Below are 66,829 nucleotides of genomic sequence, written 5' to 3'. Positions count from 1 at the left end.
CTCGTTGATATGGATCAGATTGTACAGTTAGGGTCTATGATTTTTAGGGAATCAGGCATTGTCAGTAGGAAAAAAGCATTTCTCTTTTCAAGCAAAATGAATTCTGCTGGCATGTTCCGAATAAAACCCATCGAACCACCTTGTTAACATCTCTTAATTACTTTCCTGCTTCTTTTGACTCCCATCATGAATACTTTTCTTCCTAAAGAAAAAATGGATAATATTATTTTATGGCAGATACCTGCTTTACATTGGGAAAAAAAAGATTAATTACAGAATAGAACCCCAGTATTTGAAAACCTGTGACTCAAACCCCTCCCTCTAACAAGCTACTACTTCCACTATTATCTTCCACTTTTGTATTGATTTGCAATTAGCTGCAAATCCTTGGTGTCACCTAACTGATTCAGACAACCAGGATTTCATTGCAAAGCAATGATGCCCTAGTAGTCTATAATATGTTAGAGTATTCTTTCTAGAGCTGCATTAACAAAAGAAACATGAACTGGCTTCTCTAGTGTTATGGTACTGTTATACTGTGCATACTCTCATGTTATATTGCATTAATCGTCTTAGGAAAGTTAAAAAAACCCCTAAGAACAGATTTGTGAAATAAATATATAGAGTTATTCAGAAGACAAGATGAACTCCCAAAACATAATTATATTTTCATAGCTTGTTCAGCTTAAGCAGCAATTTGGGTTCAGTGGGACTTTAATTTATTCCTGAATTGTTTGCTCATAATTTGATATTAGATTGCCTAATAACACATTATTCTCTGCTGTTTTCAAAGTATGAGGTTACAGCTCAATATATACTGAATGAAAAGGCTCTATCAAGTGTATGTTCTCTTGTCACCAGGACCAACAGAAAAATTAAGAAACCCACAACACAACTAATCATGCCAGGCAGTAAGACAGTAAACCACCTTCCCTTTGTTCTTGGGAGCAGTGCCTTCTTCTAGCATTGTACCTACATTTTAAATCATGATAATTCTTTTATTCATTATTTTCCTTCCAAGTTCCAGTCACTGACCGCTTCCTCATCACTGTTTTGTGTTCCTGACTTCTCTTTTTACAGGATTCCCGAAGACAAGGCAGGAATAGAAACACAACACTTGAGTTCACCAATGACTGAAGCAAACTACTAGACACTCATTAATTAGAATAATTAAGGAAATCCTTAAGGAAATATTTCACAGAATCAGAGAATTTGTAAGACTTGCTTTTGTAAATGATGTACTATAGATCCATTGACAAATATAGGCAGATTATTTTGCTAGGAGAGGACTCTGTTGTCTGTTTTCCATGTGCATATGTTTCAGCTGTAAACTTGGGCCAGGCTCTGTCAACCTTTTCACGTTTTCACTTAAACTGTTCTTTATCTATTTTACAAAGAACTAACTAAAAAATTACAAGTGTTGTATTGCCCTGTGCTCGGGAGTCTCAGTCCTCTAGCCACACCCTCGATGCTGTACATCCCTCCCAGCAGCTTTGTTGATATTTAACAAGTATTACAGAATGATAGAGGGTGTTCACCCACTCATTTTCAAAATGCTTTTGAGAATAATGTGCTCCACTTGACAGGGCATTCCTGCTGAATGAAGCTTGAAGGAAATAATGTCAGCTCATGCTCTTTTGTCTTTGTTAACAGTCCCGTGTTTTCCCTTAACATTAGCTATGTACAAAGCTCAATACTGAAAGATGACTCTATGCTGATTTTCCAGACTGGCAAGCAGAAAATGGGCCAAATATATATTACTAAGCACATGTTAGACAGTGTTAAGTACTAGCAGTTTAAAAAATGGTAAAGACAAAGAGGCACATCCATCTTCAACCAATGGACTTTCAAAAGATGATCTATTGCTGAGGAGTCTCACTAGCACTCAGTGTCACCGTTGAAGAAACTGCTTTACACCAGCATCATCATGAGTAGCTTCCAGCCCCGGCAGTCAGAGTGTGGATGGGGAAAGAGTGAACTGAGCCTCTCACTCATACTTATGTCAACATTATAGGTTTAATGAACTGCCTTGTCACAAATCCCATGAGCACAGCTGTCCTGTGGGGATAGCTGTTTGCAGGGCTTAGGTACAAAGCTTGGGATATACGCAGGAGCCTTGTCAACAACAGGGCTGTCCCACAACCATGGGGAAAGTCAAAGCTCTTTGTCAACCCCTGCCTCCCACTCCCCTCCAGTAGCATCGGAGCTATCTCTGTTTCCATCACACTTGGAATGAGAGGAAAGGATGGCCATTCCGGAGTGGGAAACAGGTTGAAACAGAGAGTGACAGGCTTAAACCCCTCTGTTCTTCCCTTTCCAGATGCTAGAGATACTTCTTCAGTCTGGACAGGAGAAAGCTAAGGGGGATTTAAAAAAATCATGTAGGTGGTAGATACACAACTGTTAATCACCAAAACCTGCAATACTGGAACTAGGGAAATTCACTGAAACAAGTGATAGAGCATTTAAAAGCGCATGTAAGAAAGTACATCTTTACACAGTGGATAGTGAACTTCTGTAATTTGTTGCCACAGGAAGCTCTGGGGGCAGATGGTATCAGTAGCTTCAAAAGAGGCTGGACAAATTCATGTCCAGTGGGTTGATAGGCAGATACTGAAGAAAATGAGAAGGGATATACTCTGTGATACAATGAGTGTGGCTTATCGTGATGTGTGAGGGAATGAACTCAGAAGGTGGCAAGGCTCCTATGAACTCTCTAAACAGCTTCTCCTACTGCTGTGCTCAGTGACAGAGTAGAGGGCTGGGTGGACCACTGGTGTGATCCATTTCTTATGTTCATACCTAGAAGGACAGTAGCAACAGAGGAACTTGAAAGTCATGTTCCACGCTTGCAAAGTACTGATATGAGATACAGTTTTCAGAATACATCTCACACCATATTGTTGAGATTCAACAAGTCTCGGTGCCAGGTCCTGCACTTGGGTCACAACAACCCCATGCAATGCTACAGGCTTGGGGAAGAGTGGCTGGAAAACTGCCTGGTGGAAATGGACCTGGGGGTGTTGGTCAACAGCTGCCTGAATATGAGCCAGCAGTGTGCCCAGGTGACCAAGAAGGCCAACAGCATCCTGACTTGTATCAGAAGTAGGGTGGCCAGCAGGACTAGGGAAGTGATTGTCCCCCTGTGTTGTCCCTCAAACAGGGTTCATCACCTGGTGTGCAAAAGTCAATCTCACACACAGAGTCAAGATACCAGTTTTATTTCATAGTTGTGCAAGTATGGGTGCTAGGTGGTAGTTCCACAATGCTAGCACCCTTCACAAAAGAACTTCAAAATATTTATACACTCCAAACTACATGATTATATAATTACTACAATGATTATTGGTTAGTTACTTACCACTTCTATCCCTCATTGGTTAGTAACATGCTTTCTTTGATTTAAAGTTACAGTGAGTTTTTCTGCGCATGCTCGAAGTGGGACGGTCTTTATTTGGGCAGGGATCTTTGAAGCAGTGGGTGTGATTTTTACTATTATAATGAGGATAGTTCTTCCAAAGGAGATTCTAATCTCCAATTAAACTAATATATGTTCAACTATTTAACGAGCTTCCATGTACCAGGATGTTTCTCTTCTTCAAGGACAGTAGCTCCTGATTAGAAGTTCCTTACTAATTATCATCGATGGTATGAAGAACATACTGACCTAGCTGATGCATCTAATCTGTCCTTGTATTTGATGAGAAACACTTGGACAGACAGTAATATGTACTATGTGTCCTTGGGTGTGATGAGAAACATTTGTGCAGCCTACCCCTGTACTCGGCACTGGTGAGGCCACACCTCGATTACTGTGTTCAGTTTTGGGCCCCTCACTCCAAAAAGGACATTGAATTACTCGAGCGTGTCCAGAGAAGGGCAACGAAGCTGGTGAAGGGTCTGGAGCACATGTTGTACAAGGAGCGGCTGAGGGAACTGGGGTTGTTTAATCTGGAGAAAAGGAAGCTCAGGGGAGACCTCATCACTCTCTAACAACTACCTGAAAGGAGGTTCTATTGAGGTGGGTGTTGGTCTCTTTTCCCAAGTAAGAAGTGATAGGATGAGAGGAAATGGCCTCAAGTAGCGCTAGGGAAGGTTTTGATTCGATATTAGGAAAAATTTCTTCACCGAAAGGGTTGTCAACCATCAGTACAGTCTGTCCAGCAAAGTGGTGGAGTCACCATCCCTGGAGGTATTTAAAAAACGAGCAGACAGTGACACTTAGGGTTTAGTGGTTAGTGGTGGATTTGGCAGAGTTAAGTTAATGCTTGGACTTGATGATCTTAAGGGTCTTTTCCAACCTAAATGATTCTGTGATTCTATGATACTGTAAGCATTGTCTGTTCAAGACCAGGAGTCTCAGATATAACTTCTGATTTCTGCTCGGCAGCCAAGCACAGTTGTGACTGCAGCTGGATTGCAATTTGGAAATGCGCCTGTGGGGACTGGCCCTATGCTCATTAGACTGAGGAGACAAGTCTCTGTGCTTGATGAGGTTGCCTTAACAGCCACACAAACAGCCACAAATGATTATGTTTACAAAGTCTGTGAAGGGAAGCTATATCCAAGTCCTTGTCAGTCTAAACATGGAGAACATCCTGAATGCTTCCCTTGGCCGCAAGAAAACTGTGAGTTAAAGTGACACTTTAATACTATACAGCTCTGCTTTGTAAGATTGCTTTGAAGCAATTCTGATTTACAGCAAATAATCACATAGCTAATGATTTTTTTTTAATTGAAGAGAATGAGCATAATCTAGTTATAACAACTTTAGAAGAGTGTCACCAGTTTTTACACTAAAGCCAAACAGAATGACCCAGCTAATTATACTTCTGGCAGCCTGATATCAATCCTGAGCAAATTAATGAAATGACTGATACAGGACTTGATTCATCAAGAGTTAGAAGGGGGGAATATCATTAATACCAGCTAATAGGGGTTTACTGAAAATAGATTGAATCCTACTATGTTGATTTTCTTTTTTAAAAATGAGATTTCATGTTTAATCTATAAAGGTAATAGAATAAATAAAAAATACATGACCTGGTATGTCACAACACTTTGAGAAATTGTCGTACACATCTAAAGTGTACTGATATGTACATGATATGCAATAAAAGAAGGATAAATGGTTCAACTGACAGTGTCTAAGTGTAGTCATAAATTTGGAATCACCAGTGACCTGGTGCTTCTTACAGGTGCCACAGGGTTCATCTGGGGGGCCTGGACTTGCAACAAAATCCTGATGCTAATGATGTTTGAAGATCACACAAGAAGGTGTGGAAGCAATAAGTAACAAAGAGACTAAGGCAAACGGCAGCCTTGATTTCTTGATTTTTCTTCTGCAGAAACAGCTTTTCTATAATGTGCTTTCATCTGCTCACTCTCTGTGGTGTATATCTCTTTTACCCCTAGCAGCCTCATCAGCTCTGGACTCTTTCTGGAGGAACACAGCACAAGTTTCTAGGACAGACAGGATGAAACACTGTGCTGGTTTTGGCTGGGATAGAGTTAATTTTCTTCACAGTAGCTAGTATGGGGCTATGTTTTGGATTTATGCTGAAAACAGTCTTGATAATACAGAGATGTTTTCGTTGTTGCTGAACAGTGCTTACACAGAGTCAAGGCCCTTTCTGCTTCTCACACCACCCCACCAGTGAGTGGGCTGGGGGTGCACAAGAAGTTGGGAGGGGACACAGCTGGGACAGCTGGCCCCAACTGACCAAAGGGGTATTCCATACCAGATGATGTCATGCTCAGCAGTGTAAAAGTTGGGGAAAAAGAAGGAAGGTGGGGATGTTTGGAGTGATGCCATTTGTCTTCCCAAGTAACTGTTACATGTGCTGGAGCCCTGCTTTCCTGGAACACCTGCCTGCTGATGGGAAGTGGTGAATGAATTCCTTGTTTTGCTTTGTTTGCATGCACGGCTTTTGCTTTACCTAAACTTTTATCTCTGTCTTTATCTCAACCCATGAGTTTTCTCAATTTCACCCTTCTGATTCTCTCCCCCATCCCACTGGGGAGGAGTGAGCAAGCGGCTGGGTGGTGCTTAGTTGCCGGCTGGCGTTAAACCATAACAAACATGTTCTGGAGGAGCCCGTCTGTCTTCACTGAGAGAAGGTGAAATCTAGAAACTGTCTTAGACTAAGCCCCTTACTTTTAGAGAGCTAAAATTGAATAAAATGAATCCTGCCTGCTAACTGGAATTTTAGACACACTTAGAGATCACAAATCCTTTTGAGTGTGAATGGTGATCAGACTATCTGGCACTGAAGTTGATTAAGCTTTCTTTCTAGTCAAGATAAAATGACAATACTTGTTAAAATGGTTTGAAATGGTTGTCTGTGTTCCCTGGAGCTGTCTATGATCCTTCAGACCAAAAGATCTTACAATATTGAAATTAATATGCTTTGAACCACAAGCACCCACCATATGACATGAAGGGCAAAGATAATGTGTTGAAGAAGTTAATACGCTGCAAATTATTATCAAGGGCTTGAGTGAGTTCAGCAGCAGAAACAGGTAAATTAGGACATTTTTAGAAATGCATTAAATGAGTTTTGAATTGAGAAGCCGAGAAAACGTGTAGACAGAATTTGGCAAAACAAATGTTGTTTATAATCAAAGCTATGTATAATAAAAGATGAATTGCTGATACAATGTGAAAATCTGTGTGATCCTGTTTATTGTTCTAATTGGCTACATCTTGGTTAAATACCAGGAAACGATTGATCTCTCATCACAGATGCTTTGTGAGTTTGGTTTTTGTGCATCATAAGCAATTTGAACAGTTGGGTATAGTTATTACAATCCACTAACTGAACAGCAATTTTCTTTAAATATTTCTGATTACATAAATTAGCTCTATGGTTAGAGTATTGCTTTTCCTCAGGTATATTGCAGATGCATAGACCATATAATAAACATCTATCTTGCACTTTGAGTGAAATCCTGTCTCAAATCCTGGAAGTGGATTTTCATCCACTCCATTATTTCTGATTTTTATAAACATTGAATAATTACACTGCACACAGTAGTAATACTTGCCTGTGCTTGCAGAGTGGGATCTATGTGTAAAGAAACTGGAGATCTCTCATGAGGGAATATTTATAGAGCTTGCTCAGGGTTTTTGAGAAAACTGTTAGTGTTAGAACACTTTTAAAACTCTTTTCACAGGAATAGTCTGATTTCAGACAGTTCCTAATGTACTGAGAGGATATTTGAAATATTTAATTCCATTTCTTTCTCCTGAATATTCATTAACTTCAGAAGAAAAATTCATAACATCAGATTAATGCCATAATTTTAGGACATCCATAGATTGGAATGACTGACTGGTAAAATGGCAAACCTTAACATACACACAATGATAAATACTGTGAAATTCTACTCATTTTGGTCTCAAACTTGACTGAGTTAATTCAGGCTCCACGTGGAGACTATGCTACAATGATATTGATAAATGTCAAATAACTACAGTGACATACATTTCAGTGATGTCTTTAGATCCAGCCTCCTGCTATTCAAGGATCAGAAAAGTAATAGCTAACTTTTATTTACTATTTACAATCAGAGTTATTCAGCATATTGAACTATTTGTGCCACAAAGTGAAGCAGTGAGTAAATTAATGGGAGGGCCTAGTGATAAAAGTAATTATTGGTAATAGGAAATAACTATGGCAATCTGAATTCAAAACAAACACATACACTGAAAAACCCCTCAAATCTCAGCAAGCAGAATGATGTGTTCTTCAGAAGGCCTTCAGAATCTGTTTGGAAAATTTTGTAGGCACAAGTAAAACTAGCCTTTACCATCTTCCTTGAACATAAGACATGGAACTGAAGAGGACAGAGAATACTGAAGTAAAGCTTTTTTTTTTTGGTTGGCTTTTTTTTCTTTTTTTTTTTTTTTTCTAAAGGAGATGATAGCTAGATGTAGAGATAACAGGCCATGCAGCAACATTTAGATTTTTAAATATTTCATAAATAGTTGTAAGTTTGTTGTCATGTGATCAGCTTAAAAGATGTTGGACCATTGAGGAACATGTATCCTAGATGTATGGAGGCAATGCTATTGAAAGACTGTGAGTCTAAGAGGTTATAGCTATAAATACGAAGAATGTCAATGCTGATATGTGTATTGAAAGCATATTACAGGCAATCGTTCAGGAGTATGTATCATTTCATATCTCATGAGAAGGAAGCAGGTGAGGATTTTTTCTTTGAAATAAAGCAACACTGCATGCATTTAAAATAAAGACTCCAAGTCTTTTCCATATTTATTCCACCTGGAGAAGAAAATAGTATGGGAAGTTCAGTTACACTGGGTACCTTCATGAAAAAAGCTGATTGAAACTTTTTGGTAGCATGGAAGTAAACTTCTACAACTGTTCCTCCATGCTCCCATTCCTTAATGTAATTCACCACATTTAATGTAATTAATTTGGAAAGAAGGAAGAGCAGTCTTCCCAAAGGATTTTCCTGACTGACAGTTGTTTTACATAATCAGTGCAGAAACAGTGGTGGTGGAGCATACTCCAGCTATTACCTCCTAATGGACATTTATTTTGCTTAACCACTGTCTTCCCCAGCAAGATAGCTGGGGAGATTAAATTTGAATTCCTTCCCCTATACAATTAATTCTTTAGCTAAGCACGTATGTTACAGAACCTTTTGCTTTGGTGCAATAATGAGCACCCAGTGCCTGGTCAGTCTTGGTATTCCCCTGGGTATTACCCAGAAATATCAGCATCACAAACCAAGTATCAGCTCAAAAATCCTCCTTCCCAATGAGGAAATGGTAACATCTTAGATACTATTAGCTTTCTGTAACTGTGAAGTAAAGAAAATGCAAGGACCCCAATAATGTTTGTAAAATGATTTGCGAGTGCTTATTGAGGGAAACTATATTAATTTTAATAACTATTTAAGCCTATTTGACTGAATTTGTGAGGTGACATGGAAAAGAACTACAAAGAAAAAGCAAATAATCATTTGACACTTTTCTGCAGCAAAATGTAGTGAAGAAGGGGTGGAGAGTAGTAAATATGTAATAAATCCAATGTTTGATTCCTCCTGAATAATGTTTACTTAATTTGTGGGAGGAAAAGAATCACATCTTTCCCTCATGGCTCATATAATATACAGGTGGCTTCTGGAATTTGTCTCTAATTTTACATGTTTGCTTTAAATGAAAAGCTGTGTATTTTTCTATCTAGATTTGGAAAGAACCATCAACTTGGTAGTTTCTCCAGCACACTGTATATGTAGATGTTCAACAGTAGGAGGTGCTCACAGGGTAGAAATGTACATAGTATAAAATGCAAATTAAAGAGGGTTTACTGAGGAAGCAGAGCTCTTTGGGGATTTTAATATGGTAACTGAAGAGTATTTAAAGTACAAAATCTCTAAAAAGATATTAAATATTATAACTGATTTGAAAATCCTGTGCAACTACATGAGCATTCAAACAAACATGAAAGATGTGCATTTTTCAGTCTGTTCTTTTTCTTCCAAATATTCATGCAACAAATTGTTCACTCAACTTATACTCTGACTATGGAATTTCTGTCCATGTGCTTTATTGCCCAGATGTCATTCACATTTGCTGAGAATGTAAGTATGAAATCCAAATTACCTATATGGTTTTCTCAGTTGTTAAATGTTTAATTTGTTTTATCAGCAATTGGGCACTTTAGATATTCTTTATGAATTACATCCTAGATTTATAGCACATACTATAGGATTCTTAAAAAGCCTAGAATCTTTTCAAAGTTATAAATAGCAATAGAAGATAACATTTTCTGTTGGGTTTCTTTGCTGTAGGCATTCTTCATTCAATATACGTTTGCTTTTCAGTTTTGTTGCTTGAATTTTGTGATACAAATATGGCCTCACACATTCTTTATATGACCAGACAGCATCACATGGGGGCCATAACTTAGTACACTCAAATTCCAGCTTGAATAGCATTGGCAGAGCACCCTACAAATTTTTAATGAAATATATAACTAAAGTTAAAATTGCAGTTGAAAATAAACCACAAAGATCAAGTGTCCCAAAGAGCTTTCAAAGAGGAGGGTGTTGGTTTGGGCTTTTTTTTTTTTTAGTTAATATTGGACTTTCTTTGCCTGTTTAAATTTTTGTAGAAATTCAGCAACATTTGCATAATATACTATTTGTTTATACACAGTCTGACAAATCTGGTAATTTGCAAACAGTGTATTTTGTTAATTATAGTAGGTGCTTTGGCTATTTATGTATTTGAGCAGCTTGAGCTAAATTGAGAGAATAAAACCAATGAGGCAGGAAAGTCCAATTAAAAGCACATTAATCAAATGCCCCCCAAATGCCTTTCCTCTCTAATACGTATTGTTGTGCTTTCTGTAGAGTGCCTGTTTGATGTCAATCGTCATTCTCTATCTAATGCAGTATCTTGTTCAGTCAGTGTGCAGTAATAAATGTGATTGTCAAGTGCCTGGTTTTGGATACTTCATTTTATATTTTTATAGACTTATAGTTCATTTAAATTTTCTACCTTTTTTCTTTTTAAGACTAATTATAACTCACAAACAAAGAGAAATGAGAAAGTGACTACCATGTTAAGAAATGACTCTTTAAAACACAGGCTACTTTTGATCTACCATAGTTGCAGTGGACTATCTTCTGATCTGCACTGGAATAAGTAGAAGTAGACTCTGTTGGTTTTCAGATAAATTTCAAAATAGAAAAGCACTTCAACAGAGCCCTTAAAATTTGTTCCCTTGATACCTGATGAAGAATATTAGCTTGACTCAGCTTCTAGTATAGCATCATAAATCAAGAATAGGTCTGTGGAAGCCCACATGAACAGTTTATTTTGCTGTACTGATGCATCTCTCAATAAAAAAATGAAGACTTGAAGTTGTTCTGAAACACAAATTAAGTTGTCAAGTAGTCTGAGAGCTGAACACAGAATTCCAGTTCTTTGGTCCACTGCAGCATCTTTATGTGATGCCAGGCAAGACTTTTAGGACGAGATCTCAAAAAGAAAAAAGGAAATTACAATATTCATACAGAATTTGGGACCTAAATCTGTTCTGTCTAATCCTGGGAGTGCTTCAATCCTCTTACGCTTTTCAGTTCCTTATATGCCTAGACACACTCCTGTTTATTTTGAGAGCGGCCCTACTTCAAACAAGGCTGAGCAGTTTGGTGTCTGACCAACTATAAGACTGTCCAGGGAAGAGGCAGTGTTTGTCCCTGAGGGGGGATTTGTCTGGCAGGCGTTGTCAGCACATACTGAAGGCATGCTGGCAAGACTGGGCTCCCTACTGTGCTCACTATCGAAACATAAACCCCTCAGGAGGGTACTCAGGTGCTGCTATAGAGAAAGAAACAGAAGATTTCCAGAAAATGGTACATCAAGTACAAATATTTCTTTATTCATCCAGGGCTGGAAGCGCCTGAGAGAAGTGATTGGAGTTTAAATTCTCTCAAACTGGAGACAGATCTGGAACCAGTGCTTGGTTTAGGTTTCTCACTGTTAGACGATTGTAAAAGGTGAGTTCCACGGCCTTCTCCTCTTTGGGTGAGAAACAGGGAGAGAGAGAGATGTTCTCTGAGTGAAAGGGGTGTAGGAGTCTGCCTGCAGAGGGGGAGCTGTGGGTGCGTGCATCTCTGCGTGAGGCATGGTAGGATTACAGCCACACGTGCTGTACCCATCATCTCTTGTGTGTTAGTGCTACCTAGTGCTGCACTGAATGTGACAACTTTAGAGAAGTGCCTGAAAGCAAGTTCCACTAAGTTCATCCTTTGGATCCCTTTCTGAGCTACTCACCGTGGACACATGTGTCTCCAGTTCCAGCTGAGCCAACTGGAGAGGTTTCACTCTCTAGCTCACTTCTCCTACCCTCGCTCCACTTTGCATGTCCCCTTAATACAGACACACCTCCCTTTCTCTCCCTTTCACTATCTGTTTGCACCAGAGGTTTCCATCCTCCTCAGCCTCCCAGCTAAGCCATTCCTGGCAACAAGAGTCAAGTTGGCAAAGACCTAAATTAATTCTGCTCAAGCCATCCCAAATAATTGGGCTTAAGACAAACTGAGGAGAGTGTGTATGAGCAGGTCAGATCATAGATAGAGGATTTAAGGCATGAGCACCCTGTAGGCAGCCCTGCCAGTGGTGAAAGAGTCCTTGTGGACAGAGGAAAGAACTTCTAAATAACTTTTGGTAGGAGACTTAAAGGTATTGCTTCACATGGACATTAAACCTGGGCTTGTCTTTAACATGCTTCTAGCAATGGCCATTTTGCTGCACAGAATAAAAAGCCCCAGTCTGTTCATTATTTCTGTTCAAATGACTTACAAAATTGTTTGCAATAGCCAAGTATTCAATAACATGCAATAGTATTAACTACTGAATTTCCCTTCAGTGAGAGGATTTTCAGGAGGAGACTTCTGACTTCTGAATTAAGTTGAAGGGGCTTCATCATAAAATCTTATATAACTAGTGATGCAATCACCTGTGGTGGTTACATTGCCATAGAATTTTTATAACTGGAGAAATAGCATCCCATGTTAAGCTAAGCCTTACATGGGAGGAAGAGGGTTTTCTGGAGTACATGTTCAATATACATAATAGATACCATTTCACAGGATTAAAAATGTAAATTTAAGCCTTCTGACTTGCTTTTCCTAATTAACTTTAGCAGTTATCTTAGAAGTAGTTCAGGGACCATGGTGTCCATGTTCTCTGCTTACAGAGCATGGAAACTGGACAAGTTTAAGGAGAATAGCCCTGAATAACAAAGCTTGAATGCCACCTTCAACTGAAAAAGCCCTTAAAACAATGATTACCAAAATCTGTGAAGAAATAACAAGATAAGAGCATTACCAATGAATTTTCTTTCACTATATGAAATTCTAAATAAAAAGACAGGTATATTGTGTCCTTAATGAGGAGTAAATAAAATACGCTCAGGTATATGATTGCCCTTTTCATTAGTAATGCTTCTCTACAATCTGGCATGTTACTAAAAAACAGAAAAAAATGGTTGATACTACTTTATGCCTTGGGCTAATTTGTTTAAATTTGAAATATTGTACTGAACTAAAATTAAAACATATGCTCTGTGCATATGTTATGCAGGTGCAAAAAAATTTATACGTGAAGTATTGCAGATAGGTATTCTTCTCATAAGTAAATGAAGATGTTTTAAAAATGTATATCTGATTTCTTTCTAGGGATATGCAGTGCCTTGCCTCAGTGCTGCTTTAAAAGCAGACTCATAGAGAACCTTGAATCAAATATTTGATACAAACCTCTGACACTCAATGACATATGTCATGGTAGCTCTTAAGTTTATTCTGTTATTGCCATGTCTTGAAGAAATACCAAGAATACTGGCAAATGTTAAATATATATATATTAGTCCATTCTGCCTCCTTGCAAAAAATAGAGCTCGTTATGTATTTATAAGGCACTACACCCATTCCTCCAGCATTCCAGCAAGGCAGTTTGATTTGTTGTTTTGCAGAAAGGGAATACTGAGGGACCAAGAAGTTAGGAGGACTTGCTTGAAGTCACAGAGTGGGTAAAATAATAGAAGCAGAAAAAACCAGAAAAAAACCTGACTGCTTATCTCCCACAGCAAATGAATAATTCTCTCCAGTGCTATCATTGAATTATAACAGAGTCTTATATTCTCAATTTTCTTACCTCCAGTAGGATTCCCTCATTGTCCAGTAATGTTTTGCTGCTTAATTAGCTGAATAGTAATCAGAGGCAGGAATCCATTCTTCAGCCTATAAAATCCTTCTGTGTTTAAATTGAAATAAGAAAGAATAATTTAAAAGAGAGAGAACCCAAAATCAAGATTTCTCTCACCAGGAAAATAAACACCATAGGAGGCAATTACTGAGCAACCTATGTGCCATATATGGCTGTAGGCTTCAGCTGCAGGGTTGATTTTCCTTGTCCAGACATAAAAAATGATACTTAAACCCATTATGAATAAAAGAAGTCAAAATAAAATTATCTCACAGAATAATTCATTTTCCACAGGATTTTCTGAAACTGGCACTGTAGGTCAATGTTCTCAGTGTGCCTGGAAACTTTATTCTCTGAATAGCTCCTTGGCCACCATGCTACTTTATTGAACTCTCCTATCCTGCTAAATAATATATCTTCCCACAACATATCCACTGTTTTATTTGGCCTGTAGACCTGTGGGACTCATTCCTTTTCCAAAATCATAAGTTATGGGGTCATGTACTGATTACGGAGCATAGCCAAGGGTCTAAATACAGAGCAACTAAAATTACAGTTTCTGAGAACATATCAATAGGATCTAATCCCATTGCTTGATTCTTGATTGCCAGGTGACTCCAGTCTATATTTAAATACAAAAAATAAAAGTTTCAAAGTGGCTAAATACAGTTTTCACGGTCAGCCATTCTTTAAACCTTGGCCTGTGGAGGGCTGTATGTCCATGCTGGGATCCTGGCTGTCTCTGCCACTGGCTGCATCCACCTTGTACCTGGCAGAACTTCCCTGGCAGCATTTTGAGTGCCAGACTATGACCCATGTTCTAGGCATCTGTTCCTCTAGGCAGACTTAATTCAGCTAAAGCCTTAGATGACTACTGCTGTGTCTGTCCCTGAGGCAAGCAGTATCAGGGCTTTTTAAAGGAGGTCCCACTCTGTCTTCTCTTCCCATCTCAGGCCATCTTGTCTCTCCCTCTTCTGGACCATGGCAACTGGGACAGCTGGAAAAACTATGGAGAAAACTCTGCCTGATCACATGGCAGCCAACTGCACACTGGAGAACATAAAATGTAAACACAACTGAGATTTCTTCTGGAAGTAACAAGCACACTGGGTATTTCTGCAAATAACTGATTTATTTTAGCTTTGAGCTCATCCTAGGAATTTCTGTGCAGCAGTGTAAAGGCAACCACTGACAACCAGAGGTCCATATGTTCTATCCACATAGAAATGAGGATTTAATTTTTAAAAAAATCTTAATCAGGTCTTTAAAGCCAAATATCTACTCTGTAAATTGATGGGAAGTATGTTATTTTTGGCCTAGGCTTGCATTAATTCAAAAGTTGGGCAGAAAATTGTTCTGTTATTTTTTTTTGTTTCACTATTCAAATTAACAGATGCACTTCCTATCATTTGGTACTTTTTCTGTCAATAACACACAAATCCCATGGAAACATGCCAAAGATTTTCTTAGCAACCAAGCCTCTTGCCTGATATATACGATTAACTATAACAGTCTGTTAAAAGCTTAAAATAAACCTGTCTATTTTATTTAGAATTTCATATATTGAAAGAAGATTAATTGATAATGAATTTAGCACAGTTTTGAAAGAATTTATTTATTTTTATGGAGGGATGTCATGGTAAAAGCAAGTGTTGCCGTAAAGGCAAATCTGCTGGGATCAGTCCAGTGACTGTGAGTTCAGGTAAAGTAAAAGCACTCTCACCGATTGATAGTACTGGCTCCCCTATGATTACAATGTAAATTGGTTCATGCCTTGTTAGAGCATAATACTGCTGCAGAAAGCATCCTTCTCCACCAAGTAGTTAATTGCATTATGAAAGACGGGATTTTGACAAAGTGTTTCTAGTTCCAAGAGGGTAAACATTTTGGAGAAGAGTATGCAGACTCTGGGCACTGCTTTCTAAGTCTCTGGAAGGTGAAGACTAATCCTATGTTCAGAAGACAGAAGTATTTTTTGTGTCTTTGCATTTAGATAAAGTAAAATAGAACAAAATATCACAAGTTCTATCCTATTTCTGGAGAATCTTTCTTATTTTTGCTTAGAATAATCTCCATTGACTTCACGATCTTTGAATTAGACCTGGAGTGCAGGCTGATGGTGCATGAAAAAGAATTATTTTTAGAAGCAGTGTACATAACTGGTATGACAAGAAATAAAACAACAGTATCTGAGGTAAAGACTGACACTCATTTGAACTCAGCTTCTTAGAGGATCGTGTGGCATGGTTTTGTCACAAGCTAACCATCCATTTATGTTGCAGCCTTCAAAAAACTGAGAGACCTTTAGGTCTCTCTGTAGGTATTAGACAGAGCTAGTATTTAAATACCCTGTTTCTCCAACAATCCTGAAAGCAGGTGTCCATGAGCAGAAATTTTTCTGGCACTGAGAAAAAAATAACTATTAAGTAGGAGAATAAGAAACAAAGGAACAAGAAAACACAGTATTAAACCTTATCAGCTGAAGACCTTAAGTAGTCTTTTAAATAGTTTATGGACAATGGCAGCTTTAGTGATCTCATAGGAAGAATGACTTCTCCAGTAAACCTGTTTGTTGAAATTTAATGATACGCCTCCAAGTACAATTCTCCTGATTTGTGCCTGCTGTCAGCAAGTACAATACATCATAACAACTCTCCTCTTCACAAGTGACCCACAAGATGTAATGCAAACAGCTGCAGTATAGTAATGTGGAATGATCTAAATGGCTGTGCTAAAGCTTACAGCAAGTTAGGCAATCTTAAAGCTCTGCAAAGCTGTGCAAACTAGTAAAGAAAAAACAAAAAAAAAAGATGAATTCTTGGTTTAGCAGGTTTTATAGCAAAAAGGTGTTAGAAAAGTAAATATTACATGTGACTTTGAAGACAAGGAATACTTCAGTTACCTGGAGCTGAGTGGCTTGAGCTGTGCCCCACTGCAATCGTTAGGGGTCGGTGAAATCATAATGATGCCAAATGTTAGCATGGAGAATCATATTTGCCTGTGTTATAGCATGGCAATAAAATGCAATGACCAGGACCAACCATCTCTGTTATTCACTTCTGCTGCCAGGGGATGGGAAAAAGGCTTCCACAGCCATTTTGACAAACACACTGGCATGCCTCAGTGCACTGTGCTTTTGCCTGATGACGTTTGTAACCTTCAGACCTCTGTTACAGAGGTATAAAATGACATTGCAATAACAGAGTCTTTTTTTGTTAAGATTTGGTGTATGCATAAATTTCTGAAGTAGTATTGTAGAAAAGGGTCTTGTAGGTAAGGAATGTATTTTCAGCTCTGAGTCCCCCAAAACAGAGATGTCCATCATTTCTTACAGATCTGATACATATATATGGAAAATACTTCTGCAGGAATCGAGAAAAAAGTCTAGCTTTTTACTCCATGAGATATTTTCTGGCTGTCTGAAATAAGACTAGTTTTTTTTCAATAAAAACAGTGTTTGAGGTAGAAAAAGAAGATAATTCAAACTGAGCCATGCCACCCCTGGAGCCAACTGCTTTTAAGGCTGGGGAAGAAGCCTCTTTTATGCACAATGCAGTAGTTCAGTTCTCATTAATTTCAATTAGAAGTTGATGAAGTTCTTTGGTTTATTACACTGTCATTTGCACTACATTTTCAAATTGCAGCAAGACATTAAATATTCTCACAGGCAGTAACTGCTCACAGGGGATTTTATGCAGTGCAAGATACATAATGAAACCCAAGTCATTATTATTATTAATTATTTGTGTTACTTTCTTGCTTAGGAGTTGTAGCCATGGATCAAGACCTCATTGCATGATGCACAAAGCCAGAACAAAAAGGCCATTACTCCCTTAATTGTTATAGATCTGAGGTCATTAGTGGCATTGCTTGGCTTAGGAGCCTGAATTTGAATTTTCGCCTTTCCAAAATCTGGGCAATGTTATCTGACAAGTCAGTTAGGTTGCCTGATAAGTGTTCAGACTGCCCTCGCAACATCTGTTAGGAATCAGTGCTGTCCGAGCAGCCATCCTCACTCAGCTGACCCCAAAGGAAATCCTCAGGCTGAGGCAATCCTGTTACTCACAGCAGTGTCAATCCGCTGGTGCTCCTCCGCCTGGCCTCCCACAGCCTCCCCTATCCTGAAGAGCAATGAGCATCTCCCAGCCCTGCCTGGTCCATGCCAGTTCCTTGCACAGAAGACGTTTTGTAAGTGGTAAGAGAACAATGAGATATCTTGTTGTCTGTAACAGCCTCAGGAAGAAAGGGTAGTCGCATTTGGCACTGTTTGTGACTTCTCTCCCGGCTTCGCTGTGGAGAGTCTGAGAGCCCTTCCACTCACTCAGGTGGCTTTCCTGGAACAAAAGGACACTACTGGCCCTCCGTGGTCTGAAGTGGATGCTAAGAGGCAAGATTAATGCAAAAGTCACCCTCCAAGTAGTATTGCTAGGGCATAGATAATTTGAGGCCAGAAAAAAGGATGTTGCAGGGTTGGGTGTAAGCCTGGGAAGCAGGTCTGAGTAAGTGGAGGATAGTGAAACTGCATCTCCTAGAAGAGCTAAGCTACAAATTAATACATTTGATACATATGATGTTTGACATGTCTATATCTATATTTATGCAAGCTACAGGAAGAGTCCGAAGATGAGAGACGTGACTTGAGGCATATCTCCAGTTCTAGGGCCTTGATTGCTGGCAGCATGGGACGACCAACACAATCTTCCTCCCACAAAGAAAAGAGGCCAGGAGAAGACTTGGCTGAGATCTGTGTTAGTCATTCTGGGACCTGATAGTTATTCAAGACATGTCAGCAAAATAGGTCTGGATTGAACAGAGGAGAGAGGTCCAGAAGAAAGTTAAACCAGATCTGTCACCTGCATAGAGGTATTTGCTGTCTACTGGATCTGCCAGCAGCTAGCTACACACGGAGACAGAAGAAGAGAGAGTGAAGCTTTGTTGGAGCATCCCAGAAAAAGAATTGGGTGAGGAGGATGGCTTGAAAATGATGTTAAGGTTTTTGAGAAATAGAAGGAGAAGCAGGAAGGAAGAAGTCTGGAAGCTAAGGGAGAAAAAGAAGGTCTCTCTGTGGAGAAGGAAGTGTTTGTTATGCAATAAGACCTGTCTCATCTGGGTGCTGCAGCTGGTAAACCAGCTTGCAGGTATATGTGCCTGACCTTAGTATATGACTCTCCCTTTTACCAGTGGATCAGGATGGGTGCTGGTTTGTCCTTGTCCTTATGAACCGGTTCTGCCAGCAGAGCACATTCCAGATGGTAATTGCCCTTAGGACAAAGCGTATATGGAATGGGGTTAGGGAAGAACAAAACAATGGCAAAAAATACAACTCATTTCAGCACAGAGGCTATGCCCTTAGGCTATATATAGAGAGCATACTTCTTAAATGAGAGGAAAAAAAAGGTGTGCAGAAAAAAGTTGCCAAAACCACTAGTAGCTTGCTGTCAGCCACCCACAACCCAAAAGAGAATACCTCCCTGGAGTAATTTTAATAAGCACTGTACGTACACAAAAAGATGCTCATACTTCTGTTAGAAACACTCACCAACAACTCCTAAATTTCTTATTTCCATAGGATGTCAATTGCTCTGAACACTGGGTGACAGGGAGTGCACATAATCTTCCAAGCCCCAATATTGAAGAAGAACCTGAATGAAGGAACTCAGAAAAGATGTGGAATTCTGTAAAGGTTCCCTGTTAAGAGAATCAGAAATTAAGCAGTTTTCTGAGCTGAGACCTCTCAGAAGTATTTCTGAAAGTGGAAACTCCAGATTTGCTAGGGTATAGATGTAGGAAGACGATAAATTTATTTAACCCTCAAAAAGAGGAAAACAAAGCTGTCCTGATGGTTAACAGAGAACTGTAGCCAAGTAGTAATACTGAAAGTACTTGCACTGGGGTAGGTGGATATATAATAGCAATATATATTTGGGCTGATAATTTCCTAGATATTTTTATCCAAAGCTTGTCATTCCAGACAGCAAGGAAGGGAGGGGAAAAAAAAAAAGAAAGAAAAAAAAGAAAAAGGGTGTATCCTAACTGCAGCAACAAGGCCATTTTGGATTAAGGAACCTCAAAAGCACAGTAGTTTCAACAGGGGATGAAGAGTCATGCTGAGCTTGAGGAATCATGCAGAAAACATTGATTAATTAATAGAGAATCACAACAGCTAAGTTAGGACATTGCCACAGAGAAAATCTGAGATCACTTGAACACCCCGTCAATCCAAGCAAAGGGTTTGCATTCACTCCTTGCCCATTAAAAAAAAGAGGCTTGGGTAAGAAGTGATGTCAGGAGAAGTGGTTTTGTTCATTTCATAGTGGAATTAAGCCAGGACAAAAAAGCCATCAGTTCTAAGGATGATCATACATAAAGTGGGATTTTGGCAGTACAGACTTATCTCCAAAACTCCATCTTAAGTAGTAAAGTGGAGACAGAAAACAGAGAGAGGCTTCAAATGAGCCATTCTAGTCTCCGCAAAGGTGCCAGCCATGAAGCTGTAAGTGCCACGGGGGTGAGCAGTCCAACGCCGCCTTTCCAAGGGAGCCTTCCTTAGCCCCTTGGCAGCATGCCTGTGTGCCGCAGCAGACTCACCTCATTTATCTTCCACTGGCTGTACGTGCTCTTTCCTTGGAGAGGTTAAGTGCTGCCTGCCCGACGGGACACCTCTGCCGGAGAGTTCAGACCTCCCGGCTTCCAGGCCAGCTGCAGGGGCGACAGTCAGGAGGGGACATGGCTCAGCGATTCCCCCAAAGGGAGAGCTGCAGTCCAGGCAGGTGGATAAATGTAAGCCCAGCTCATCAACCTCATGTGCCATGAAAACAGGTAAGTGGCTGAAAGGAAACAAAACTCTCAGCACTGCTCTGAGCATGAACTGTGCTCCAAGTGTGTTAAGAACATTCTAGTTTTATATTCTAGTTTTAATACCAATTTTGTCATGAAGTTCTTATCAAAACATCAGCAATGCCTCTGGCAGTATTCAACAGCTTTTGGGATACAGGAGTTGCTCACTCTGATCCTTTTTCTGTTACTCTCCAACAAATTCTCCTCAGCTGTCCAGGCTGTTCCATGTTGTATAAATGACATATCTACCAACCAGAGAAAGAAATGGGTTCTTTACTTGACTTGGGAGGTAATGGATTCTGGTCAAAGTCCTAGCCCAATGCTACTTGGGGCTGTTTATTTAATGCAAGGTTTACAAAGGGCAAGTAGACATGACACAGGAGGTAAGAGAGATGTGCAACCTGGTAAAGCTGGGCAGCCAGGTAGACAACATATGGTGTTTCAAAGCTCAATATGTAGGTGACTGTACCAAGCACCTGATCAACACAGTTCAGCTGACTTGGCATCAGGCACCTACTTCAGACCGAGTTGAACTGGCTCCATTGATACTCATCAGCTGAAGAAGCTCAGACATCCAATGTGCTTTTATAACCTATGGCCAGATACCTAAACTTAGGTTTCTTTACCTGTACATGTCTCCTGCTCCTTCTCCACAGAGCTGCCATGTAGGCATTGCAGGGGATGGAACAAATTCCCATCCTGGATGGGGGCTGCAGAGGCTGAATGCATGTCCCATATGCTGAACCACCTCCAGCTCTCCTGTGTGTGTTCATAAAATACCCAGAAAAGTCTTATGTTTGTCCCAGGACATGATAGGAGAGCTTTTGAAATCTGAAATAATTTTGCAGCAAGAGGAAATTGTTTCCTACCCATCTCTAGCTCCAGTCTTATCAGGTGTCTGAGACATTTACATGTGAAAGGAAAACCTCTCTATGGGTTGATGAGAAAAATAATGACATCCCAACCATTTTCTTAGGTAAACAAATGGGGTCTTACCAGGATTAACAAAGTAAATCTCAAGAGAGCAAATTGACCTTCCTACTCCATAAATAGCAACAAAGGATGCCAAGAACAAAGACAAGAGCAGCAGTCACCTAAAATTAATGAAGAAAGAAGAGTATGTCAAGGTGGAGAAGCATCAGTGTGAAAGCACAGCAGCAGTGACCATACCCACAAGATGAAGAGAAGTGAAGGGAATTAATCCTCTCATCACTGAAGGCTCCCTGGAAATAGATGGACTCAGTATACAAATACATATCTCTCTGTCTGTTCTGGAGACTCGGCTCACATTTTTGTGTCTGATTACAGAAAAACACTTCTGTAATCTTGTCACAAACTGAAAAGAAGTCAATACGCTGGTTTATGCCAACGGCAACTATCTTTTGACATACATTTTTTGGCATTTGAAAGTGTGTTTAATAAGAGAAGCAGGAAGAAAAAAGAACATAGCTATGTACATGAATGTAAAAGGCATTAAAAGGATTACAAAATTAACCATGATTCTGTCAACTTAATATCAGTTCTAGTAGATATAGCAAAAAAGCAGATATGGGACTTCATTATTAAGCAAATGGAAGCAGAGACATACAATCAATATCAACAAGAAAATAAGAAAAACAGATTTTTCCCAAAGCAACTCAGTACCTTTTTGGTCATGTCACAGATTTGGTTGATAAACACATAAATGCCAATCCAATATATGAAATATATGTATATATATACAGGAAATTTCAATTATTATAGATTATATTTCTGCTGAGTCATCACTAAAATGGTAGATGATAAAACCAGTTAACTGACCAATCTCAAACATAAGCATACCTAGGGAATCTTCACTAAGGAAACGTATTTTTAGTGTGTTGCCATGTCTCTTCATATTATTTAACTTTTATCAGTGAACTGGAAGGAAATATAATACTGCTGATAAAGTTTGCACATAAAGCAAAAATGGGAGGATTGTTAAATAACAGAAAGGACTGGTCTTCCCTCCAGCAGATGTAATAAACTGAGCACAGACAAGCAAACAAAATTAATTTACAGTGAAGCCAAATAGTTACATACTTGGAAAAAGAACATTTGTGCTTATGGGAGCAGAGATTATGCCCTGGGGAAAAGAAAAGAAGTTGAGGAGTCACAGTAGATGGTGAGCTAATCATGAGGCTTTAGTGCAAAATGATGGCTTAAAGGGTTAACAAGATCTTTAAATGCACAAGGGATGTCACACTGAGTAAGAGCAGGGGCTTCTCTGAGCTCTGCATTTAACACCTGTTACTTCAAAAATAACACTTCTGGCCTCAACAGAAACAATGGGAAATTGTCCCTCATCACACCAGTTCTTTGTCCTCATGTTAGCTAGGTGTGAAAAGCAGTTAGCCTGTGAAGCTGAAAAATATCAGGGACTGTGGCTGTGTGTTGAATGTATAATTTATCTATAGGTCCCATCAGTTATCAGCAATATGTTAGACGACAAATTACATTATGATATATCTGAGTAACTGTCATAAAATTTTAATATAGCACCTAATCAAGCTATCAGCTTTTCAGAGCTGCAGCCACATTTTCATTAGTGTTTTGAGCAAACTGCTATAATCAATAATAAATAATAATTATTAATTATTAAGAGACGAGGCACAGATCATATGCCTGAATCTTAGCTCCCTTACGTTTGAAGCTGCTCACATCCCTGTATCAATTTCAACTCAAAATAATATCTAATAATGATTCTAGCAGACGCCTGTATCAATTTGCCTCTGCCTGACAAGCTCCTAAGGAGAGGGCTCCATACAAACTTGAAGGGTATAAGGACAGTAAAGGGGCTACACAGCCTATGTTTCCAGAGGAGATAAGGGAAGCCTGACTTGTTTAGCATCACAAAGCAAAGCAAGAGTAGCTCCTTTCAGAAATGCTTTAGAGCCAATGGAGAACCAGAAAAATACCACTGGAGTAATTTTGAAAATCAGAGGCTTTCTTGTCACTAAAGCAGTGAGCTTTCTAGAAGAAAGCATGGTCACAAAAGCCAACTTATGTTAAGACTGAGCTAAATCAGCTTAAGTCAAGGATTATATGACATGTTTTCTTGTCTGAGTGCAGGACTGGGTTTCATGATGAAGAGGTCCCTTTTGCTTCTCTGCTGTTACACTGAAATAGAGGCTGGGAGCTAGGGATGGGTGCATCCAAACTTTGTATGGAAGTTACATGAAGGTCATCATAAAATGGAATAAAAATAAAATCTTTGGAAAAAAGTGAAAAATGTTTAGAAGGCTGGAGTGGTATGGGATTTTGCATGGCTGCAGTGGGGCACAGTGTCAGGATCAAGGTGAACTGGAGAACACCTAAAATAAGAGCGAGAGAGAAACGGAAGGCTTGAAAAGATAAAAAAAAATACAACATTGGCCCTACTTTAAAGCAACAGACTTCCTGAAGGTACAGCCATACCAACCAGCCATTTATTTTCATTATAAAAGTCAGAAGTCACCCTAACAGTACCGCAATGCTTGAAGAAAGTTGAACCCTCAGAACAGTGTACAGCATATTGTCCAGTGTTTCCATTCAGGCAATAGGTAAATCTTACAGAATAACTGGTGGTGGCTGCAATAGAAGTCTCTTGACCATCACTTTGACAGTCGATGGGAAAGCTAGTGGTTTGAGCAAACAGGGGTTTGGTGGTGTGCCACTGTAAACAGGAGGAGGAGAAGAAGCTATGTATCAGGCACACAGGATGTTACTGATAGTGTAGAGGAAAATGACAAATCAATTTTATTTTTCAGAAAGATGATTTTACATTACAAAAAATAAATCACACCAGCGGCTCCACAAAAACTACGGGCATGCAAAAAACCCCAGCATGACCTGGTACTGACCCCAGCCAAACAAATGCTAACATGGGCTGAAACCAAGCGCCACAGTGACAGCAGTGATTGGGAGCGGTAGCCAGGATTGATCACTGTCCAAACCCTTTAGGAAAGGTTACAAGGAACAGGACAAGCTTTGTGTCCACGGGATGATTTTTCCTATGGTACCTCATGCCAAACATTTTGCATTAGAAAGCCTTTCTGATAACTCGTATGGACCAATCCTCCTTGGTTGTATTTAGTCCTGCTATAACTACATTTATAGCTCTAGCTTGCCCAACATCCTTTAGCAACAATTATAGAATTTAATTAAGCATTGCACAAAAAAAAGCAGTTCCTTTCATTTGATTTAAAGAAGTTGCACTAATGTCATTGTTGCAGTTCTGATAATACTGTCACCACCCATTGCGTCATTCAGTGTTTTATAACTGCTGTGGTACCTCCACTCCATCCCAGACATTTTTATTTTTCCCCATGCTGAAGAGTCTCATCAACTGACTGCTATCTCTTCACTGAGGGCTTCTTACCAACAGAGGAGCTGTGGGACAACATTCAGAGTACAAGGAGTAAATTGTCTTTGATATAAGATGCAACTTAAATATTGAAAACTTAGCTGAATTCTTGCTTTCCAGGGAGGTAGTTTACTGCGTTTTGGAATGTCAAGTCTAGTTTAAAATTCAAGCAGAACCCTTATGGACAGTGGTAGAGGAAAAATTTCATAGTTTTACATCAGTGACTGCAGACCATCCAGTGGCAGCATTGACAGTAATTGGCCTTCAAAACAGGAAGATCAGGAGCACACTCATTCTGGAGAAAACCAAACTCTTAGGCTGAAGCAGGTGAAGTGCTGCTGTATTTGGAACAAGCCTCCAGAAAGAGGAGACACAAGAGTGTACTGTAAGAAGAGAAGTAACCTCTGCTGCCAAAAGCCTCTCTCACATCTGTGGTGGGGATGCAGCCCTGGACTTAACCTCTCTTCAGCACTAGAATTGTCTATGCTTCTTTGGAGTAGAAAGGTGAATTTGGAGCCTGTGAGGTATCCAGGGTCCCACGTACTTTCCTCTTTTATGCTATAGCTGAGCCCACGGCAGAGAGCTGCACTGAAAGGGGAAGATATCTTGTGCCATGTGCAGTGAGTCAGCACAAGAACCGACTCCAAGCTCAGGTTTAGTTTGTGTCTGTGGCCACCTTCTCCTTTGCTAGTTTTGATTTTCAACAGCAGGGAGCCTGCTCATCTCATGAAGAATCATTATGTGCTAGTGAGCTCTAGTGAGATAAAGCCAAGATATGATATACAGCCTCCCTGGTTCACCCACACATTGCTGCAGCCTGCCAGGCTCATTGCACTCAGAGTTGTTCCAGACTTGTGTCCTGGATGCTCAGGAGTATTTCAGGACCTACTCTCCACTTCTTTCCCTGCAGATCAGGTGCCTGAGTGCTCTTGAACTTGGTTTAAGAGTGAAGTGTTTTATAAATGGTTTTGAAACAGAGCAGGTGAAAACATCTTAGATCAATAGGTAACTGGTTTCCTTCAAATTTGGGTTGTACTTCACTGGAATGATCTCAACTCTGAGGTGTCTCAGACCCTTGAACTATAAGAAGAAGATGATCTCAGAAAGGGTTACAAATACCTTTAAGTTAACTAGTAGCCCTCTGAGACACATACTGTTCTCACCTTTTAGAAGAGGGAGGAACAAAATTGCAAAGAACCTGTGGTTACATTAGAGGTTGTCACTGGCCTCACTGGCTCCCATATGAACTGAGATTAAAACACAGCACTCCCAAGTCTGAAACTGGACCAAGTGGGTGCAGTTACTGAGTGGCTAAGCCTCCCTTAAGGTACCCAGGAGCCAGGCGTTCTCAGCAGCTCTGGAAGAGTCAGATTCTGTGTACTCATTCTCCTCCTGTAAAGCAGAGTTACTGATAATATATACTTATTTAATTGAATTGGATGTAATTGAATAATTCCCCTCTTAAAAGAATACAGCTTTGGTGTAACGGCACAAACTAGCCTGAAACTCATGGTCATCTTAATGGAGACCGGAAGAACTGTTTTTCTGAGCAAATCCAAAATCATGAATTGTTACCTTTTGTCATGAAAATGAAGTTATTTTTTAAAAAAAGTACAAGATGAAATATGCATTTGGAACTTTTATTATTTTATCATGCACTTTTATTTCTTAAATATACTTTCTATTTATTTTTCTTTGAGGACTCTAGCTTCTATCTTTCAAGGTTTTCTCCACAACCATAGGGGAAAACCACCCTGTTTTTTAAAATCAAAGCTAAAAATCTCATGGGATTTGCAGAGACTCAGCAGCCCTGAAATGAGATGCAATTCCCTGAGGTTTAGGATCACAGAGATGTAAACATGTCTGCCATAGCGGACTATCCAAAAAAACTAGACGTTTGGTAGAACTAATTTTCTTCTAACTTGGTTCTGCCAATTTAACTAGGGAAAAGAAGACATTTTATAACAGTCTAGAAGAGATTTCATGTTTTCAATGTATTGCAAGAGTGAGGTTGCAAAGCTTTTGGGCACTGAGGCATAACAGTGAGTCCCACTAACACAAGATAAGTTTATGTGGAGTTTCCTGAATATCAGGTCCATCCAGGAGGTTTAATCTGCTGGGTGTTATGAAAGTCACCTGTGGCAGGGATGGAAGAAGAGATAAATGATGAGTTCTTGAGATTCATAGGATTACATACCTAGGGATGTCTGCTGGGCTGCCTTCCAGCTATTGCTGCTACCCTACGAGTGCTTCATGGTGCTTGCAAAAACCCTCTGCAATCCATCAAAGGATGGCTTTTCCACCCTTATCTGAGCTTCTCTTCTTCCTTCAACCTGCCTTTGCCAGTCAGCCTGCTCCCACTGTAGGCTATAGGTACCTTTTAAGCCAATGAAGAAGACAATGTTATGAGCATGATCAAAGATTTGGTTCAGAGGCTGCAAATGTGCTGAACAGTCCCCCAGTCATCTGCAATGTTAGAGATGGGCTCACTGCAGCTCTTGCAGTTAATGAACTGCATAAGTATAAAATATAAACTCACATTATCAGGACCATGTTGATGCAGTTGCACACAACAGTGTATAAGCAATCATAATAAGGAGTGAGAGAGAAGGTAAGCATCTGAATGACCATTTTGTTGGATGTTGCTCCATCTCCATGAAATTACAATAATTATCTGGATAAATGAGATACATCCTTTTGAGGGTTCAATTCTAAAATTAAGCTCATTTTTTGTTGCGGAGCAGACATTTATTTACACAATTATCCTGCTAACATCACTGTGGACTTCCCTTGACAGTGCATTGCCTCAAGCCGGAAGACTACGGTAGGCACTTTCTATACTTCCCTGATCTCTGTCCTCTGCTTCTTCATTAAAAAAGTAAGCAGAAAAATAGATTAAGAAATGTAAAACCAACTTTCCTCATTCGAGAAAGTAACTCATGTCATCCATTGACCTCATAAAGCTGCACTCTTTCGGCATCACTTTATCAAGCAAGATGACCACACAGCTGCATCCTGCCCAGCTTGGGTACAGCATACAAAAACAGAAAAAGTGAGACTGAGAGAGAGAGAGATGGAGTGATGCATCTGGCTGCAGAAACATCACTTCTGCTGGAAAACAGGTAAAGCCATAGGGAAGGAGAATCCAGTATATCTCTGTACATCCAGTGACTAGTCACACAGGATAGGAGAACCTGCATCTCTGACACCACACAGTGGAGGTGAAGGCTCATGTATATGCTGGTCTCTTTGGCTTGAAGCTGAGCCTTCCAGTCCTCTTAAACCCTCCATCCTGGAATGTGTGTTCCTTCCAGCATTTTGCTTGGCGACTAAGAAAATCATCATAGCCAAGTCTACTGAAATGTGTCTCTTACGTCAAATATTTGCGTACAGTAGATAATGTTCACTAGCATCCCAAGTATTTAAAGCAAAAAATACTCAAACGGACCTCAGATGTCCAGATGTGGATAACAAGCCTCATTAACAGCAAGTACAGACATTTACGTAGACTTCAGGGAAGTCAATGGTGCCCTCTAAAGGAAACTCATGTGATACACAGGAGCTCTTGAGAGCTGTTGTACCCCCTGCCCATACAGCCACTGAATAATCCATGAACTATTTCTGAGCAATAATCTAAATAACCAATAAGATGACAAAATACGGAGTCCTTAATATCCCTTCTGAATTTGGGAAAGACAGCCTGTGCAAAGTTCAGTTTTTTTCAAACATTTATTGTATGAAGGCATCCTGGTCCCAAAACATATGTAAATGTTGGGAGCAAGACCTCAGATCACGGCTCAGAAAAGAAAGCTACAGCAAACTAGCAGGACAGTCCGCACAAGTGAAAGTGGGCCATGATATATTTCATAAAACTCTATCCTGAGCTAAATAACACAAAATAGCAGCAGATACATAGAGGGCAATTACAAGAGCTACTCAGGAATGAAGCGTGTGAAAAAACAAGCACCAGAGAGGAACCAGAGCTCTATAAGCAGTGTTTTGTCTCAGCCTTAGCTGAGACAAAATTGCAATTACTTTGCAATTCACTTATAAAATTCAACATATTCTTTTTCAAGAAATATGAAGCACCTTGAACAATAACACATACTTTGTTTCAAATTTCCAGTTGAGCTCTGGCTGATTGCACCAGCCAAAGAACATCATTTGGCCAAATCAGGAAAAGACCTATTGATCTCCAATGTACTGATGTGCAGATCTTATACACAGGTATACGTTATTTCAGGACAGCACCCTGCTGCCCAGGAAGATTAATCTTGCATTGAATTTAACAGGCACTGCAATGCTTTGCTGCTCAGAAAGTCGGGACAATTGTTCCCAGGTTTTGTGATTGCCACTCATTAAAATGCAGATTCACTTGATTAGGTTTTGGAGGAACTCTAGATCTCAGAGTATAATTTATAACTGAGAAAATGTTAATATTGCTTAGAATTAAATATTTCCAGTGAATGCTGTAAATGTTGCTCATGCTTTAACTGTGCTTTTTGCTCTGGATTCCAGGTATAATATCATGAAGATGCTGTGATTTATCAGTTAAAGCAAAGTTACATCCATGTGCCAGCATATGTGGTGTATTCACCAAACAAACAAACAGAAAAATCAGAGACATAATTTTTAGAAGACATTAGAATATTCTTGGGAACATTTTCATCCTAGAATTATGCATTTCTTCAATAGAAGAAATTACACACTGCAGCTCATTCCAAGACTGAAGATTGGTTGAATGCCTTTTTCATTAGAATACCTGAGATTTGGATAGAGATGCCTATACACACATGAAAATGGGGGCAGTGCCTTATAATGCGTGAGAATGCGGACATTTGCGGACATTTCTAGTCTAACTTCCATCACTGACTAGAGTGACTCAGAGAAGGCCTTTTGTACCTCATTTCCTCAGGGCTTCCACATGGGTGGCATGAGGCCAATAGGTTTAGAGAGCACGTTGAGACAAAAATGTCTCTGAAACCCAAGTGATGTTGCTGTTATTCTATATGATGGGTTATGAGACAAGGAAAACTGTATACCAAGCAAACAAACGCTTGCTAGTTAAGTAAGAATCACTCCCCAGGGCTGGGGTGCTTGGTTCATACAGGCAGTTTAAGGCTTAGTTTTGTGCTTGTTTTGACTGAGAATTCAAAGCCAGCGTTAGCTTTACAGCAAGAGGAAGGTCAGGTATGGGAGTTCAGTTTGTGCCCTTTGCCAATCCAAACACGATTTCTTCATTCTGAGTACTAGTAATTAACTGATCTCCAGTGAATTACAGCACCTGGGTTATCCATCCTTGCTACCATGAGAATTATTAAGCAGCAAACTGTGAAGCTAACAGCTCATTAGAAGCTTTGCAAAACAGCAGCACATAGCCTGAGTCCCACAGACTCCCAATATATTGCAGATAACAGCAATGGAAACAAGACGACTGGTATAAAGAGAGAATGTCTGGAAAGGTCTGGGATCAAGGAGCAGCAGGGTGATCAGCAGAAGGGCTGCAAGAGGCATCCAGATTAGCAGGTCATCAAGATCCTAGCGCAGCAACACAGCTTTTCAGGTTCCTTGGAATAGGAGGGTGGCCTATATCCAGACTAAAATAAAGACTTAAATCATTGAGGGGTGATGATGGGAAGATAAAGAACAGGCTGGAGCCCTTGGCAGCTCACAGGAGGTGAGAAAGGACAGCAAGGAAATCCTACTGACTCACAGAGGTGGGACAGGACAGATACAGAAATCATGGGCAGCTCCTAAAGGGCACAAAGGGCACTTCCCAAGCCAGCCAGCCTTCCCAGCCAAAGCAGTGACCAGCAGATGTGAGAAAGACTTCAGAGCAGGAAAGCCTTGTTCTCTGGGTCACCGTAAGGACCCCTGACCGGGCCAACTGGATACAAGTGTCTTGGTGCCCAGCCACTGGACAGATTGCTTGAGTACATGCGTATTAGTGCTCATATGCAGGTGTGTGAGTACAAGCAAAATTAGTTTCAAAATAAAATCACCTCCCCTTCCTACGAGGCCTCTCCTACCCTCTTGCAACAGTACTTCCACCCACAGGTGAGAAGAAACACAGCACAACATGGCTGGTAGGGAGCTCCAGGGTGAGGAAAGAAGCTGTGGGAGAGAAGAGGAGATAAAGGCAATTAAGGGAGAAGGTAACTGGTGCTTTGGAGACAAGAAGCAGAAGCCTGTTCAGATAGAATGAATGAATGATGGTCCATCAATAGGAAAGACACAATGGAAACAGCAAGAGGAATTTATGAAAGTAGAGAGGGTTGTGGGACAAGGCAAGATACACAGAAATGACAGTGAAAGGTCCTGAAGGCAAAGTTTGAACAAAATGTTTCAGGAAACAGGAAGACGCAGAAAAGAGGGTACCAGAAGGATGAGCATGCATGAAGCAGCTATTGTGGAGAGAGAGCTGAGTTTCGATTTGTGTCCTGAATACAATGCCGTCATAGTCAAGAACAGATGGACACACAGGAGGTGTCTGAGGCAACTTTGTGCAAGTAGCGCGAAGGAGCTTTGTGCAAAGGATTTCTGCTGGAAGGGAGCATTAATACCAGTGGGACATTGCAAGGATGACAGAATCATAGAATAGCTTCCATTGGGACCCTGGCAGGTCATCTGGTCCAACCCCCAGTTCAGAGCAGGGAAAGAAAAGATTACATAGGAGATGAAAAATTTCCTTGTATCTTCACAGATATAAAGTTAAGCCTTAGCTATACATAAGAAATGAGCATCCAAAGTCAAACCTTCCCTTGATTCTCTATGGTTGATGGTCCCCTCTGGAAGCAATGCTCATTCTACAGATTACTGGAATTGCTACTATAATCGCTCTGGATTCTTTCCTATGGAGCACTAGGGTTTTTTTGTGTATCAAAAGCAGGCAAAAGACACAACAATCAACCTGTAGCTTGCTCTAAACACACATGCACATCTGATGCATAGTTGATGCCAGCACAAAACAAAAATAGGAAAAATATTTCTCATGCAAACTGGGTTGGTGGTTAATCATGTGAATTGTACCTTTTAGAGAGGTATCCTAGCAACTCCCCAGCAGCCACAAGTCCCGGCTGACAATGCACACTGATGCAATTGTTCTCCTCCTGCAGACATCAAAACTTTGCAGCTAATCAAAGAGATAATTCGAAACAGGAGACCACGTTAAATTTGATCCAACAAAAAGGAATTTTATAAATGAGCAATGTCACCCAGGGCATCTCTTCTGCTTAAAGTTGTCATCTCAGAACAAGAGTAGGTCAGGCTTAGCGAAGCCATGCAACCCTGGGAACAAAACCTCCCTTCCAACAATTGGCCGCACGATTCTCCTGAAGGCGCTTGCTTCTGCTGTGTCAATTTTTGTTGTTTCCACTTTAGAGCACTATGCAGAATTTATTACTATTTTCTGTAATAGCAAAGGCTCACCTGAAGCACTCTAGAGCACAAGTATCAGTAAAAACCCTGCTGATGCTCTTGTAGCCATTTGCTTCAAGATGTTTCCCTGAACAAAGTCCTACTCCTAACATGCCAGATTAGATATTTTTTCACATCTCTTGACAGTGCAAATAGGCTCTGGGCTAGCTGTATTAGACATTCTGTTTCAGGACCAGGACTGAGGTTACCAAGTAGCCTAAGCACGTGCTTTCCAAGCATCCCCATTTTGGAAGAACCTCTTTGGGCACGTATGCAGCAGGCGAAGTAAAATCAGAAACACTGGATTTATTACGGTTCTGAAATAACTTTTTTTTTTTTTTTAACTCTTTAGCTACCCAAAGATACTAGAGATCTAAGAAAAATATTCAATACATTCAAGCATTTCCCAGCTCACTTTTCTTACCACTGTAGTGTTCTTCAGGCTTCAGTTCAGAGTTGCGAAGGGCATCCCAAGTTCTCCTCCTACAGTTTACATCTCTTCTTTTAGATTACAGAAGATCTACTACACTACCTCCATCCTCCACTGTTCATCTCCTCTCTCAAAGAGAAAAATCCTTATTCTTAAAACTTCCTGTTTTCTCTGTCAGGTGAGCGCTGACACCTGGCCACCTTCATTAGATGCTCCTCAGATACTTTTGTTTGACGACCACTCTCCTGGGGATCAGAACTCAAAGATCAGTTTGTCCAGTCAGTAACTATCTCATAGAATCATAGAATGGTCTGGGTTGGAAGGGACCCCAAAGATCATCTAGTTCCAACCCCCCTGCCATGGGCAGGGACACCTTCCACTAGACCAGGTTGCTCAAAGTCCCGTCCAACCTGGCGTTGAACACTTCCAAGGAGGGGGCATCCACAGCTTCTCTGGGCAACCTGTTTCAGTGCCTCACCACCCTCACAGTGAAGAACTTCCTTACATCAAATCTAAATCTACCTTCTTTCAGTTTAAAACTGTTACCCCTTATCCTATCCCTAAACTCCCTGATAAAGAGTCCCTCCCCATCTTTCCTGTAGGCCCCCTTTAAGTATTGGAAGGCTGCTATAAGGTCTCCCTAGAGCCTTCTCTTCTCCAGGCTGAACAACCCCAACTCTCTCAGCATGTCCTCACAGGGGAGGAGCTCCAGCCCCCGACCATCTTTATGGCTTCCTCTGGACTCGCTCGAGCCGGTCCACGTCCTTCTTATGTTGGAGCCCCAGAGCTGGACACAGGACTCCAGGTGGGGTCTCAGGAGAGTGGAGTAGAGGGGGAGAATCACCTCCCTTGACCTGCTGGCCACACTTCTCTTGATGCAGCCCAGGATACAGTTGGCTTTCTGGGCTGTGAGCGCACACTGATGGCTCATATTCAGTTTTCCATCCACTAACACCCCCAAGTCCTTCTCCACAGGGCTGCTCTCAATCCACTCATCGCCCAGCCTGTATTTGTGCTTGGGATTGCCCCAACCCATGTGCAGGACCTTGCACTTGGCCTTGTTGAACTTCATCAGGTTTGCACAGACCCACCTCTGCAGCCTGTCCAGGTCCCTCTAGATGACATCCCTTCCCTCCAGCGTGTTGACTGCACCACACAGCTCGGTGTCGTTGGCAAACTTGCTGAGGGTGCACTCAATCCCACTGTCCATGTTGCCAACAAAGATGTTAAACAGCGCCAGTCCCAGTACCGACCCCTGAGGAACGGCACTTGTCACTGTTCTCAACTTGAACATGATGGAAAATAAGTGTGACCATCCAGCCAATTCCTTACCCACCAAGTGGTCTATCCATCAGATCCACATCTTGCCAATTTAGAGACAAGAATGTCGTGCAGGACAGTGTCAAATGCTTTGCCCAAATTCAGGTAGATGACATCAGTTGCTCTTCCCTTATCCACCAACGCTGTAACCCCGTTGTAGAAGACCACCAAATTCATCAGGCTCGATTTGCCCGTAGTGAAGCCATGTTGGCTGTCATCGATCATCTCCTTATTTTCCATGTGCCCTAGCATAGTTTGCAAGAGGACCCACTCCATGATCTTACCAGGTGCAGAGGTGAGACTGACTGGACTGTAATTCCCAGGTCTTCCTTTTTCTGTTTTTAAAAATGGGGGTTATATTTCCCCTTTTCCAGCCAGCAGGAACTTCACTGGACTGCCACAACTTCTCAAAAGTGATGAATAGTTGCTTAGCCATTTCATCCACCAGTTCTCTCAGGACCCACAGATGCATCTCATGAGGTCCCATGGACTTGTGCAACTTCAGGCTCCTCAGACGGTCTCAAACCCGATCTTCTCCTACAGTGGATGTTTCTTCATTCTGCCAGTACCTGCCTTTGCCTTCTGCGTCTTGGGTGATGTGGCTGGAGCTCTTGCCAGTGAAGACTGAGGCAAAAAAGTCAATGAGTACCTCAGCCCTCTCCATATCCCAGGTGACCAAGTCTCCCGTTTCCTTCCAGAGAGGGCCCACATTTTCCCTAGTCTTCCTTTATAACAGACATAGCTATAGAAGCTTTTCTTGTTGCCCTTGACCTCTGTGGCCAGATTTAATTCTATCAGGATTTTGGCCTTCCTGACCTGATCCCTGGCTGCTAGGACAGTTTATCTTATCTTCCTTCCAGGCTACCTGTCCTCACTTCCACCCTCTGTAGGCTCCTATTTGTGTCTGAGCTTGTCCAGGAGCTCCTTGTTCATCCATGCAGCCCTCCTGGTGGTCTTACCTGACTTCCTCTTTGTCAGGATGCATTGCTCCTGAGCTTGGAGAAGGTGATCCTTGAACATTAACCAGCTTTCTTGGGCTCATCTTCCCTCCAGGGCTTTATCTGATGTTACTCTGCCAAGTAGATCCCTGAAGAGGCCAAAGTCTGCTCTCCTGAAGTGCGGGGCAGCGAGCTGGCTGTGCACCCTCTTTGCTGCCCTAAGGATCTTGAACTCCACCATTTCATGGCCACTGCAACCTAGGCTACCCTTGAGCTCCTCCTTGATTATCTCCCTGAATATTCTACAAAAATGGTTAATCAAGCTTTAATGATCTTTTCTTGTCAGAATGGAGAAATTTCTCACACCACCTTTGGTGGTTCAGAAGGAAAGCAAACCACAACAGAATCAACAGCCATATGATCTGAACACCTAACAAAAGAGAACCCACAACTGGACATAGACATCAAATCACATACAAATCATACAAAGCATTTGTGACCTACTTTCTACCACAAAAGATGGATTCTTCTGCAGTCAGTCAAGTGCTATTACACACTGCCACCACTAAAAGCAACATGCAGACTATCTGGATACAGTAGTTGAGACCAGGTGTCAAGAGGACTACAGGGGATCATCTGTGCCCAATCACATCCATAGACCTTGCAAAAGTTGCTTCCAGTCAGTAGAAAACTGTTACTCAAGAGTGGAAACACTGCTTACAGATGTTAGAAGGACCCAAAGGTTCCCCCCCCAAACAAGATTCCCTTTCAATGCGCTGGCTTTATACATTTTAACTGTAATAGTATTTGCATAAAAGTAACTCTAAAACTAGAAAGTGCAGAAAGAAAAGGGAATAAGCTGTAGAGCTAGAGAGCAATAAGGGGGAAAGGGAAACTATACCTGTGATACTGTTCCCAGCAGATTAATTTATTTTCACCTTCCTAACGCAGATACACTTTTTTTTTTTGTACAAGTCACCACAGTATTTGCTTCAGGAAGAGTCAGGAAGAGTCTGATAACAGGATGTGAACATTTGTGAACTTAAGAAGGGGCTGATACTATGAAACAGCTTAGAAACTATACATTTGTAATTAAAACAGCAGGGCACATCAGTTCAGCGTGACAGTTAGAATTTGCCAGATATTAATGGGCTGACTTGCAAAGAAACAAAAACCCAACTCTTCCTACACTACATGATCCTTAATAACCACAGCAGCTACATTGTTTTATGCCTTAGAATCCTCAACCACAGGAAAGAAAAATAAACAACTGATCCCAGCAGTATCTTCAGGAGCAAAGTGTCACCTTCTAGAAGGGCAGCAGTCACCCACAATTAGGACAAGAAAGTTAAGACAAATAACCATGCACTCACAAACACCCATGGTGTTTACCCACAGACATCTACCTCTTACATCACAGTATTCCCCCAAAGAAGTCACTGTGGAAGAGAAACACAGACAGTTAAATTCAGTGTTGCTGGTCAGAATTGTTCTGATACTCTGACCATCTGCAAGCAAAACGAACCAGCTCAATTCTCTAATATTATAATCAATATAATTGGGACTGAAAACAAGCAGGTGAACATGAGTTGCTCTTCACTGCAGGGTGCCTAGTAAGAACGGTCCCACACACTGGGTCTGGATCTGTGACTAATTTTCTTTCTGAATGCAGGAGCAAACAAAGTTATTGCATGATGCAGACACCAGCCTTTCTTTTCAGAAGAGCCATTGTGTTCAGAAAAATCTTGGCTCAAAGCATCTTGAAATCATGAGAATCCTTCTCTGTATTTTAGTAAGTTTTGAATCAGGCTCATAGGGAGCGTATCAGAGAAGCATTTCAAAACCTGTTGTTTTAGTAAGGAATGACCTTCAGTTTATTTTCTGGAACGTCTCTGCTAAATCCTTCATTGCCTACCTTTTTAATTTGTGTACACAGCACCATGCAGTGAATAACATCACTATCAATGCTGCTGTCAACCTCCCTCCCCCTCCAGTATCAATAACATGATATAAAAAGTCAGAACTTTGTGTTAAAGATGATCTACACACAAAAATTTTACTCAAATCATTTAATAAAACCATTTTGTTAAAAAAATGAGTAAGTGATGACTGGAATTTTAATAAAAAATTCAGAAATTACAAAAAATGGCATTATATTACAAACAGAACCTGAATATATGAGAAGAGTTAGACAAATCTGGTAATATGGTCTACAGAAAACCTATGCAGAAGAGAGATCAGCTGTTCCTGAGTTAATTGTGTTTCTGTTTATGTTCTTCTGAGATAATAACATGATTGCAGTGTAGAATTTTCTCTTTCTACCTGAGCCTTTGTGCTAGGTATGTCTCTTCTAGCCATTTCATGACGCTGATGTTACATATGCACAGATAAGAGGCTCTCTGAATGCCCAAGAAAGAAAAAATATCTGAGGCCTAAAAGAAGTACTCCAAATGAAAAGCAGTGTACTGTAAGCAGCCTATAGGCAAAAAAATCCCAAAATAATTCCTATGCTGACTAGCCAGAGATGCTTGTCCGGTAGCTGCCCTGAATGCTAGGGCTGCCTTATAAAAGCTTGTTGCCTTCTCAGCCAACTCATTCTGCAATAAATAATAATGCTCCCTTGTGAGAAGTAGAATTTTACTTAACATACCATTACACATCAGTAAGCCTCAAAAATTGTGAGAGCGATGGCAAAAGAGAGAGTGTGAGAGGAAGCAGGGGCAAGAGTGAAAGAGAGAAGGACAAGGGGGTAAGACAGTGAGCACACAAGAGTAAGAGGGAGCTTGAAGGGTGTGTGAGAGAGCACGAGCAAAGGGCACAAATCAGTAAGCCTCTGCAAGTCCTTCCATTCCTATGGCATCCCTACCAGCTCTGTGCTGCTGAGCCTCTCAGACCCTGAGCCACAGCTGCACAAGTCAGATGGTGCCACATGGCAACAGTGACAGTCGGTCTGGAGCCCAAGTTGGGGCAAAAGTATCTTCTCTGATTGACTGAAGCAGCCAGCCAGCACCTATCTCATCTATCAAAGTCCCTCAGAACACCTTCCCTGTCTTTCTGCCAAAAGAGTCACTGCTGGACCTTCAAGGTCTGTATTTGGATATTACACTTTAGAAGAAATCTCCTGCATGTAGGTTAGGCTATTCTATCAAAGTGCATCTTTCCTCTATACATATACCCATTCATGTAAATTATTCCTTCATAAGGCTTTACAATATATCTGAAATGTTTCAAATCTGTATCTAATAAATATTACATGAAAATATTTTTTCAGTATTTACATATGAAACATATAAAAGTATGATCATTGTAAGATTACTTCTTCGATTTCATCTTCTAAAGAACCAAGGGTCTTAACTCCTGGCTTGCTTGTAGTGTGTTGCAAACGGTGTCTGCTTAGGTTTCTTACTTCACCAAAAAGCTCATTGTCTTCTTTTACTTTGACTTTACTGGTTTTTTCAACAAGAAGAGTATTACTAGAGTCCCAATCTATGTCAAAAGGTGTTGTATCATTATTTTTAGAAAGAAAGATGGTACTGGCACTGCTTCCAAAGAGTTGCTCCATTAAATTGGACTTCTTTTCTTTCTTACTATTGAAATCTGCATTTTCCTTAACATTTTCTTCTAAGTTGTCACTTTTTTGAGTAAGCCAACTCAGTCTCCCTGATCCTTTCCCAAAGGAAGGTACGTAACTACCAAATGTTAACTCACTACTTAAATCTAAGGTCCTTAGATTTCGTTGCTTCTGCCCTAGTGCTCTTGTGGCATCATCCTGGCTGTCATCTACAGGAAATCCATTAGTAACCTTTCCAGGAATCTCAAAGAATTGATTAGTTTTTTCTTTTTTCTCCATGGAATGAGATTTTCTTGCTGTATTTATGAGTGGTGCTTGGGAAGCAGGTTTCATGTTCATCACATTTTGAGTTTCTCTATCAATTTCTTGCATTTTAGCAAGCAGGAACTCTCTTTTTCGCCGCTCTTCCAGCATTTCAGTGCTTTCTCTCTCTACTTCAGGTTTGTGGACTTGTGTCTCCATCTTTGTTTTCTCTTTATCCAATAAAAAGCTGCTTTCTTTTTTCATTTTGCCATATTCTTCCCTTTCCCAGTCTGCAGGAAATGATTAAATATTATTTAAAATGTTTTAGTTTTAAAATGACTTTAAAAGAATATTTTGAAAATAACGCAAGCAAAAGCCATTGAGTTTTTAATGTGCTCTTCTATGCATAATGTGGTTTCCCTACCGCAAAACTATATTCTTCAAAAATTACAACAAAATTCACACCAGGTTCTCTACTAAGATATAAAAGTTTACTGTCATCTTCCAAAGGGATTAGGACATTATCCACGTTTTAGAATTTTCAGAGGAATTTCATTTCTGCCAATTGCCTTTCCATTTCCTGGGTTTGAATGAAAATGAATACAACATCACTGATTTTAACAGTTCTGACTTGCACAGTACTTTATTTTCCTTTGTCAGCACCACTGACATTTGGATGGTTCTGGGATATACATTTGGGTTTTTTTTTCCATGAAGGGAACTACTCCTGTGAAGCTACCAGGCCACAAAGTCATGGGAGTCATTAGCGGTTTCAAGTAGTGAATGCTTTAAAATATACTGCATCTGCTGCATACAGGAAACACCTTTACGTGAACTCAATGAGAATGTCTGCACAAATATCAAATGTCAGTTTGGTGTCCCTTTATAGCTGTGCAAAGGTGCAAAACAATAATAAACTTCTAGATAGAACCTGCAAATATTTATGTGTACAAGAAAAAGGAAGCCTCTCAAATATTTCTCTCTTCAAAATATTTTTCTATCAAGAGGTATGTCTTTGGCCAAAAGCTGAATATGACTTCCTGGCCCCTTCAATTGCATTCCCCTTTGAACATTTTATTCAAATTTCTGACTGATGTTTTCACGAAATTCCACATTATCTATTGTACTTCAGATCAAACTTATAGAAACAACTGCAATTAAATATATTTAATATATATATTTTTTCAATAGCATATCATTATACCAAGTTAAGTAAGGAGCTACTTTCTGCATGTAAGGTGGGAAAAATATCAGCTTACAGTGTAAGATGGGCAAGGTGGTCAAATCATCTTACTTAAGAGACATAACAACAGATTCTTGGCTTACGTAAGTTGCGCACTGATGTCAGCAGAGGTAGAAGATTTTACACAGAATTTACCTCTGAAAGCAGCTATAGATTTTTTTAGAATTCTTCCTTGTCATCTAGAATAGGTGTTACTGTTCATTAATTATAATCATGAGAGAGTATTTTAACATGACAGGTTGCAGTCCACCTAAAATACTTTAGATTAAGAGACTTATGAATGAAGTCATTAAGATGTTGTGAAAACCAAATTAATATTTTCTGGCTTGTCTCAGGAATAGTGTGGCCAGCAGGACCAGGGAAGTGATTGTTCCCCTGTCCTTGGCACTGGTGAGGCTGCACCTTGAATACTGTGTTCAGTTTTGGGCTCTTCACTTCAAGACAGACACTGAAGTGCTGAAGTGTGTCCAAAGAGCAATGAAGCTGGTGAAGGGTCTAGAGCACAAGGAGCAGCTGAGGGAACTGGGGTTGTTTAGCCTGGAGAAAAGGAGGCTCAAGGGAGACCTTATTGCTCTCTACAACTACCTGAAAGGAGGTTGTAGCGAGATGGGTGCATGTCGGTCTCTTTTCCCAAGTAAGAAGTGATATGATAAGAGGAAATGTCCTCAAGTTGCACCAGGAGAGGCTTAGATTGGATAGTACGAAAAATTTCTTCACCGAAAGGGGTTGTCAAGCATTGGAACAGGCTGCCCAGGGAAGTGGTGGAGTCACCACCCCTAGAGGTATTTAGAAGATGAGCTGACGTGACACTAGGGTGTAGTGGTGGACTTGGCAGTGTTAGGTTAACAGCTGGACTCAATGATCTTAAAGGTCTTTTCCAAACCAAACGATTCTACGATCCTAAGATTCTAATAAAAAAGCAATATTAAAATACAATTATAGAAACCGACATTTCTCAAACAGCCACGCCAAATGATTCAGATAACCACAAGTGAAAAGAAACTACAATTTCAAACTATAAGACTGAAGTAGATACGTACTGAAAAAACAGGCCATATTAAGTAAAGCAGATTTGTTCTATGATAGTAAAAATCTACTGAGTACCTCAATAACATCTAGCAAGTCAGAGATAACATCAGCATTTACCTGCTATGTCATCCTTGTGTTGTAAAGCAAAATCTCTCAGGCTTCCATACTTTTTCATGGACAGCATTTTTTGCTGCTGCATACTTAATCACAGCTGAGTACAGGGGACAGATTATTCTATATTCCACACTTTCTGATACTCTTTGCATAATATAACTGAAAATAATTTTCCACTGTAGTGATCTCTGCAAAATCATTTCGCTCTTCTCACAAGAAACTAGCAGCCTCCCTTGATTAGTATTCTATGGTGTATTTTCCAGCCTTCAGCTGCCCGTTTCCTTACCATCATGTAGTTTTTGAACCCTCTCCTCTAAAGCCTGTATTTCCTGAAAACGACTCTGTTTCTCTTCTCTTTCCCTGTCTCTGTCTTGTCTTAGGAGGTCAGCTTGCTCTTTCCGTTCTTTGTCTTGAGTTTCTTTTTCCTGAAATAGATTGATACAAACCAGAAACTGATAGGGAATAATAATCAATAAAACAAACAAATAAAACCATATGAACTTCTACATCATTCTGAAATCACATTCTTACTGCTAAACATAAAAATGAGCAAGTCATCTAAACCGAGCCAGCTTTGACAACGCAGGGGTTTGGCCCTAAAATCTCACCACCTCTAACATAGTTTTATGCACCTGAAACAAAATGAATAGACAGTCAACTCTGTTCTGTATTACATCTCTCATGAAAGCTGCAGCTCCAACGTCATAAAGCAAAATTATCACTGTGTTAGGGTAGTTCTCTTCAGAAGTCAGAAGTTAAGTTGTCTTTTTCAAGGACTTTAATAGAAGGCCAGACCTCACCACCTTATTCTTTTAACAAGCAAGCAATTAGTTACAAACAAGCAATAAATCTATTTCCACAATCTGATCTTTTTACTCAAGTGAGTGGGTTGTAGATATGGACAGTCTGACAGTGGTGCTTAAAGTTATGGAGTACTAAAGTAATAAACAGTGAAAGAGAAAGGTTTAGTCTTAAAAGAACCTGCAGAAGATATTAATGTCAGCAGTAAAAATCACTAACAGAAAAGTAGTAGCAATGAGGTGAAGAGAAAGCCAGTGTAATCCAACATGTGGATGCTAACTTTGTAGCTTGTGATTATTTTAGAGTAAAATAAGCTTCTAGATTAAAAGAGAAACAAGAGAAACAGTTACTACTTAACGAACAAAGAAAATATGACTATTAGCCAAAACAACTTCAAATATCTTCCCTTCATGTACAAGACTGTCATTATTTTATTTTAAAAACCCAAAAACTCTATAAAGAGATGGTGGCCAAGTATTTAAAATGCTTGACTTAGAAAACTGATGAAAGCACAGGCTACCCAAATCTAATTTACGTTACTTAAACCAACAGCCATACATGAACTAGAGAGGTTTGTAAGATGACATATAGTTGGACTCCATGAGCTGCACTGCACCAACTGTGCGGTTCTGTAACTCACACACCAAAGTATATGCTGGAAGATTGCATACATTAAACTACATCCATACTTACAGAAAGGGGTTTGGAAGAGAGAACATATGAATGAAACAGCCATAAAAAAAGCTTCAGTCCTACCAGGAAGCCAGTCAAGACCATCATCACAGCATTATTACTGACAAATAGTCCTAGCCTTATGTAATCAGAATTTGTACAATTTGTACCATAATCTGTGTCATTCTGATTTGTAATACTTTAAAAATCTCTTTGATTTTAGCCTGGGGTCACAGTATTAGCAATACTTCTAATGGTGATATTTTATAATAAAAAGGGAAATGGAAAACTGAAAAAATCCAGCCATATTCACAAAGCTGGAAAAACGACAGAAGAAATACCAGCATTATGACAATAAGAGGAAGTGTTAGATTTATGCATTGTGAAATAAATCTGGAAAGTAAAAGAAACCATAATTAAGACCAAAGCAAAAAGAGAGACAACACAGCCAGCACTGTTACAACAGATTTCTCAAATAAGCATTATAAATAAAGGGGAGAAAACCAAAATGAAGTCTTAAAAACTTCAAAGAAATGACAGTGGCAGAAAAAGAAACAAACTGAGCTAACAGTTATCAGTAAAACAGAATATGATGAATTAAGCGTCACAAAAACCAAGTATGATATTTCTGGAAGGGCAGAGTTTCTCTTAAAGATCAGAATGTTTTCTAAATTATATTTCCTATATATTTATATTTGTATATTCACACATATTTTCTAAAATATAAGTTGTGCATTAAATCTGATAGGTGAGTGATCTGGAGCAAGTCTCAAATTTTTATGGAACTCACTATTTTAGGAAGAATCCCTTCTTTCTTGTTTACTGTGTCACCACAGGCAAGTTCTGATTCTGGAAATAATTCTACTGGTGAGAAGTATCCGCTGGTCTGTACACCTTTTGTGAGCTGTGATCCTTTTTTAATATTTTGGTTGTTGGCTGTAGAAAATACAAACTAATTAAATAATGTTTTCACTTGAAAATATCCCACTATATACCTGTCTCTCATTTTTAATGATTTGCAGGAAACATAAAAGACTGTATTGGAGCCAATGGAAGTGGAAAGTATTGACAAGTTTCACATAGCTGTTTTCAGCATCTGTAAATGCTATTTAAAAAAAATTGCATGCAAAACTTCTACTGAAAAAAAATAAAAAACCCCTTAAAGTCATTACTGTATACTGAATATTTCTTTAAAAATCCCCAAAAAATCTCTCACTCATCTTACTGCTTGCCACAGAAGCTACATGTAGAGAAGCAAACTCATAAAACTAAAATTCACTTATCTGCATCTTTGAAACACACACACTTATCTCTACAGAATGACATTTTAAAAAATCTGAACCTAAAATGAAATAATAGTAGAACATCTATAATAAAATGAGCAGCAGACAAACTGAAATGCTGGCATTAACAATTTAAAACAGTCCCATAAATTCCCGCTTCTTCTGACAAGTAGACTCTACTGATCCAGTGAAAATAGTCTAAGCACACATACAGACACACATATATACAAGCATATTTATGGGGGTAGCATAAGGCTTGAGGCTGCCTTGTCACACCAGAAGAAATCAGTGCACTGATACTTTTAGAAGATTATGTTCTGGGACATATGTACTCTTTGAGGAAAAAAAAGAGTGCAGCTTATCTGACAGACAGTAAAGCTGAATTAGGAAAAAATAAATAAAAAACATCACCAAAATATTCATAGCAATGAAGTTAAGTATTTTTAAAGCATCTGTAATTTATTGTCATGTAGACATTATCTATGATTTATTAGAGAATTTACGAAACAATCTTTCTCTCCTCCTTCACCCAGGAACACCTGGTATGAAAGGAGTTAAGAACTCTGATGAAGCTCTGGATTTTGGTTCTGCTGCAGTTACAGAACAGTCAAACAAACAGCGTGCCCTTCTTTGTAACAAGTGCTGTGTTGAAAGCAGTGCAAAAAAGTAAATGTTCTTGAACAAGCAGTGGTAGGGTCAAACGCTGAATGGCATGAATGATATAACCTAGCAGAGTAATTTTAAAGTGTCGCCATTAATTTTTCTGCCTTTATTGCTTTATATAAATTACCTCTTTTTCGTTGTATAATATCCATGTCTTTTCTTGGTGATAGCTTCAACATACGATTAGCATATATATTTTTTGCTTCAAGTTCTCTTTCTTTTTCCTGTGAATTAAAGAGGTAGGTATAACGATGAGTTACTAACATTTCATTTACTAGTCATTAGCAAAGTTGTAAATTACATTAAAAATACATGATGTAATAGAAACAGAGTAAAGTAATCAAACGTTACATCTGATGTTTTAAGGAGAACAATCACATTCCTAACTTGGCTTATGCTCTAAGAAAGCAGACAGAACTTTACCCCCCAACAAACTTATTAGCAAAATATTCTGGAAATAAAAAAGCACCTCTGAAGTGAAAATAAAACTAAATGCCAATGCTTCCATCAACATGAGTAAGACTTACAACATATGTACAGATTGCACAACTGAATTTTCAGTATTGTAAAGAGTTAAAACATTTCAATGCTAGCAATGTCACTTGTCACAGGGCATGTCAGTACCACCGAGCGGAGGCCCACTGCATCACAGAGGTAGAGATATACTCTTCTTTAATGACATTTATTGAATAAAATACAGAAGCGAACAGTGAGTTATCAGAAATCATCTATAAAATCTTTTGAAAATATTAAACTCTCCACTAACAAATCAGGCTTAAGACACTTACTCTAAACATGTAAGTTTGAGTTACTAATGCTGCTACTTGCTTGATAACTAGTAAGGTGGTAAACTGGTGTACCTCCATTATATAAGTATGTTTGAGACTTCGGGTTTCAGCGTAATTCTCCTAGAAATGAAGTACTTGGGCTCAGGTAATTTGTTTTTTTTTCTAAAGATAAGCTGACTAGGTAGAACATAACAATATTTTCAGTCCTTAAATTTAGAATGTGGGCAACAACGGGGTGGGGGGATGCAAACAAACCTTTGCACAAAATTTAGCAGCACATGTGGACATCACAAATACATGAAATTAATCTTTACACAAACCTACTGTAATGCAAGTACATTAGTAACAAAGTACTGTATATACCTGCAGATTTAATTTTAAATTCAAGCCTTCAAAATGTAATTTTCCAGTACGTCTTGTGGTTTAAGCTCAATGCTTGGCTATGTACTTGATCTTTTTTTCCTTAGCTAGTGCTAACAATAATGATTAACGTAGAGACATTCCTATTATAGACACTGTAGGGCCGGAGCACAGAATGTTTCAGGAAAAGAACTCACATGTGGTATATAATCAAGTACACATCAGAGAGTGCAGTCACTGGTAAACTATTCAAACCTGATTACAGATACTTCCAAAGATAAAATGCCAGAACATGTTTAGCAACTTGTATTGCTTCACATTCTACCTTCAGCTTCTGATTTAGTTGATGAAGCTCTTCTTGGAGAATTCTGTTTTCTTCTTGAGCCTCATACATCTTTTTTTTCTTTGAATGTAACTCTCGTTGAAAACTGCTACCACTTAATTCAAGATTTTTTTCCAGATCCTTCAATTAAAACAAAGTATTTTTTAATAACCAAAGTACATTTATTATAGTGAAATTACTTAAATAAAATTACAGTAAATCAGCATCTTAGAGTCAGATATCAGCTCCACCACTGCTGTAACACTGAATACATTTAAACCCTTAATCCTAACTTTGAGGGGGCAGACAGAACACCTGCAGATGCTGCAGCTCATTCTTCTGGAGTATTGGGAGGTGACTTGAGGACATATGAGAACACACATTACTTTCTGCAAGGCTCTTGGCACACTGGACCTCCAGATCTCTAAGACAAATCTCAAAATGATGGTTAAGAAACAGAATACCTCCCTGTAAGAAGGAAGAAGACAAGAAATAATTTTTAACCTTTCTGCTAGAGACAAATTTGTAACTGTGATTTCATTTACATAGCCCTGCCTTGCTATAGCTGTTTTAAGTGAGCCTGTGATGATGACAGAAGGAATAAGAGTAGAAGAAAAGCCCTTACTTTTTAGAGTATGATTCATTTTAACATTATCCAGTACTACAAATACTGAAATACCTGATCATAAAACTACAGATGCCCGATGGTGACACTACAGGGTGAGGTTATGTGGGTAATAAGTTTATATCTTGGTATTTTGGGATTTATATTATGAAAGCTTAGTTTCCAGTTTAATCCTTTGGATTTCCTGACCTATTATCTCTGTAATGTAATTTAGGTGTAATTACTAATATAGACATCAAACTTTAACACCATTTAAATGACCAACATAATTTCAGCTAAAAGTAGTATTGCATACAACTACCAACAGTTTAATAGTGTTAACACAATTATTTTTAAATGAGTTTTTAGACATGTTTACAGTGTAGACATGTTTACAAAAATGTAAACGTTTTTGCTGAACAAAATTAAAATATATTGCACAAAATTCTTAAAATGGATACCCATGGAATGTTCTAAAGCTCATTTCAGTATTAAAAAAACTGCTGTAATTTTGTTCAGCTCAGCTCTCATACGTGCAGAACAGTGGACAATCAAACATTGCATGAATGCAGTTCACAAAATTGAAAAAGAATTACTATATATATGTTTTTTAGAATTTTAGTATACAGTTCCCTAAATACCCAGAAAATTTTTTAACAAATGCTTCCCCTCCAAGAAGAAAAATTAGATTGCATAAAGTTGTATTATAGCTGTATGCACTTCTGAAATGTTATTACTGGTTATAAAAACACCTAAAAGCACAAGCCCACAGTATATATTCTGACAAAATATACTCAATTTGCAAACAGAAATTTGAATTCACAGCTACCAAGTATGTAACTATATAATCACCTTGGAAATAATTTACTTGGTGCTGCTTATGTGTAAAAAAAAAGAATGATTTTCTATTTGCTCCACAACTGTGAAAAAATACAATTCATGAAGGTCATTATGGTAAGAAATTACCAGAATTTCTTACAGAGAGAAAGCAATCTCACCTTAATTCTTCTTTCACTGTCCTCTAGCCTACTCTCTGCATAGGCTAGTTTCTTTGTCAGGTCATCTCTTTCAGCAAGGTGCTTATCTGCAGACAGCTTTTTCAGTTTCTGCAAGACAGTTTTTGTTCTGTACAGTTCACCTTCCGAATCTTTCAGCCGTCTCTCAGTTGCACGTTCCCTCTCTTGAGATTTTCGTAGGCGCTCCCTTAATATTCTAATCTCATTGTTGTGCCGGGCAAGGAGCTGAGAGATTTCGTTTTCTGTATCTTCAAACTTATTCAAGGCTTTCTCCTGCCTGTGCTGAAGCCTCTTCAGTGCCCTGTTTTCCTTCTGCAGCTCATCTAGTTTGATGTGGAGTTCAGTCAGTTCATTTCGGAGCTCATTGATTTTCAGCAGTCTAGCAGAAAGAACTCTTTTTGTAACAAGATCTATATCTTTTGCAGGAGAATCCCTAGTGAAGCTCTGAGAACGGAAATCCCACCGCGTCTCTCTTTTGCTTGGTGCATATTTGGAACCCAAATTCTTTGTGGCTAAGAGAGGAAAAATAAAAAGCATATTTACTATAAGACAATGCAGTTTGTCTATTCAGACATCCTTCCTGGAATGAAGCTCTGCCTGAAACAATTTTACAATACTTCGCAGAGATTGCAGCTTTCAAATCAGACAATAAAAGGCATATATGTGATAGACTTATGATCCTTTTGATAGATAAAAAACCAGAGATTTATGTTTGTTATGTACTGTAAGAGGTAGTATTTGCAGACATCAATATAGGACCATTGTAAAGTAATAATCTGCAAATCTTATCAGAAATAAGTCATATTTTGTTAATATTTGATGATGTTTATTAAAATGTTTTAGAAATACTGTACTCTTATGCATACAATATTATCAAATGCTTTTAAAATGGCAACAATTAGCTGAGCATTAGCTAGTTATATATTATGCAAGATGTAATTCTCTCAGACAAATGCAGTAGTATTTTCAAATCCAGCTGCCATGCTTACAGACAAAACAGCAGATTTCAAAGGCTCAATGCAAAAAGCCTCCAAAGCAAAATTATAAATCCTACGAAAATTCAGTGCTCCCTGAATAATTTATCCTTGTATCACAAGTTATTTGCCACACAGTATCCTTATTTGATTACTAGTATGCATCACTCACATTCCTATTTGATATTATTATTTTATGATCATCCCCACAGATAAAAGCTAAACATTTTGTTTCTATCTTATTTGCCTCTCAAGCCACACTCAAAGAATGAAGGATATAATGCACCAAAAATATCTCTTAAAACAACTGAATATACAGAGAGTGCATAATTCATGAAGGTACATCAGTGTTTGGAAGAAACATACTGTGCAGCAGCTTATAATTCAGGCTTGAAAACTGTGATACAGAAATAGTGCAGTTACGTATACACAGACAGTGAGTGTATGTGACAGCAAATTCTTCCTCCCCTTTGGCGCTCACCATGTTTCTATTCTACAGAGAATATTTTAGAGCAAAAATAAAAGCTTTAAAATATTTTCTTATAATCTCCTTTGAACATTTTTCACAAATACTCATTCATTTTCTGCTTGATGCTTATTTTTTCCACAGCTTGGGCAAACAAAAGAAGGCTTTTTTTTCCCCTTTACAAAGAATGCTTATGTCACATTCAGGTGTGAAAAGATTATCTAATACATGCACTGCAGGAATGATGCCACTCCTCTCACCAAGTAAGGCCATTCCCATTAACCCTAGACTTCCAGCCCCTTCCAGAATTTAGGGCAGAACAGAAAATTCCAAGACCAGGTTTGCACTTTTGACCATATAGTTAAATTAGGGAATAGTGTCTTTCAAGGACATGACATTCACAACACCTTCATGTAATAATTATGTTCAGTTCTGGCTATGTAATCAAAGAACTAGTCATTCATTGCCCCCTCCAAATTAAACAGCACAGTGGAACTGCAGTTTTTGTTTCCTAGACAGCTAACCCATGACCGCTATGGAGAAGATGCCACTTCTGAACACAGAGAAGCTTGGCAAAACACCAGCTGCACCAGGACACCAACACCGTCAAGGATCTGAAGTGATATACTCCCTGGGAAACTTCAATGTTTAAGGTTAGATCTTCAGATCTTAATGTTGACTAAATGATTCACACAGTATCTAGCACTTATGAATGAAATAGAGCACTTGCTTGAGAAAGGCAGGATATGCTCTGACTTCACCAGCAAATGCATGCAATTATTTAGAACGAGCTGCCAAGGTGCAGCAGAGAGGCTTCACATCCCTACTTCAGCCCAGGACCTGTATAACCACTCTGCCTTTTTGTAGGGATATTCACTTCCCCACAATCTCAATCAATCAAGCAGTTTATGCAGGTGAGGTGTGTGTAAGGGAGCTCAAAGTGGAGCTATTTCAGCTCAAATTGGAGATTTCAGCTCAAATTGGAAATTTTACCCTCAAGGAAGGACCAGAAAAAGCTTTCTTTTGAATTTCCACATGCACCTAACTTTCACCAAACACATTTTCTCTCTCTTGTCACGTTAGTGGTCTTTCATTTGTTTGTTTTTTGAAAGTACCCAGTATTACACTATAAAGCTTAGCCAACTAGACTTCCACAAGACAGAGATCTTTAGGGGTATTCTGTCAGAGAAATTTTAACAATTGCTTCTCTTTTACTGACTGCATAGTAAGGACTTGCTTTGAGTCCTTGGCCTCGAGTCTTTTTGTCAAAGACAAAAAGAGAGCATCAGCATGATTCAACAAAACGCTAGTATAAGAACCACATTCACTTGTTCAAAAATATGAATAATTCTGAAAAATCACTAAAATCCTCCTTATGCAGGAAAAGGTTAATTTCAGTTTTCAATGGAGCAGGTACAGTCTATCTGCCATCTGTAGCATAATTCACATGAACCTTATTTGTAGATTCTCATAATGGTAGTTTCCCACTTTTATGTCAGCTTTCAAAGATAATTAACTCTTTAAAGCAGTTACAAAGCAGCAACTTTGCTATCTACCTACCTTGGTAGTGCACAAGGCTGTTTGAAGTTTGTGTTTTGTGATCTCTTTTTTCTTGCCTTGTAGATGGATAGCTTAGTGTTGGCGACTGGTCAGATGAATGAGATGCGTTATCTTCATCTGAATAATAGGAGTCACTATTTTTATTCCCATCTGATTTCCTGTCGTGTTCAGAATCTGGGCTCCTTACTCTTTCTCCCATTTTTCACATTTAACTGCTTCCCAGATTTTTCTCAAAGACTGTTCATTTTGACACAAAGGACCTTTCAGCTGTTACAATGGTAGCAGCTGGATTATTTCCTTGGATTTATCATCTTCATCTCCAAAGCATGAGATCTTTCCAGTTCAGTTCAGCAAGCAGTAGTTATCATTCAGAATGCATTTTTTCTGTAACAGTTTAGAGAGAGGGAAAAAGTGAGAATGAGTTTGCTGTTTAGTTAAGAAAGAAAGGTAAAAAAACCTGTAAAATTATTCAGGATTTCTATAAACTTATACCACATGCTGTGCTACATTAGCTTTATTTATATTAAATGTCACAGAGATAGCTCTAGGAATACTACTAGTATTACACTCAGTAGTCTCAGAGTTCTCTCTGAGTTCATCCTCAACAGAGAAATCAGAAAATTAACACAGCTAAATGTAAAATAAGAAATTACTCCCAGGTTAAGAGAGAGGGGAAAAGAATTATCTGGAAAACAGAAGACAAGTGAAAGCTTGATGCTACTCAGGAAAATAATTTAAATATACTATAAAACTTTCTAACCAAACGAATGACGTATGTAACTAGATTTGAGATATTTGTCGAATTTGACTAAATCTTCCGTATCTCAATTTCTGACACTCCGATGATGTTAAACAATGGGCATGAAAATCAGTTGTCCCATTTGTCTGAAGGACACTCTGTCCCTAACCACTAATGAGACTGTACCTATGCACCACAGTCTTTGCCCTGGAAAGTACTCTCGTACCCTACAGCATCTAGTGTTTTGTGCCTTCAGGAACTGGCAGGAGCACACACGTTTGTGTCATGTGCCTTATAGGAAAATGCAAATACAACCTTTTGGAGTTTTTATATCTGATAAAGAGAGCCCACACTGCTGGTATGTGGTAAATATTATATCTGCAGCAGGTATAAAATGAGAAGGGCTGGTCCTACAGCCTGTTTTCTGATGTAAACTGAAAAAATCTTCTAATTTCAAGGTAAAAAAATCACCTTACTTTGCATTTTTGGAGACACTTCCTGACAATATAATGGAGTAAATATATCCAAAATTTTCCTCACCTTCTCAGTCAAAAGAATTTTCTCATCAGTTTAGGAAGTATTTTACTGACTACACTCAGCCTCCCATGACTTTTGTCTCTCTCACCACTCTTCACAGCTCTCAAGCTTATTTCACCATCTGTCTCCCTTCAATCCAACTTCAGGACATCAAGCCTCTAATGGGTGAATAAATTGGACTTGCATCAGAGCCCATCAGTTCTGCCTGTTTAATGACATAAGCTCCTAGCCCATTTCTAAATGGTAAAGCAATCTACACACAAAAAATTGAGCAGCTTTCAATCAAAATTCCTCTACACTGCAAGGCATACAACATACCTGTAAACGAGCTGTAAATTTTTCACTATATTATTTCCCGATAATGCTTCTCAGCCTTCTGTTCCACTGTCTATACATACAGAATTGCATAGCCAAGCAGAACAGAAATGTCAGTTGCCAAGACAGTTTTCATTACAAGTTCAAGCTTTCTGGCCCAGTTCACTGTTAGCACAACTCTGTCTCCAGTGACTGGAATCCATTTGCCCTCATAATCTATACAGGATTAGAGGGATAAGGAATTAGAGGAATAAATATCCCAACGGATTTCTAAACTGGGAAGCTGCTGGGAGATTAATACTGAATTATTTGGAAGAGAGGTTTTTTTCTTTACTTAGGGAGTAACTTTCCAAAATAATGTTTTTTAAGCACCTAAATATTTTCAAAGTGGTCCAAATAAATTACATGCCTAAAACTTATGTCAGAGAAGATTCTGATGAAAAGTGAAATTGCACTGCAAAGCCCAGAAAGATCTTGAGATGCTTGAGATCATTTGTCCTAGAGATTGCTAAACACATGCTGGAGAGTATCAGTTATTGTGAACATTCAGATGATCAGTGATGACTGTTCTTTTCTCTTCTGAAGTAATGCAATTAAAAATATTTCAAAAGTATTTACCTAACCATAATCGTATTATCTTGTTTAAGTGTAATGAAGACCCTCAGATATGCTAATGAGAGCAGAACTAAGATCACGTAAGAATATTAGAACCTATCAGGGTATATCGCTACTCTCAAACAGCTCCACTCCTAAGTCCTGGCCTCACAAACATCTGCACAGAATCTATGTTATTTTGCTCCTTGAAGAGCAAATCAAGCCCAAACTGAAACAGAGACAACCTGGTCTCTAGAGGGTACACAGGCAATACTGCATCAGTTCTGTTTCCCCAGGACAGAATCTCAGGGAATACAAAAAATAGAAAATAAAATATAAATTAATATATTGATATTAAAATACTAAAATAATATAAAACATAAAAATAGTACTCTGGAGGGCTGCAACACCTCACATTATTACAGTCATCCTGAGTGAAAACAAAAAACCATTAAAAACAGTAGTTGCATTTGTAACCCACACAAAGTGTGGTGGTGTCACTGAAGCCAAAGGCTTCATTTCCAGCTAACAACATGGGCCACAAAACGTGTCAGACTTTGTCTGAACTCATGTTGGGTGACTGGAGCTTCGTTATAGATTATTTAGCTGCAACAAAATTAGTTAACAACCAGGGAACTTATCTAATTTGTTTTAGCTTTTTGCTCAGCTTTGTACAATTGTCTAGTGTGTACTGTTAAACATTTATGTTTATAAATGACAGCTATTACAAGTGGTTATTCTGTGAGGACAAACTATCTACAACCCTTGCAGAAATGCAGCATAGAGGAGTACAGGCATGGGGTGACTGCAGGGACCTGAAAGCACAAACACAGGACAGTAGCAGGGCCCTAAGCTATAACAGCTCACCTGTGCTCAGTCACTGGTCATCAAGGGGATGCAGTCTTGAGAGCTGGGTAACACCAGTTTTATAGGAAACATATAGAACAAAGAACAAGTACTCAACATACGTAAAACACACCACGTAGTAAATTGAGATGTAATATGGAATCATGAATCAATGAACAGAAGAACAGAATAGAATAAAGAGCAAGGTGCACGGTGTGTTAAGCATATAAAAATGGTCCCATATGGACCCAAGGCAAGGAGGAAGAAACCATCACCATCCTCCTCCTGTCAGGGAAGGATCTGGGATGCTGATGACTTGCTGCAAAGACCTCCTCCTCCCAGATGAAGCCAGTCAAGTCCCAGAGGGAGACTGGGTGGGTGAAGATAACACCAGAGAAAGGGTTTGGTACTAGTTTGTGCCTATATCACTGTAATCGTATATAACTTGAACTGTGTTAGTATCTGGACTAATACTAAGTCTTTGATTAAACTGTTAGTATTTTAATTAGACTAACAATCAACTGTTGGCTCTGCATCTGTGTTCCTTGTTTGCTTGTAACAACATGCTGAATAAAACAAACTGGTGGGAATTCAAGCAACCTAGTCTGTTACTTGGATGCAAGGCTGTCCCAGGGCCAGAGGGGCACATGTGGCACCCAGGAGTCCTGGACTCCCAAAGTGGGCACATCAGTGTTATAGGCACCACCACATCTAGAAGTGTTAACTTAGCCGTGTGTGGAGGCAGGGATTACTCTAGAGGGCAAATATCTTCAACAGATACACCAAAATTTGGTCTGTCTTCAAGACACAGAAGGACAGAAAGAAATCATTATGCAGGCTTTTTCTTGAGAATATAACAAATATGAACGAAAACAAATGGGACTGCATTTAGAGAAAACATAAATGCCTACAGTTCGATCATCAAGATGTCTAATTATATATATAAAACAAGAATGCTCACTTTCACTTACTGATTTAAAGCTGATCAGTTATTTTACAGTCCTACAAGTGTTCACTGAAGAGGCAATAATCTTTCTGAAGAATGCTTTTCATAACTCAGTGTATTTAAAACACACAAATTTTAAGAACTGGAGGATTAGAATTATCCATCACTTCTGTACTGGATATTCCCCACATTTGAGAATATTTTGCTAAGTATCATTTTGACATACAGCAACATAAATGAACAGTAATTTTTGATGTGTTCTAGAAGTACTTTGAAAAGCAATGGACTGAAAACAAATTGAAAAAGGTGAACCAATAAAAGCTCCCTTAAGAGATCACCAAAAACATTTTCTGAATCTTCAGATGGTTTTCAGTTTTATAAATTGGTAGTGTTATCATATTTTTCCATATAAAACAAGAAACCTTAGTCTGTCAAGCCTTGCCAAATACAGTTTTCCACCAGTTTATAATGTAATTTGATTAACATAAAGAATGCACGGTTTATCTTGAGAATGAATGAATCACTAGGATATCTGAGTTTTACTTCAATTAGCCTAAGGACTGTCTAATTAAGAAATGCTTCGGTTCACTCACTTTTCAATTGTTACCAACTAGTTTGAGTTGATTATAAAATAAGTTCAACTTGTGTGAGTAAGATCCACAAAGATATCTATTTTTCCCTGGTACATTTAATAAGTTTGTGAGGAGCCAAACATTGCGGGTTGGCAGCAGGTCTACTAAGATTTCCCCCCCCCCACCAAAACCCCAACCACCTCCTTCAAAAGCTTCACACATGCTTTTAAAAGCCTAATGCATCAAGATCACATCAGTACAGGATGGCTGAAGTAAATCTAAGACTTGTACAAACTTTAGAAATGGTTTTGTTTCCAGAATATCATATTCCTTCATTTCAGCAACTTCTACTATTGCTATTTAAATTTACATACTTTGTATTGAAAACATGATTATCGTTACAAAAAACAGTCAAGCTCCAGGTCACTGTGAAGGAAGGACGTGGCAGACAAAATAGAGAACACAAAGCAACTGCAATGGTGACAGAATACTGTCTTCCTATCACTCCTAAGTAAATCACAGAAACAGAAATTTAACTACTGGATTACAGGTATTAAGCCATAGAGAGAAAGGAAAATTAATCAGTAACTCTTCTCTCACAGTACACCTAGAGCTTAGTTCTGTAATGCAAGACTCATAAAACTTTTAAAGTCCTTTTCAATCTTTATACCTTTCTAAGACCAGAAGCAGCAAGATGCTTTTACTGGTCACCATATGACACTTCCCAGATACAAAGGCTGACCTCTAATGGTCCGCTCAGTTTTTCCACCTATTCCGAGAGGGACAGCGCAAGAAAGACCCAGCTTCAGACAAGTACAAAAGCATCAATCCAAATTATTAAAGTGCTGAACTTAAGGACAAAGAATAACTTCGAAAGAAATTAATCTTCCTCCTCTTCCTCCACTCATTTTTTTCACATCCGAATACTATAGTTTTTCCAGAAAAGAGAGGAGCAAAAGAATTTACTTGTATCACATCAAAACATATTCACTGATGAGGCTCTAATGAGGAGCAACTATTTTATTAGGGATGCTATCTGCAGCTGCTGACTTATCTGTATACATTTCTTCTAGGCTTACCAGCTTTTGGTGAATTAAAATGCTATAGGGTTTTAAAAGCCAGTGTTAAATTTATCTGATTCTGTGACAGTAATATCTGGTGTTACTTTCATCAGCAGATCGCAAAATGAAAAAGTCTATATGAAAAAAGTCTGTAAATCTCAGGTCAGAAATGAGGAAACAGTAGTGCAAATAGGTAATACACAGGCCAGTCCTACAGTCAGGAAAAAGATTATGTTTCTAAATCCTCTACCAAGGAGGCGCATGCCGTTGTTCATATTTCCACCCATACCTCTGGTGTGTGTAGACTTACCTAGTTCAACTTAGCCATTCCTGAAAGCAGCTCTCCAGTTCCCAAAGAGCAACCAAGAGATTTTCCTTCACTGGGGAAAAGTTCTTAAAGAACAGATCAAATATTACTTTTAATTAACACTTTTTAAAACAATTAACGACTACACGTGAGAGTACATTTTCAGTGCAATCATTTAGCCCGACAATAAATGATTTCTGAGGAAAGGGACTGAGCACCCGCGGCCCCGCGTACACCACTTTTATGACGGCCTGTTGCGCGAAACCCGCAGGTGCTGGGGACGAAGCCCCCCCTCCGCGCCCTAACCCCGCCGCTGGGAGCCCCGGGGCCCAGCCGCCGGCCCCGCTGCCTGCCCCGGGACCGAGCCGCTCAGCCCGGCCCACACAGCACGTCGGGAGTAAGATCCGCAGCTGCAGATCCGAACACTCCCCTCCACCGGAGAGTAAGCCTAGGCCTAGGCCCGGGCCCGCGCCCAACCCTCACAGCACCCAGGTACAACCCACCCCCCCGTCCCGCCCCGCCCCGCGGTACCCCCGTCGCCCCGGCCGGCCCCGCCGCCGTCGGCGGTACCTGCCCGCCCGCCCGGCGGACGCGCCGGCGGTTGCCACGCTACGCTTAAAGGGGCCGCCGCGGCGCGCGGCGAGTACTGACAGCGGCTGCCCGAGCAACGGGGCGGTGGAGGAGGCGGGCTCTCGTCGCCAGCCATTGGCTACGCGCCCTGCCAGCTCGACGGCGCGCCGTGGCTCCCGGCGGCTGATTGGTAGGAGAGGCCGGCGGCGGCCGACGGGCAACAGCTGTCCCCATTGGTGGGAGGCTACATTCCGGCTGCTGATTGGTTGAAGCCGTGCAGGGGCGGTGCGAGGGGGGCTCTTAACGCCCGGGCGCTGCCGCTCTCCCATGATGCTCCGGCAGCGGCGGCTCAAGAGGGCGGTGGGGGCCGGGCCCTGCGCCCTGTGACCCCGCCCCGAGCTCCCGCCCCGCCCCTCGGGGACCCTCCGGCGGTAGGGGGTAGCCTTGAGGCCCTGCCCCGAGGCCGGCAAGCTCTGGGGCCCCGACCTGACGCCACCATCTTGGTTTTGTAGGGATGCGTGTAGGGATCGAAGAAGGTGTTAAGTGCAAAATCCGAGAGTTGCCCAGGAGCGCGGGGGTTGATGGCAACAGCCCACCTTTGTGCTAGCACCCACTGTGTGGTCATGAGCCATCTCCCTCGTAACCCCTCTGAGGGGAGGGATCGAGGGAAACTTTGGGTGGCCTTGGGCACTTACCTTCATCCCGGATTTGAAAATGAGGCTTTGGGTCAGAGCAACATCTGGGAGTAATGACTGATCAGAGCTGAGAGCAAAATGGGAAAAAGTACTCTTTGCTTTGATATTGAAGTAGGATGAGAAGCTAGATGAATAACCAATATATGACAAGTGTCATGTATATATACATCTCTCTCTCTTTCTCTGCATATCTATCTGTCTGTGTATCTCTGTATGTGCAGTCTCTGTGTGTGATATAATTTAAAAGCAAAACTCCCCTAAACCAGGAGGAATCGTATCAAATTATAAAATAACCCAGAATTTAAAATGGATTATACTGACAAAAGGATAAAAGTACAGCCTAAAGCTAGCAAATAAGCTTGAATTCAAAGGCAGGCCCAATTTAACAAGGCTCTTGTGTTTTATTCCACAAAGAAGTAAGGGGATTTCTAAACCTTGGCTTTTACTACTCCAAGTTACTGTTTGTTTGTGGTTTGTTTTTTTTTTTTTTTTTCTAATGGTAACCTTTAATAAGGAATATAGTCAAGCAAACTTCTTTCTGGAGAGAGGAAGGATAAAGAAACAAATAGCAGATCTTTCTTGCCTCACTTAACTTACTGATGGAATATGTTATGATAGCACAGTGACATAAGAATTTGGGTGGAGTAGGGTAAAGCAGAACATTTCATACAAAAATTATAACCTGCCTGCACAGGAAAGCATAAATGCGACATTCTTGAGAGGGAGACAGATTTGCATTTGACAGAACTGTCTCTCCACAGTTCTGAATGTTCAAAATGAACGCTCATTGACCACTAAATGAAAGTAGAAAACCAAGCAAACAAGGACGAGGTACCAGTTTTGTTAACCAAGATAATGTTTTCAGGCAGAAACCTCACCTTCTTCACAATAAAATATGAGACAATATGTGAGAAAATACAGTTTTAATGCACTTGAAATTAAAAGATTGCCATCTCCCCAGAATATACATTTTAAGAGAAAAAATGATATCCATTTCAGTGGAAAAATAAAAAAATGAATTCATGGTTATGAAAGTCAGAATTGAGGGATTCTCAAGACTGACTTATGCATTGTGCACAAGAACTCTATGCTTAATTAAATTTCTTGAAAATGTAATTTATTGTGTAGGCTAGAATGCAATCATAAACATGTCAGCATAAACTCCTATTAAAGAAGAGACGGATACAGGTATTTTAAAAGCGTGAAAGCACCTGGGAGGCATGGACTCTCCCAAGCTGAATGGAGCTTTTAATTTTTTGATCCTAAAATCCCAGAAACCAGGCATGAAGCATGCAAAAAATCAACCACCAGTCCATGAATTTCCTAATTTTGATTGTCTCCCTAATTACACTTAATATTTTTGCTATATTTCCATTAGTATTATGAAATTGGTTTAAAAAAACCAATAAAACTTGTGGATCATTTTTTAAATTCATCCTTCTCTGGCTTTGTATAACTCACCCTTGTGCTAAACAGCTAAAGTATATAACTCATCACAGCAACACTGGCAGAGAATCATTGATGTCCTTTAAAAAGATCCAGGGAAATGCGGAATAACAAAGACAGAATAATTTTGTTGCTTGCAACTGGAGGAAACGTATTGCTTGTATCTGGCAGCAGGCCAGGCCAGAATCTGAAATGCTCTTGCTGCTGTAAATAGGATGAAAGGGATTCATAATCCATCTCCATGCCCACTGTAGCTAGGAAAATTATAAGCAGAAAAAAGCAATTAAACAAGAGAAAGCATTAAAAAATGTGGAAGAGACTTTTTTGTGTTGATAATTTATAGACTAATTGTCGTGACTAACCATTTGGGGATTGGTTAGCAACTAACTAATCATTAATTACTGAATATACGTAATATAGGCATTTAAATTAGGCAGTATGTATATTGAATACAGGTATTGAATTATACTAAATACAGGCCTCTTGTTCAGAACAAATGACATCTCATCAGACTTCTCCATCAACTGCTTTATCCAGAATGATGCTAACATACTTGAGTCAGCTGCTGAACTGGAATAAATTCAGATATTGTGCAATATTGGCATAGGGATTAATTGATGGAAGTTGGTTAATCTAAAGCCTACAAATAATGTATTTCAGGTATTGTCTTCTGTGTAACAGTTGATACAGTGCAGGTAAATGGTGTGGTATTTTGGATTCCCTTGGACAGAACAAACCTGAATCACATGAGCAAGAAATAATGTTTTGCAGTTTTCTTCTGTCTCCGTAAAGCAAGTCTGATGTCTTAACTGCTTGCTTGGATGGGAAGGTTGTTGAAACAGAGTATTTAATTCAAGAGCTGGAGGGGAAAGTAGAAGGCTTGAAAGGAATGGCCCTAGCCTCAGAGCTTAACTGAGGGGAGGGCTGCTTCAGAAAGGAGGATGGAAACCTTCAAAAACTAAATCAGGTCATAGTGTCACGCAGTTTGATGTTCCCATAGGTACCAACAGGGATAAAGCCCTCGGGCTTATTCAGATGAGTGGAACCCGTGCTCATTTAATTGTTATACATAAATATCGATGGGAAATCCCTGATGCATAGAAAAAGTGCTATTGATTTCCACTGCACTGTAGCAATGGCTGTGGCATATGGGGCGGGAACTATTACAATGACTGTATCTAATGTGATGGATAAAACAGATTCCCTGAATTGCCAGAACAAAGATGGTGTTCAAATTTGGAAAGGGAAAATCTTCATGGTATTGCTTTGAATACCATAACTTCTTGAAGAAGTTGGGACTTAAAGAACGCACAGTGATATAAATGAGGGAGCCAAAGCGACATGCTGCTTGCATTAACCAGGAGTATGGCATGATGTAGAACTTGGCTGTGAGATTCAGACTTAGACACTTAATTTCTGCAAATTATCAAAGGCTGGTGAAAACTGTCAGTTTGAATATGAAATACCAAGGAAGATCCCTTTTGGCTCCTTCAGCCTTCACATTTTCTGATGCTTTCCCTCAGAATAGGCTGTGTGATCCTGCCTTGCACATTGGAGCAGATGCATAAACATTTATACACACCTCTCTACATATACACCAGAGGTAGTATCTTGCATCTGCACTTGCAGAAAAGCTTTGTTCAAAATCCAGGAATTTATACTAAAGAGATTGCAGCTCAAAGCAGTTCTGCAGCTCTGGGTAGCCAAGAGCACCAGTTCAGGCTGCTGTTTCCAGTAGCAAGGTAAATACTTGCTCCCGCTCTTCACTGCTATAAAGGTGGCCTGGGATGTGACTAAGATATCTGTATTAGAGCATGAGTATGAATGTAGTTAGGGTCCAGCTGAAGGCTTTTTCTTTAACATATGTTGGAGTATTCTGCATACAAGATATGTTGTGTATGAGCACCTACTTCCCTTTGCTCTCAATTAGCTGCAATCATAACATGAAAATATTTTAAATTCTAATGCAAATAAAATTAAATGTCAGTCTGTTTCGATGCTATAAATTCTCAGGGTCTCCTTGCACTTTTTAATGCATTTGGCAAAATAAGCTATGGTTTTGTCGGAGGCTGGCTGCTTTTCTTACTGCATGCTCACCTACCTTGAGAAATGAGAAGCCCAAGATCACTTTCAAAGCTTGTCTGTCTCCCATGCCCTGGGCTCTAAAGTGACCTAAAATCTTTTCACTGTTTCTTTTCTCGAGTGCTCTCGAGTCATCTGCTGAAAAGTGACCGCTCACCTTTTATAATTTAGTGTTATAATTCTTTGAAAGAATGTCTATTGGTGTCACTTCTTGCAACTATGACTAGTTGCAACCCTCTCAAGGGGATTTTCTTGAGCATTCTCCGACTGCGGTGGCATTGGAGCTGCTACGGAATTACTGACACCCCTTTTGTGTGTCTGACAGGCAGTGGAGAATGGGCTTCCGTGAACTGGGCTGAACTTGAAGATGTATAAAAGAAGCACATTGGGCATTGTTCATGAGGAATTGTTTTTAACAATACAATTTTCCGAGGCTGCAAAATATTGAAATATTAAAGGAAAAATACAGTGTGATGAAAGAAACATTTGCATATAATTCACACCACTAGTTGATTTCAGAGATTTTATGAATTTGTCACAATTCTTTGTGTTCATATACCTGCTTGGATTTTGAGCTCACAACTGCCTTGTGGAGGAATCTGGGTGAATAACAAAAGTGGTTGCTGGTGAAACACAGGAATATAATTTAAAATATGATGAATTAACACATAATAAAAGAAGATGGTCTGTTACTACAATATGAAGCTTTAACTGCTCATGTATATAGGTGTGTTCTAACAAGGTTCCAAATTAAAACAAGGTAATTATTGCTTATGGACTAGCAACGAGTATTTTATAAGCAATTTAAATAACAAAAAAGCCCAGTAAAGCCTGAGAAGGTGGAGAAGATGCTGAGGAAACAAGTGTTGACTGTTTGATTTAAAAAAAATAGCTATTTGAAAGAGACATTTCAGTTAAGGGCATCTTTCTCCAGAAGACCTGTGCTACTGGAAGGAAAATTTCATGCAGATTGTTCAGAATCTGGCAGTTCTATGTTAAATGTTGCATTTGTTCTTAGAAGGTTTTAGTAATGCTTTTCCAGAAGACCACTTTTTGAAGGACAAACGTGGTATCTGTGGACTTGTTTCTGCTGCTTTTGCATAATCTACAATTTCATATTCACAATATGTGTATTAGTCTTTGACAAAAAAAATGCAGTGACCAAATAATTTTGACATATTCTTTAATCAAAAGCAATGTGTGTTGCTTCTGAACATCCATCTCTTTTGGCTTTAAAATTCATTTCTATTGCCAGGATAGCAAGTGAATTTTGTTCTGTCTCTGTAGAGTTTAGTGATATAAATTATGTTGTAGAGAAATAAGGTCAAATGTATCTTTGAAACCAGTAAAGAGAATGGATATTATATGAGAACAAATTTGGCCTCAGAGTTGAATGTGACTGCTTTGAAAACATTTTTATTGTCCCAGATACACAAGTGTCGTATAGGGATGAAGAAAAATCTTCCCTTTAAAAAAACCAAATCTTCATTCAAAATATAAACACATCTTGATTACTAGTGTTAGACTCAGAAAGAGACCTAGGCAACTCACACCACTTCTAGGCACCTGACTGTGTCATCAAAACTGTTTTTTTGAATGCAAAATGGAACACTTCCAATGAGGGGTTAAAAGTGCCAACATCTCAGCCCACAGTCTTGGGTATCACAGGCTTTGGGCAAGTAGGAAGTAGGGATTTGTGCCCACTTGGTTAGAGGAGGGAGTTGAAACTCAGGTCCTTGGTTTTCTGGATGTACCGCCCTGGATTTCTGGATGTGCCTTCCAAGTCAAGCTTATTAAGGGAGCGTAGGCAGACTGAAGTTACCCATGAGGTACGTCTCGAGCTGCCCCTCACTGGGCAGGCTAAGATGCCTCTGAGCAGAACATGTGCCGTGGGAACTTTGGGCACTGCTGATTAGGACAGCAACTTGGAGACAGCATTCTTGACAATTACCTTAATTTGTTAAAATCTGGTTTAGGGTAAGTCTGAGCCTTTACAGCTTGAAGTGTGTAAACTCTTGTGATGTATGCATCAGCTTACTGGAATTCTCTTTATTGGAATTAAATAACATTAAACCAACCTCCTTTTCATCTTCTCAGGATTTGCAGTAGTTTAACTTTTTTTTGGCAATAAAAAAGCTAGAATATTCTATAATTCATGTTGTGCCTCTCTACTGTGCTTCAAGGATGATTTGATTGATGAAGACTACTTTCTGGATGTTTTTTCCCCTTCTGTTTTTATAACCAAAACTGTCAATCCTCTCCTAAGACCTAGTAAATAATGAGATCAATCACTATGTAGCTGGTGGAAAAGCAAGGACAGTGACTGAACCAACCCTGGACTGCAGGTGAACAAACGGGAGGGTTATTTCAGATAGTTAAAGAAAAATCCTGGGCCTGCTAAGACAGATTGAAGGACTGCACAAAGGCTGACGTTAGGCTCGAGGGGCTAGTCCTCTGGACAACCGATATCATCAATAAAAAGGGAGAGATGCCCGTTCAAACCCAGCAGGTGAAATAGGCTTTACTGTCATTTGCTTTATCTCTTTCTGGTCACCACACAGGGAACCTTCTGGTAGCCCATCACAGTGACACGAACTGCCTGCCTGCTGGATGCACCGTCTGAAATGTGGTGAGCCAGCTCCTAGAAGATGGGAGAGGTAGTGGTGGGGAATGCTTCCTCAGGGAAGGATTGGGTCTGGGGCTGCAGGTTTCGCCTGTACCACAGAGCAGATTCTGCCCCTTTCTTCCTGTCCTGCACCTTTCAGGCTCATGAGTTTACTGTAGTTCTAGAGCTGGAGAAAGGATCAGATTGTAACTGAGGCTTTAATCCATTTTAGTTAAAGTAATAAAAAAATGATAAGAGGTATTGATCATTGGTGGTTTAGTCCAGTTCATTTCATGGCTACTACCAGGAAATACCAGTTTGAAGAGGAAGGTGACATCACATCTTTCTGTGCCACAAGTCAAACCTGTCAATTGAAATAAGGTAGGCATTTCGTGTGTCCACACTTGAAGAAAGGTGTTGAAAAACTAAAAAGGCTTCACAAACACATTTCAGGAATCACCGAGGGTCCGTAAAACTTGATGTTACAGGGAGAGACACCCAAGAGATGATTCAGTACAAAAAAAGGTTGAGAGATCGTTTGATAGCGAGTTCTGTTATTCCTCATGGCAGGTAGCTTTTAGCCTAGCAGTAAAAGGTGCAATGAGCCTTAGCAGTTAGAAGTTGGAGCTAGTTCCAAGCAAGAAAGTGCACATTTTTAACAGTGAGAGGAAGTGCTTTTACCCAGATGAACTGAGCAGAAGAGATGTGGGAGTTCTAAACTGTGAGTGCCCCCAGCTGCCTGCTCTGCCCCACTGCTGCAGGTGACTGCTCTTACAAGAGCCTGCAGAAGGAGGTGAGGGTGCTGTATCTCAGGTACTCCAGAGTAAATCTCATCTTCACGGGTGACTGAAGCTGCTCTTCCAGGAAAGGGGGAATTGTATCACGCTAAATTACCATAGCAGGGTTTGCCAAAACTGGTGGGTTGTGTCCTTATTACACTGTAAGAACAACCTGTAAGGTCTGGTTCACTGTGACTACCTGTCACTTGGTGAAATGATTGTAACAAAGCAGGCTGGAGTAGTTCTCCAAAGCAGGGCGCTGAAATTAGCTAACCTTGTGGTTTTAACTGGATCCTAGCTCCAAGGTCATTTCCAGTCTGGACCAGCCTTTGTGTGATAAAGATAGCTGGGTACCTGTGCCAGGGAGCGATTAGGTACTGATCGCTTGAACATAACAGAGAACTAAGGGTGTGCTAGGACACATTGTGGTGATCTGTGAGCATTAACGTGAGCCAGCAATGCACCCTTGCGGCAAAGGCAGCCGATGGCACCTGGGGCTGCAGGAGGCGGAGCGCTGCCCGCAGGTCAAGGGAGGTGACCCTTCCCCTCCCCTCAGCACTGGTGGGGTACATCGGGAGTGCTGGGACCAGTTCTGGGCTCCCCAGTACAGGAGAGGCATGGACATACTGGAGTGGGTCTAGCGAAGGGCCTTGAAGGCAGTGAAGGGGTTGAGGCATCTGACATATGAGGAGAAGCTGAGCAAACTGGGACTGTTCAGCTTGGAGAAGAGAAGGCTCAGAGGGGTCTCATCAATGCCTATAAATACCTAATGGGGGGAGTAAAGGAAAAGGAACCAGACTCTTCTCAGTGGTGCCCAGAGACAGGACAAGAAGCAATGGGCACACTTTGAAATACAGAAAATTCCATTTAAACATAAGAAAACACTTCTTACTGTGCAGATGATCAAAGACAAGAAGTTTGCCCAGGGAGGCTGTGGAGTCTCCACCCTTGGAGATACTCAAAACTGGACTGGACACAGTCCTGGACAACCTACTCTAGCTGAGCCTGCTTGAGCAAGTGGGGGTTGGACCAGACAATCTCCAGAGGTCCCCGCAACCACAGCCATTCTGTGATTCTATGATGTGAGAGTGCATATTACGTGTGAGGAGTGCTGGGGCTGATGACACTGGTCCTAATAAGATACTTTATCATTTGAATTCTCATATATGCATCCTTTTGATTAGGACTTTTCACTGTGGCATCAGCACCCAGCTGCTGTTGATTATAACCACTCTTCTTCTGATGGGGTTCTTCCTCCATATCCTATTGCATTTTAAGACTCAGCCACAGATCTAGAAATTTGATGATGTTTTTAGTTCTTAGGTCCATGAACTTGCATTTGGGTTCACAGCTGCTTTAACAAAACTGGACATTTTTTTTTTTTATCTCAACAAATGATCAGTCAGTCTGTATAATAGAACTGTTGCCTTTGTTGTTTTCCACATTAGCATTGTGTGTCATATTGCAAATTTTACATGCAGTAATGCTGTTTTCATCAAGGGCATTGATAAACATATTGAAAAAATTCACACCAAAACAGATCCCTCTATAAACTCACAAAATATGCCATCCCTTGGAATGAAAACACTTCAAATATAGTATATTTTTATGACCTAGTTGTTAACCAGTTTTTAAAATTATCATTTAATATGTGTTACATTGATTTTGTTTAGAGTTATTTTTAAATGCAAGGTTATGTCATATGTTTGGAAAAGACACTTCTAACCACAATCTTCATTATCAGTCTAATGCTTAATCTCATTAAAACAGTATCAAATTTGTTTGACAGTCTGATTTCCTGGGAAGCTGTGACAACCGACATTAATAAATCCGTAATCCGTTAATTCTTTCATTAGTATCCCATATCAGCATTTCTATTCGTTTGCTTGATGACACTTGGTAGCTAAAGCTGCCTGTAGTTACCCAAGCGATTATATTTATTGTCTGAAAATACTGGTTCAACATTAACTTT

At 39.7% G+C, this 66,829-nt stretch overlaps 1 protein-coding gene across 6 annotated transcripts; it reads right to left on the bottom strand.

Moving 5' to 3' along the window:
• Nucleotides 1–37,155: 37,155 nt before the first annotated feature.
• On the bottom strand, nt 37,156–57,361 carry LCA5 (lebercilin LCA5). 6 transcript variants are annotated; one of them, XM_074819708.1, is made up of 10 exons: nt 57,251–57,361; nt 56,684–56,766; nt 53,816–53,858; nt 50,764–51,147; nt 47,746–48,275; nt 46,147–46,284; nt 44,801–44,897; nt 43,518–43,663; nt 41,541–41,706; nt 37,156–39,158 (listed from the first exon to the last, which is right to left on the bottom strand). In XM_074819708.1, exons 4-10 carry the CDS (start codon nt 50,960–50,962, stop codon nt 38,356–38,358), a joined length of 2,079 nt encoding a protein of 692 aa, XP_074675809.1. In that variant the 5' UTR covers nt 50,963–51,147; nt 53,816–53,858; nt 56,684–56,766; nt 57,251–57,361; the 3' UTR covers nt 37,156–38,355. The 6 variants fall into 6 exon arrangements, with proteins under 6 accessions (XP_074675809.1, XP_074675807.1, XP_074675811.1 ...); XM_074819706.1 differs by lacking the exon at nt 53,816–53,858; XM_074819710.1 differs by lacking the exon at nt 53,816–53,858 and having other exon boundaries at nt 41,541–41,679.
• Between the last annotated feature and the right edge of the window lie 9,468 nt (nt 57,362–66,829).

Source organism: Strix aluco, chromosome 3 (assembly GCF_031877795.1).
Source record: "Strix aluco isolate bStrAlu1 chromosome 3, bStrAlu1.hap1, whole genome shotgun sequence".
NCBI lineage: Eukaryota > Metazoa > Chordata > Aves > Strigiformes > Strigidae > Strix > Strix aluco.
The sequence above is the reverse complement of the archived record's forward strand: the minus strand, read 5'-3'. Positions and strand labels throughout refer to the sequence as shown.

Excerpts from the sequence above, each read along its gene's own strand:
- LCA5 (XM_074819708.1), bottom strand. The coding sequence starts at position 50,962 with ATGGGAGAAAGAGTAAGGAGCCCAGATTCTGAACACGACAGGAAATCA. Across the intron at positions 46,285-47,745 it reads ACAGTGAAAGAAGAATTAAG|GATCTGGAAAAAAATCTTGA; the intron begins GTGAGATTGCTT and ends TTTTAATTGAAG. Across the intron at positions 41,707-43,517 it reads AAGGGATTCTTCCTAAAATA|TTTCTGGTTTGTATCAATCT; the intron begins GTGAGTTCCATA and ends ATTCCCTATCAG.